The sequence below is a fragment of the Nerophis lumbriciformis genome, linkage group LG15, assembly GCF_033978685.3.
Source record: "Nerophis lumbriciformis linkage group LG15, RoL_Nlum_v2.1, whole genome shotgun sequence".
In the NCBI taxonomy this organism is placed as follows: Eukaryota; Metazoa; Chordata; class Actinopteri; order Syngnathiformes; family Syngnathidae; genus Nerophis; species Nerophis lumbriciformis.
Window position 1 is genome coordinate 35,577,918 of NC_084562.2, and position 72,089 is coordinate 35,650,006.

General features: G+C 42.5%; 2 protein-coding genes across 2 annotated transcripts in view; both read left to right on the forward strand.

The window, feature by feature from the left end:
* The first annotated feature begins 10,328 nt into the window (after window positions 1-10,328).
* nqo1 (NAD(P)H dehydrogenase, quinone 1) lies at window positions 10,329-53,651 on the forward strand. The gene is made up of 6 exons (XM_061975144.2): window positions 10,329-10,474; window positions 19,102-19,269; window positions 29,521-29,651; window positions 37,116-37,229; window positions 38,661-38,762; window positions 53,134-53,651. The coding sequence occupies exons 1-6, from the start codon at window positions 10,471-10,473 to the stop codon at window positions 53,446-53,448; spliced, it is 834 nt and encodes a 277-aa protein (XP_061831128.1). The 5' UTR covers window positions 10,329-10,470; the 3' UTR covers window positions 53,449-53,651.
* An 11,230-nt stretch (window positions 53,652-64,881) lies between these two features.
* LOC133616080 (gamma-aminobutyric acid receptor-associated protein-like 2) overlaps window positions 64,882-72,089 on the forward strand; it is a 19,798-nt gene continuing 12,590 nt past the window's right edge. Inside the window, exon 1 of the mRNA XM_061975145.1 lies at window positions 64,882-65,093. Coding sequence (XP_061831129.1) covers window positions 65,060-65,093 — 34 coding nt within the window. The 5' untranslated portion in view covers window positions 64,882-65,059. The remainder of the gene's footprint in view (window positions 65,094-72,089) is intronic.

Sequence of the window (72,089 nt, forward strand, 5' to 3'; positions counted from 1 at the left end):
GTATCATCTGCCTCCCTTCCTGTGGATTCTTCCTCCCCAACATTTACCGGGATTTCTATGGCTTCCTCTGTGTTAGGAGTTGCATCTAAAGCTTCTTTTCTCTCAGGTGTTGCTTCTACACTCTCCTCCTCCTCTCTCTCAGGTGTTGCTTCCAAGGTCTCTGCCTCTCTCAGGTGTGACACTTTCTGAGGTCTGTGGTCTTTCTTGAATTCTGGTGCTAGTACTTGGTTTCAGCCATGCATTAAGAGGTCTGCTACCCTTAGCTGCTTCCTGGCGCTCCTTCTCCTTCCTTTTCTGTATCCTTTCTTTTTTTTGGCATTGTGCTGCAGGCATAATCAACATGAATCAAGTTTAAATACAGATGGTAATATTCCTAACTGACAACCTACATCTTATATCCCCAGAATGCTGAAATTATTATTATTAATAATAATAATAATAATTATTATTATTATTATTATCATTCTTCTTCTTATTATTATTGTTATTATTATCATTATTATCATTATTATTATTATTATTATTATTATTATTATTATTATTATTTTGTTAACCCACACAGTAATAGCAAAGTCACAATAAACTTTGTATCTAAACCTGTGCTGTGAGAGAATTGTGATCCGCCGTAAACACAGTGCATTTTATTTTGAAAATTAACCCGGTGTTTTATTTTGTATTTTGTACACTACTTCCTGTCCCGCACGATCCGCTCTGCTCTGTGCGGAATGGATGACGTGCCGTGCTCAATTGATGCGCCGTGCTCCGACGTCCGGCAAAAACAGAAGCTGACACATTGAATAATAGAATAATACAGCGTTTTTCTGAAATATTACCCATATTAGATGCTGAATAAGTGGACGGCGACTAGACCATAACTCACAGGTTCAAGTTGCTCCACTGTCACGTCTCCTCAGGGGCGCATTTGGCTCTCTCTCCTCTCACTTACTCACTCACTCGCCCTCTCTCTCTCTCTCTCTCTGGCGGAAGCGGCAGGCTCAAACAACCCGGTATTACAAGAAAATGTGGAGTTTTTGTACCGCTGTTTTTTTGTTTTTGTTTTTTTTTACGTCCCTGACAGGAATTTATTAATGTTGTTTAAAGAAGAAGAAACACACACACACACACACACACACACAGACAGAGGGCACTTTTTAAGACGAGGCAAAAAAGGGCAGGGGCTCAAGCACCCATAGGGCCCTATGTGTGCACGTGCCTGGTTACAAACCTACGTGGAAGTACAAACATCCATCCATCCATCCATCTTCTTCCGCTTATCCGAGGTCGGGTCGCGGGGGCAGCAGCCTAAGCAGGGAAGCCCAGACTTCCCTCTCCCCAGCCACTTCGTCCAGCTCCTCCCGGGGGATCCCGAGGCGTTCCCAGGCCAGCCGGGAGACATAGTCTTCCCAACGTGTCCTGGGTCTTCCTCGTGGCCTCCTACCGGTCGGACATGCCCTAAACACCTCCTTAGGGAGGCGCTCGGGTGGCATCCTGACCAGATGCCCGAACCACCTCATCTGGCTCCTCTCGATGCGGAGGAGCAGCGGCTTTACTTTGAGCTCCCCCCGGATGACAGAGCTTCTCACCCTATCTCTAAGGGAGAGCCCCGCCACCCGGCGGAGGAAACTCATTTCGGCCACTTGTACCCGTGATCTTGTCCTTTCGGTCATAACCCAAAGCTCATGACCATAGGTGAGGATGGGAACGTAGATCGACCGGTAAATTGAGAGCTTTGCCTTCCGGCTCAGCTCCTTCTTCACCACAACGGATCGATACAGCGTCCGCATTACTGAAGACGCCGCACCGATCCGCCTGTCGATCTCACGATCCACTCTTCCCTCACTCGTGAACAAGACTCCGAGGTACTTGAACTCCTCCACTTGGGGCAAGATCTCCTCCCCAACCCGGAGATGGCACTCCACCCTTTTCCGGGCGAGAACCATGGACTCGGACTTGGAGGTGCTGATTCTCATCCCAGTCGCTTCACACTCAGCTGCGAACCGATCCAGTGAGAGCTGAAGATCCTGGCCAGATGAAGCCATCAGGACCAAATCATCTGCAAAAAGCAGAGACCTAATCCTGCAGCCACCAAACCGGATCCCCTCAACGCCTTGACTGCGCCTAGAAATTCTGTCCATAAAAGTTATGAACAGAATCGGTGACAAAGGGCAGCCTTGGCGGAGTCCAACCCTCACCGGAAACGTGTCCGACTTACTGCCGGCAATGCGAACCAAGCTCTGACACTGATCATACAGGGAGCGGACCGCCACAATCAGACAGTCCGAAACCCCATACTCTCTGAGCACTCCCCACAGGACTTCCCAAACAAACAAACAATAGCTGTAAAATTGTGTGGAGTTAAAATTCATATTGTGTGTCTTATCATTTCTATTTAAGTACAGAAACCAGAAAAATGTACTTGACTCCAACAAAGCATTTGTTCATGCTCAAACTCGAGTTGTCCTACGTAGTCTTGGGCTTGAACTGATGAATCTTGCTCGAATGGGAGACCAAAACGTCTTCTAAGGCAACCTAAGAAGTCCACATGCGATCAGTTCAATGAGAACCAAAACAAAGCTTGTCCTCGTAAGGTTGCCATAGATTTCAGAGGGAGTAACCTTCGAAGATCTCATTCTTGATGATTCAGCAGCTCGACAGTAGGTGACAGAAGTGAGCAGGTAACATTCCTGCCACATTCCATCTAATCAAGCTACAGGCAGTCCAACAGTCAGATGTGCGTCAGAATAACTGTGTCTCAGTGACGCAGAATGTCAAACTAGGGAAGCAGCTTTAAAAAAATTGAAAGAGGTCTGTTTAAAACTAGACATATAGACAGGAAGACAGCAAACACAAAGCCACCACATTAGTTGCCTCACTAATTGAAAGCTTATTTAACATTCAACTTAAAAATTATTGTTGACCAAGTTTGTTTTTTTAATCAGTCATCGAGAAAAAAAATACTTTTGATGCATCACAGCTGTTTTTTGGTAGCAATCTGATATCATTTAAATACATTGCCAGCAGTGCCCATACTGATACTATTTTTTTCTAAATTATTGAATGATTTAAATTTTTTTTAATAATAATCATGATTTAACCAGAATAAAACACAGCCCAAATATTTTCTGGGATGACAATCAACACCTCCAAGTCTGAGTCCATGGTTCTCGCCATACTAGCCAACCTTGATACCTCCGAATTCGGGAGATTGGGGTGGGGTGGGGGGGAGTATATTTATAGCTAGAATTCACTGAAATTCAAGTATTTCTTATATATATATGTATATATCAATCAATCAATCAATCAATCTTTATTTATATAGCCCTAAATCACAAGTGTCTCAAAGGGCTGCACAAGCCACAACGACATCCTCGGTACAAAGCCCACATACGGGCAAGGAAAAACTCACCCCAGTGGGACGTCGATGTGAATGACTATGAGAAACCTTGGAGAGGACCGCATATGTGGGTAACCCCCCCCCTCTAGGGGAGACCGAAAGCAATGGATGTCGAGTGGGTCTGACATAATATTGTGAGAGTCCAGTCCATAGTGGATCCAACATAATAGTAAGAGTCCAGTCCATAGTGGGGCCAGCAGGACACCATCCCGAGCGGAGACGGGTCAGCAGCGCAGAGATGTTCCCAGCCGATGCACAGGCGAGCGGTCCACCCCGGGTCCCGACTCTGGACAGCCAGCACTTCATCCATGGCCACCGGACCTGTGCCCCCCCCCCCCCCCTCCCCTCAAGGAAAAGGGGAGCAGAGGAGAAAAGAAAAGAAACGGCAGATCAACTGGTCTAACAGGGGGGCTATTTAAATGCTAGAGTATACAAATGAGTTTTAAGATGGGACTTAAATGCTTCTACTGAGGTAGCATCTCTAATTGTTACCGGGAGGGCATTCCATAGTACTGGAGCCCGAATAGAAAACGTTCTGTAGCCCGCAGACTTTTTTTGGGCTCTGGGAATCACTAATAAGCCGGAGTTCTTTGAACGCAGATTTCTTGCCGGGACATATGGTACAATGCAATCGACAAGATAGGACGGAGCTAGACCGTGTAGTATTTTATACGTAAGTAGTAAAACCTTAAAGTCACTTCTTAAGTGCACAGGAAGCCAGTGCAGGTGAGCCAGTATATAGTATATAGTACAGTACACAGTAACGAAAACACAGTTGTTCTATTAACTGTACTGTACTTGCTGCTTACTTAAAAAAAAATAACACTTACCTTTTACTATTTGAGTAGCCTTTGTTCTGCCATTTGAGTACTGGCGAGCGATCTCTGAATCCGGGAACATATCCTTCATGGATTTGTTGAAAACATCCGTAAATGAGAACGGGATGTTGCTTGCAGCTATCAGCATAGCCATCTTTGTCTCGGCATATGTTACACCCTCGGGTCCCCATTTAGCAAGGTGGCCCATAATACTGCGTTGCCGCCGCTTTGTGCTTCTCTGACCGTTCATTAGTGACTATATCCATTCGGCCACGTGTTCAATGGACAAGTCTGATCAACAAAATTTGCAGGCAGCATACCCCTTCCCCTTCGAGCTGTCCTGGATGAACTGAAATTATAGTTTCCAATCATTTTGGAACTTGCAAGCGTACTTCTTCTTCTTTCTCGTCGTCGCCATGACTGTCTCTTCTTCGTTCTTCTGCTTCGTCTCTGTTATGTTTTTGGAGATTACTACTTGCCGTAGTTTTGAAGCAATGCATGATAGGAATCCGGATATTGTGTGTCAGTGTATTAACGTGCCGGCTGGAATAAACGCACGCTGAGAAATAGCTCCGTGCCTGTCTACTTTATGGGTTAAAAATAAACCTATGGATAACGGAGACATATATAATAGTCTCCTTTTCAGGTGAGAGAGGACACTAAAGGCAGTGCCTTTAAGGCACGCCCCCAATATTGTTGTTTGGCTGGAAATCGGGAGAAATTCGGGAGAATGATTGTCCCGGGAGATTTTCGGGAGAGGCACTGAAATGCGGGAGTCTCCCAGAAAATTCGGGAGGGTTGGCAAGTATGGTTCTCGCCCGGAAAAGGTCGGGGTGTCATCTCCATATTTTGCCCAAAGTAGAAGAGTTCAAGTATCTCAGAGTCTTGTTCACGAGTGAGGGAAGTGGGGATCGTGAGATCGACAGGCGTATCGGTGCAGTCTGCAGTTATGCAGACCCTTTATTGATCTGTGAAGAAGGAGCTGAGCTAGAAGGCAAAGCTTGAAATTTACCAGACACTCTACGTTCATATCCTTACCTATGGTGATGAGCTTTGGGTTGTGACCAAAAGGACAAGATAACAAGTACAAGCGACGGAAATGAGTTTCCTCCGTTGGGTGCCGGGGCTCTCCTTAAGAGATAGGGTGAGAAGCAGCTCTCATTCGGGAGGAGCTCTAAGCCAGATGAGGTTGTTCAGGCATCTGGTCATGATGCCCCCCAAACGCTTCCCTGGAGAAGTGTTTAGGGGACGTCCGACCGGTAGGAGGCCACAAGGAAGACCCAGGACATGTTGGGTAAACTATGTTTCCCAGCTGGCCTGTGAAGGCCTCGGGATCCCCCAGGAGGAGCTGTACCAAGTGGCTGGGTAGAGGGACTATAATTATTCCCTGTTAGTACTTATTCTACAGTACTCAATAATAAACACAATTAAAGACAAAACTGCTATTGACTCTCATTCAAATTCTTTGTGCCCCAAAAACGTATTTCTTACGTTTGTAAACAATATGACAATATCAACAATGTAATAATGAAAACAACAAAACAAAACAGATATTTCTGAAAACAAAAATAAATTGAAAAAAATAATCTCATCACTTTGGCATCCATTTGATGGTGATACTACCCTGATATGGCTATACTGGATGATGTAGACATACTTGAACAAATGCTTACTCCTACAGTAGCCGGACAACCCAGCCATGGATATAACTAGATATGTTGCGCCACTTATAGCTGCGTGCCTACAGCGAGCTTAAGCTACTAGGGACAAAGTGCCAGTGTATTCCATCAGTGTGGACGGCATTGAAATAAAGACAACCAGATGGCTTCTGTCATCTCGAACAAATAATGGCATTGAAGAAAGACGAGAAGGGTTATACAGCTGAATCTAATCTGATAGTTACAACACTGATTTTTATTGTAAATGTTGATTTGAAATCAGAGGAGCACGCCAGTGTCAAGCAAGCACAAGGTGTTGGAGGGGGAGTGGCGCAGCATCATAGTCCAGGCTTTATTAGATTTTTATGGGCGCCTCAATTACTCGCATTTGTTTGGTATTGGCTGGTGGTCTCGGAACGTAATAGCAGAGATCTATAGAAGGTTATGTATCCACTAGGGTTGGTTGTTTATTTATTTAGTTAGTTAGTTAGTAACATAGCTCAAAAAGTTATCAAGGGATTTTGATGAAACTCGCAGAAAATGTCAGAAATTCAACACAACCATCCCGGATATCGTAATAAACTCACCGAGCTCACAGTGCCAGCCTCCACTTGTCAGTGGTTCTCTCCCCATTGCTCCCTCTACACCAGAGACTGCAACTCAGGAGATCCTTCTGTGAAACTCTTGAAGTTCGCAGACGACGCCACCGTTATCGGTCTTATACAGGACGCCGACGAGTCTGCCTACAGACCGGAGGTGGAACAGCAGGCTCTCTGGTGCAGTCAGAACTATCCGGAGCTGAGCCCACTAAAGACCGTGGAGATGAAAGTGGACTTTAGGAGAAGCCCCCCCCTCACTATTCTGAACAGCACAGTCTCTACTGTAGACTATTTTAGGATCCTGGGATCCACAACCTCACAGGACCTGAAACACAATCAGAAAAATGACACAGCAGAGGATGTACATCCTACGTCAGCTCAAGAAGTTTAACCTGCCCCAGGAAATGCTGATCATATTCTACACATCCACATTCAGTCTGTCCTGTGCACCTCCATCACTGTCTGGTTTGGATCTGCAACCAAGGTGGACAGACACAGACTGCAACGGACAATTAGGACTGCAGAAAAGATCATGGGGCTCGACCATCTCCCCATCCAGGACTTACTGTATACTCGTCCAGAGTCAGCAAACGGGCAGGTAACATCACTGCAGACCCCTCAGACCCTGGTCGCAAACTGTTCAAACTCCTCCCCTCCGGCAAGCGTGACAAATCACAGTATGCCAAAACAAGCCGTCATAAGAACAATTTCTTCCCAAAGGATATCACTCTGATGAACGCTGTAAAATAACTCTGGAACTAATTCCTGGACACGTCATGCTCTGTCTCTGATTAGAATATCAAGAGAAATGTATCCCTTTACACCCTGTGGGCCTAGTGGTGCACGTGCTTAGGCCATGAACTTCAAAGCAGAAAGTCCAGTGTTCAAATCCATGTTGGAGGTAAAGTTTTTTAACTTTTGTTTTAATAATGTTAAAACTGTTTAACATTCTTAACTTCAGCATAGTAAATAAAAAAGTGAATTGTTCATTGTTTTGCCCAAGGTAATATTATTTATATGGTTCTGGGTTACCCACGATTTCCGCCTTTCAAAGCTCTTTTTGGACCACCATTTGTCGACCTCGATATTTGTCAAATCCTGGTTATGGCCCTGGCGCCAGCAGGGCTGCCAGATTATGTCAGATGTTGATTCTTATTAGATTTTGAGTGGAATCAGGGTCATTTCTACTATGTGATCTTACATTTACGTGCTGATGAACTTCTCTGTGTGTGTATGCCAGCTACCTCCACCCACAGAGACAAAGAGAATAGATGACTGACAAGAGGGTTCACTCCATTTCTTTCATTCCGCTAAAGCTTCACCTTTGGGAAATCAATCAATCAATCAATCAATCTTTATTTATATAGCCCTAAATCACAAGTGTCTCAAAGGGCTGCACAAGCCACAACGACATCCTCGGTACAAAGCCCACATACGGGCAAGGAAAAACTCACCCCAGTGGGACGTCGATGTGAATGACTATGAGAAACCTTGGAGAGGACCGCATATGTGGGTAACCCCCCCCCCTCTAGGGGAGACCGAAAGCAATGGATGTCGAGTGGGTCTGACGTAATATTGTGAGAGTCCAGTCCATAGTGGATCCAACATAATAGTAAGAGTCCAGTCCATAGTGGGGCCAGCAGGACACCATCCCGAGCGGAGACGGGTCAGCAGCGCACAGATGTTCCCAGCCGATGCACAGGCGAGCGATCCACCCCGGGTCCCGACTCTGGACAGCCAGCACTTCATCCATGGCCACCGGACCTGTGCCCCCCCCCCCCCTCAAGGAAAAGGGGAGCAGAGGAGAAAAGAAAAGAAACGGCAGATCAACTGGTCTAACAGGGGGGCTATTTAAAGGCTAGAGTATACAAATGAGTTTTAAGATGGGACTTAAATGCTTCTACTGAGGTAGCATCTCTAATTGTTACCGGGAGGGCATTCCATAGTACTGGAGCCCGAATAGAAAACGCTCTATAGCCCGCAGACTTTTTTTGGGCTCTGGGAATCACTAATAAGCCGGAGTTCTTTGAACGCAGATTTCTTGCCGGGACATATGGTACAATGCAATCGACAAGATAGGACGGAGCTAGACCGTGTAGTATTTTATACGTAAGTAGTAAAACCTTAAAGTCACATCTTAAGTGCACAGGAAGCCAGTGCAGGTGAGCCAGTATAGGCGTAATATGATCAAACTTTCTTGTTCTTGTCAAAAGTCTAGCAGCCGCATTTTGTACCAACTGTAATTTTTTAATGCTAGACATAGGGAGACCCGAAAATAATACGTTACAGTAGTCGAGACGAGACGTAACGAACGCATGAATAATGATCTCAGCGTCGCTAGTGGATAAAATAGACCGAATTTTAGCGATATTACGGAGATGAAAGAAGGCCGTTTTAGTAACACTCTTAATGTGTGATTCAAACGAGAGAGTTGGGTGGAAGATAATACCCAGATTCTTTACTGATTCGCCTTGTGTAATTGTTTGGTTGTCAAATGTTAAGGTGGTATTATTAAATAAATGTCGGTGTTTAGCAGGACCGATAATCAGCATTTCCGTTTTCTTGGCGTTGAGTTGCAAGAAGTTAGCGGACATCCATTGTTTAATTTCATTAAGACACGCCTCCAGCTGACTACAATCCGGTGTGTTGGTCAGCTTTAGGGGCATGTAGAGTTGGGTGTCATCAGCATAACAGTGAAAGCTAACACCGTATTTGCGTATGATGTCGCCTAGCGGCAGCATGTACATACTAAAGAGTGCAGGGCCAAGAACCGAACCCTGAGGAACTCCGCACGTTACCTTAACATAGTCCGAGGTCACATTATTATGGGAGACGCATTGCATCCTGTCAGTAAGATACGAGTTAAACCACGACAAAGCTAAGTCTGACATACCAATACGTGTTTTGATACGCTCTAATAAAATATTATGATCGACGGTATCGAAAGCAGCGCTAAGATCAAGAAGCAGCAACATAGATGACGCATCAGAATCCATCGTTAGCAGTAGATCATTAGTCATTTTTGCGAGGGCTGTCTCCGTAGAGTGATTTGCCCTGAAACCGGATTGAAAAGGTTCACAGAGATTGTTAGACACTAAGTGTTCATTTAGCTGCTGTGCGACAATTTTTTCGAGGATTTTCGAAATAAAGGGAAGGTGGGACACCGGTCGGTAGTTTACCATGAGGTCAGGATCAAGGTTAGGTCTTTTGAGCAGAGGATGAATAACCGCTTTCTTGAATGCTAGGGGAACAGTGCCAGAGGAAAGTGATACGTTTATAATATTTAGCACTGATGGACCTAATAATACAAAAAGCTCCTTGATAAGTTTCCCAGGAAGTAAAATAGGGCTTGGTGGCGGTCTGTGCTCTCCGTGTGCTTTTCTAGTTATTTTCATATATTTCTTGGTGTTTGTTCAAATATGGTTTGTGCCGATAACAATCTTACGTCACTCTTTTTTACCAACTAAGTCCTATCATGATGGAAAACTAGCGAACAAAACGCAGTCGTTCATTATCGCCTGCATGTTCACACAGAAACTGGTGACAGGTACGATTACAGATCGAGGACGTGATTGAATTACACCAGCTTTAGCAAGTAGACCCCCTCTTCGCTTTTTCTTCGAACAAAGTCAAATTAAGTCGGATTGAAGTGTTTTTGGCCACATGACCCCTGTGGGATAATCCCTTAAAAGTGACCAAACATTCTTTTCCACACCAAGTGAAAGCAATCTCTTTCACCTGCACCAGTGACTCCACAGCCTGACTAAATGGCACAGACACACACACACACGCACACACACACACACACACACACACACACACACACATATGCACATACTTAGCCTCCTCCCTTTCAACACTCAACTAAACCGGTCCTGCACTTTAACAGCACTCCATTTCTTATCCAATAATCATGTTTCTCACGCAAAGACAGCGGCAGAGTATATAAAAGTCACAATGCCCTAACCAAGCATGCAAACCTTTTCTAGCAGGCACACAACATGGGTAAGTAAGTCTACCTTACATTTAGTGGGATTTAAGAGGCGTTGAAGTGACTACAATGAAAACGAGATTGACTTTCACTTTCGTCTATTGGGGCCTTTCTGATGTCACTTTTACTCCACCTAGTTTTTTTTTAAGTTATTTTAGCTCCATCTACTTGCTTCATAGTACTTACTGTATAATATACAAAATGCATGACGAATCATTTCAAATGTTTACACATAACTTGTCCAGTATATGTATGATTCATCTACTGGAATAAATGATGTGTGTTGAATATAACTAGTGGACTTTGTGCAGCATAAACAGAAGAGCCTGTTTGTGTAGCCTAGGTCTGTTTTGTTCTAGGTTTGTTCTACGTTGTCTAGGGAAATTGTGATTATTTTATGTTTAACAACATGACAATTGTTAAACCGGGGTGGTGGTTCCTCTCTTTAAAAAGGGGAACCGGAGGGTGTGTTCTAACTATCGTGGGATCACACTCCTCAGCCTTCCCGGTAAGGTCTATTCAGGTGTACTAGAAAGGAGGCTACGCCGGATAGTCGAACCTCGGATTCAGGAGGAACAGTGTGGTTTTCGTCCTGGTCGTGGAACTGTGGACCAGCTCTATACTCTCGGCAGGGTCCTTGAGGGTGCATGGGAGTTTGCCCAACCAGTCTACATGTGCTTTGTGGACTTGGAGAAGGCATTCGACCGTGTCACTCGGGAAGTCCTGTGGGGAGTGCTCAGAGAGTATGGGGTTTCGGACTGTCTGATTGTGGCGGTCCGCTCCCTGTATGATCAGTGTCAGAGCTTGGTTCGCATTGCTGGCAGTAAGTCGGACACGTTTCCGGTGAGGGTTGGACTCCGCCAAGGCTGCCCTTTGTCACCGATTCTGTTCATAACTTTTATGGACAGAATTTCTAGGCGCAGTCAAGGCGTTGAGGGGATCCGGTTTGGTGGCTGCAGGATTAGGTCTCTGCTTTTTGCAGATGATTTGGTCCTGATGGCTTCATCTGGCCAGGATCTTCAGCTCTCACTGGATCGGTTCGCAGCTGAGTGTGAAGCGACTGGGATGAGAATCAGCACCTCCAAGTCCGAGTCCATGGTTCTCGCCCGGAAAAGGGTGGAGTGCCATCTCCGGGTTGGGGAGGAGATCTTGCCCCAAGTGGAGGAGTTCAAGTACCTTGGAGTCTTGTTCACGAGTGAGGGAAGAGTGGATCGTGAGATCGACAGGCGGATCGGTGCGGCGTCTTCAGTAATGCGGACGCTGTATCGATCCGTTGTGGTGAAGAAGGAGCTGAGCCGGAAGGCAAAGCTCTCAATTTACCGGTCGATCTACGTTCCCATCCTCACCTATGGTCATGAGCTTTGGGTTATGACCGAAAGGACAAGATCACGGGTACAAGCGGCCGAAATGAGTTTCCTCCGCCGGGTGGCGGGGCTCTCCCTTAGAGATAGGGTGAGAAGCTCTGTCATCCGGGGGGAGCTCAAAGTAAAGCCGCTGCTCCTCCACATCGAGAGGAGCCAGATGAGGTGGTTCGGGCATCTGGTCAGGATGCCACCCGAGCGCCTCCCTAAGGAGGTGTTTAGGGCATGTCCGACCGGTAGGAGGCCACGAGGAAGACCCAGGACACGTTGGGAAGACTATGTCTCCCGGCTGGCCTGGGAACGCCTCGGGATCCCCCGGGAGGAGCTGGACGAAGTGGCTGGGGAGAGGGAAGTCTGGGCTTCCCTGCTTAGGCTGCTGCCCCCGCGACCCGTCCTCGGATAAGCGGAAGAAGATGGATGGATGGATGGAACATGACAATTGACGAATGAAATGGATAAATGAACATTAAACATCACTTTTAACTTTGTTGAAGAGTTTTGTTGGAGAATACGGTTGATGATTGAAGAGGCATTGGGGAAAGGGTGAGGCACACAGATGCCTTTCTTGGATTCAATTTTGTTTCTCACTTTCTTTTTGCAAAGTGCTGACACATGCCACTTTCTTTTGCCCAATAGTGGCTTATTTTTCAGTCTAGGTTAATTTTTTTTAAAAGCACACAGACTGAGTTACCATTGTGTGATCCTTTGTTTGGACACTAGATTACGCAGAATGATACACAAGTAAAAAGAATAGTTACGAAGTATACCGAGTATAGAAGGATAAGAAGCTCGGTATAAAAAAAACCTGGGCAAACTTTTGGGAGGAATTTTCATCGCAGATTCAATCCTACAAAAGTACAATATATAGAATCAAAATATGTGAACAAATTAATTTATGCGTCTGACCAGTTACACTGTGCGATCACTTAATAATTCAGCTGCAGATCATGTGTTGCATCCACAAAGGAAGGTCCTTCTTTTTACTTTCTGGTTTAACTGCTTGGGGAGGAAAAAATGCTCACGATTAACCAAAAGTGTTTGTCATACCAATTTAGGAGAAAGATACTATCAGTGGTCATTCTTGTAGAACATTAAAAGACTCCCAAAATAACATTAGACAGAGTGAAACAAGAGTTATTATTGTGATTATAGTATGCAATGGAGTAAAGCCAGGAGTGGGACACTTTTCATGTGAGTTAAAAATAATGAATTGGAATTGTAAATTGTGTTGTTCTTTTTTTGCAATATTTGCACATACTGCATATACAGGTAAAAGCCAGTAAATTAGAATATTTTGAAAAACTTGATTTATTTCAGTAATTGCATTCAAAAGGTGTAACTTGTACATTATATTTATTCATTGCACACAGACTGATGCATTCAAATGTTTATTTCATTTAATTTTGATGATTTGAAGTGGCAACAAATGAAAATCCAAAATTCCGTGTGTCACAAAATTAGAATATTACTTAAGGCTAATACAAAAAAGGGATTTTTAGAAATGTTGGCCAACTGAAAAGTATGAAAATGAAAAATATGAGCATGTACAATACTCAATACTTGGTTGGAGCTCCTTTTGCCTCAATTACTGCGTTAATGCGGCGTGGCATGGAGTCGATGAGTTTCTGGCACTGCTCAGGTGTTATGAGAGCCCAGGTTGCTCTGATAGTGGCCTTCAACTCTTCTGCGTTTTTGGGTCTGGCATTCTGCATCTTCCTTTTCACAATACCCCACAGATTTTCTATGGGGCTAAAGTCAGGGGAGTTGGCGGGCCAATTTAGAACAGAAATACCATGGTCCGTAAACCAGGCACGGGTAGATTTTGCGCTGTGTGCAGGCGCCAAGTCCTGTTGGAACTTGAAATCTCCATCTCCATAGAGCAGGTCAGCAGCAGGAAGCATGAAGTGCTCTAAAACTTGCTGGTAGACGGCTGCGTTGACCCTGGATCTCAGGAAACAGAGTGGACCGACACCAGCAGATGACATGGCACCCCAAACCATCACCCAACCATGCAAATTTTGCATTTCCTTTGGAAATCGAGGTCCCAGAGTCTGGAGGAAGACAGGAGAGGCACAGGATCCACATTGCCTGAAGTCTAGTGTAAAGTTTCCACCATCAGTGATGGTTTGGGGTGCCATGTCATCTGCTGGTGTCGGTCCACTCTGTTTCCTGAGATCCAGGGTCAACGCAGCCGTCTACCAGCAAGTTTTAGAGCACTTCATGCTTCCTGCTGCTGACCTGCTCTATGGAGATGGAGATTTCAAGTTCCAACAGGACTTGGCGACTGCACACAACGCAAAATCTACCCGTGTCTGGTTTACGGACCATGGTATTTCTGTTCTAAATTGGCCCGCCAACTCCCCTGACCTTAGCCCCATAGAAAATCTGTGGGGTATTGTGAAAAGGAAGATGCAGAATGCCAGACCCAAAAACGCAGAAGAGTTGAAGGCCACTATCAGAGCAACCTGGGCTCTCATAACACCTGAGCAGTGCCAGAAACTCATCGACTCCATGCCACGCCGCATTAACGCAGTAATTGAGGCAAAAGGAGCTCCAACCAAGTATTGAGTATTGTACATGCTCATATTTTTCATTTTCATACTTTTCAGTTGGCCAACATTTCTAAAAATCCCTTTTTTGTATTAGCCTTAAGTAATATTCTAATTTTGTGACACACGGAATTTTGGATTTTCATTTGTTGCCACTTCAAATCATCAAAATTAAATGAAATAAACATTTGAATGCATCAGTCTGTGTGCAATGAATAAATATAATGTACAAGTTACACCTTTTGAATGCAATTACTGAAATAAATCAAGTTTTTCAAAATATTCTAATTTACTGGCTTTTACCTGTACAGTGCACGTGCTTGGCATGTTTGCCTCACAGCTGGTACAAATCGCAGTATTGATGTGATAGTAAATAGTGGTTTACTTAGATATATTCCTCAGGTTGACTCCAGGGACCGGTACAGGTCCGTGACGCATTTGCTACCAGGCCACACAGATACATTAAATATTTTGTCCGACTTAATTTTCGCCAGTCCCACTTGACACACTTATAGCTTATTCATTGATGTATAGTGAAACTTCTGATAATAATTTACCATTTGTTATATTTGTCACACGGGACAATGCATATTAATTAACATATACAATGTAAATGGGCCATGTTGTACCAACGGCTAATTTCCATCTGCAGTAGGTTGATGGTATATACAACAAGGTCCATAAAAAGTTAAGTTAGACAGCACCAACATCTAACATAAACACTACAATACAATACATATAGTTAAATATATTTTAAAGTTAAAGTACCCACACACACACTAGGTAATATACAGAGGTGTGGACTCGAGTCACATGACTTGGACTCGAGTCAGACTCGAGTCATGAATTTGATGACTTTAGACTCGACTTGACAAAATGTAAAAAGACTTGCAACTCGACTTAGACTTTAACATCAATGACTTGTGACTTCACTTGGACTTGAGCCTTTTGAATTGACATGACTTGACATGACTTGCTACTTTCCCCAAAACCCAAAGATGAAAAAGTTATTCGGGAGCGCTCCGTATTTTTCATTGTGTACTTGTCTATCAGCGTTGCGTGTGTCAGCTGGACTGGACTCAGTACAACAGCCAATCAAATTAGATCTACTTTGTTTTCATCACACAGCATTCATCCAATCAAATTGCAGGACAACCAACGAAGAAGACATGTCCAAACCACACGCCAGTGAACAAAAAATGATACCTAAAATAATTTTGTTTGGGTATAAAAATTACGAGGTGGTCAACACAAAACGGTTTGCAGTATGCAACACATGCGGTTCCAAAATGACTGATGGAGAGGCAACAACTTCCAACTTCGTCCGGCATTTGAAGTTGCACAAAGAACGGTAAGTTTTGAATGTAAGATAACGTTTATTGGCTAAGTAACGTGACTTTTATTTGCTGTGTAGTTAAAATCAGTGAGGCTGTAAACTCACTGCTAAAGTTATAACGTTATTGCAAACACGGGAATCTGTTGCAGTTCACTACCTTATTCATACTTTTTGTTGTTCAGTGATTTTTTTTAAGCAGGGTTACGTTAGTCAATATATCACACGTAACGTTAGACGGCGGTCAGCAGTACCGCGTATTTTAGCCACCTAAAAAAAGACAAAAATAGTCAAATAAAGGTCAGTTAAAATGTATACCGGTACTATATTATGAATATGTGTACCGTTTTAGCTAGCTTTCTGACATATTGTTGGTTGTTTACCTCAGTGGTCCCCAACCACCGGGCCGCGGCCCGGTACTGGTCCGTGGATCGATTGGTATCGGGCCGCACAAGAATTTTTTTATTTTTTTTCTTTTTTTAATTAAATCAACATAAAAAACACAAGATACACTTACAAGTAGTGCACCAACCCAAAACAACTCTCTCCCCCCTTTTGTTCTGGGCATTGAACATGAAGACTCTTCCTTCACTGTTCCGAGTGGCCATGAGAGTCTTGGCAGTGCCTGCCTCCAGTGCTCCAGTGGAGCGAGTTTTCAGCCATGGTGGCATCATACTACGCCCCCATCGTGCACAAATGACTGACAGACTCTTGGCTAATTTGGTCTTTTGCAAATGCAATGCAGCATAGGGCCCTGACATATAAAAAGTACAACTTTTTTGTTACGTTCACGTATATGTCATGTTTTTTCAATGTTAACACTTTTGTACAAATAAGTACATTTGCACTTTATTTTTCAATGTGTTTGTTCTGTAAAGGAATGAGTTAATGTTTAAAATGACTGGTTAATAGTGCTATTATAAAGTGCAATGTCAGCACAATTTTCTTTCCTGCAATTTAAAATGCACTTGTTTTAATAAATAAATACAGCGTTTGAAAAGCATACACAATCTGTGTTAATATATTAGTCTGTGGTTAAAAGGATTTGAAAGGGCTCGAAACTCAAAATGCAGGACTTAGGACTTGACTTGAGACTTGACTTGGGACGGCGTGGCGCAGTGGGAGAGTGGCCGTGCACAACCCGAGGGTCCCTGGTTCAATCCCCACCTAGTACCAACCTCGTCATGTCCGTTGTGTCCTGAGCAAGACACTTCACCCTTGCTCCTGATGGGTGCTGGTAGCGCCTTGCATGGCAGCTCCCTCCATCAGTGTGTGAATGTGTGTGTGAATGGGTAAATGTGGAAGTAGTGTCAAAGCGCTTTGAGTACCTTGAAGGTAGAAAAGCGCTATACAAGTACAACCCATTTTTTTTTTCCAGTCTTGACTTTGGACTTGACTCGGGGCTTGCCTGTCTTGACTCGGGACTTGACTCGGACTTGAGGGCAAAGACTTGAGACTTACTTGTGACTTGCAAAACAATGACTTGGTCCCACCTCTGGTAATATATATAAAACAGTATGTTGCTGCCTAACCTTAGCTCAGGCCAGATCAAGAAAACGTCACCATAGTACCGGTAGTTGAAATGCGTTAGACAGATGGAAAAGTGATATAGTGCTAATGTGCAAGTGTGCTAAATTGTTGCATATAATAAACGTGTTGAAGGTCAAAAATACACACCTCCCATGGCCTAGGAAGTTAAAGGGCTGGTATTATTGCACACAGCCCTATTGCACAAGTAGTTAACATTAACATATTTGTTTGTTTACACATGAAAAAATGTAACCGAAAAAGCTTACATAACTACAGTATGTGTGAAATAGTGCCCAAAATATGAACACATAACGTTTATAATAAAAATAAAAAGCCATAAATTTAGAGACCCATACTGTAGAAATCAATTGGAAATATTGGCATGTACATCTAGTTTTATTTTATATCTATGCTCTTATCACGTATAACACATCGGATACATTAGCCAAAAATTTTGCCTACAAGCTGGTGAAAAATTAGTAAAAATAAAAGTAATTGGAGAGCTTTTTTGCAAAGGAAAAAAGGCCACGGGTGCCAGCTATCCATCCATCCATCCATCCATCTTCTTCCGCTTATCCGAGGTCGGGTCGCGGGGGCAGCAGCCTAAGCAGGGAAGCCCAGACTTCCCTCTCCCCAGCCACTTCGTCCAGCTCCTCCCGGGGGATCCCGAGGCGTTCCCAGGCCAGCCGGGAGACATAGTCTTCCCAACGTGTCCTGGGTCTTCCTCGTGGCCTCCTACCGGTCGGACATGCCCTAAACACCTCCTTAGGGAGGCGCTCGGGTGGCATCCTGACCAGATGCCCGAACCACCTCATCTGGCTCCTCTCGATGTGGAGGAGCAGCGGCTTTACTTTGAGCTCCCCCCGGATGACAGAGCTTCTCACCCTATCTCTAAGGGAGAGCCCCGCCACCCGGCGGAGGAAACTCATTTCGGCCGCTTGTACCCGTGATCTTGTCCTTTCGATCATAACCCAAAGCTCATGACCATAGGTGAGGATGGGAACGTAGATCGACCGGTAAATTGAGAGCTTTGCCTTCCGGCTCAGCTCCTTCTTCACCACAACGGATCGATACAGCGTCCGCATTACTGAAGACGCCGCACCGATCCGCCTGTCGATCTCACGATCCACTCTTCCCTCACTCGTGAACAAGACTCCGAGGTACTTGAACTCCTCCACTTGGGGCAAGATCTCCTCCCCAACCCGGAGATGGCACTCCACCCTTTTCCGGGCGAGAACCATGGACTCGGACTTGGAGGTGCTGATTCTCATCCCAGTCGCTTCACACTCAGCTGCGAACCGATCCAGTGAGAGCTGAAGATCCTGGCCAGATGAAGCCATCAGGACCAAATCATCTGCAAAAAGCAGAGACCTAATCCTGCAGCCACCAAACCGGATCCCCTCAACGCCTTGACTGCGCCTAGAAATTCTGTCCATAAAAGTTATGAACAGGTTGCCAGCTAAATTAGCATTATGGTGAGTTGTATTTTTAACGCGCTTAATTTTGCTGCCACATGTGGAAGGCCGGTCTGTGAAAATAATGCCTATTGCCTACATTAAACCGGTCCCTGGTGCAAAAAAAGTCAGGGACCTCTCGTGCAATGGGTATTTGTTTTATCACGAATGTTATTAAATGTTGTCGTATTATATTCAGTGCTGACTTACATTCAGATCAATATAGTATTTAGAAGTGATTTCTACAAATTCACAATAATAGAAAGTAAACCACTTTCAAAATTCCTGCAATGTTGAAACCAGCATGCGCTTGGTGAGTATAAGAAGAAAAGGAGCTTGTTTTAAGTGAGAATCCCATTTTTATGAAGTTGCATCCATTTTGTAATCCATTTTGTGATCCTTTGTGTGTCACAGCTCAGAAGACAGTGTTGATTGTGTACGCCCACCAGAGCTTGGGTTCATTCAACGCCGCTGTCCGGGACGTGGTCGTTCAGGAGCTATCAGATCAGGGTTACCGGGTCATCGTGTCAGACCTTTATGCCATGAACTTCAACGCCAACTCCACGCAGGAAGACATAATTGGTGAGTTGCTTTGTCATGCTTTGTCAATTGAATTACTACTGACGCTAACATCTCTAAATACTGTAGTTATAGATCACCTACATGTCATCTTATACAGTGGGGCGTAACAGTACATATACAGGTAAAAGCCAGTAAATTAGAATATTTTGAAAAACTTGATTTATTTCAGTAATTGCATTCAAAAGGTGTAACTTGTACATTATATTTATTCATTGCACACAGACTGATGCATTCAAATGTTTATTTCATTTAATTTTGATGATTTGAAGTGGCAACAAATGAAAATCCAAAATTCCGTGTGTCACAAAATTAGAATATTACTTAAGGCTAATACAAAAAAGGGATTTTTAGAAATGTTGGCCAACTGAAAAGTATGAAAATGAAAAATATGAGCATGTACAATACTCAATACTTGGTTGGAGCTCCTTTTGCCTCAATTACTGCGTTAATGCGGCGTGGCATGGAGTCGATGAGTTTCTGGCACTGCTCAGGTGTTATGAGAGCCCAGGTTGCTCTGATAGTGGCCTTCAACTCTTCTGCGTTTTTGGGTCTGGCATTCTGCATCTTCCTTTTCACAATACCCCACAGATTTTCTATGGGGCTAAGGTCAGGGGAGTTGGCGGGCCAATTTAGAACAGAAATACCATGGTCCGTAAACCAGGCACGGGTAGATTTTGCGCTGTGTGCAGGCGCCAAGTCCTGTTGGAACTTGAAATCTCCATCTCCATAGAGCAGGTCAGCAGCAGGAAGCATGAAGTGCTCTAAAACTTGCTGGTAGACGGCTGCGTTGACCCTGGATCTCAGGAAACAGAGTGGACCGACACCAGCAGATGACATGGCACCCCAAACCATCACCCAACCATGCAAATTTTGCATTTCCTTTGGAAATCGAGGTCCCAGAGTCTGGAGGAAGACAGGAGAGGCACAGGATCCACGTTGCCTGAAGTCTAGTGTAAAGTTTCCACCATCAGTGATGGTTTGGGGTGCCATGTCATCTGCTGGTGTCGGTCCACTCTGTTTCCTGAGATCCAGGGTCAACGCAGCCGTCTACCAGCAAGTTTTAGAGCACTTCATGCTTCCTGCTGCTGACCTGCTCTATGGAGATGGAGATTTCAAGTTCCAACAGGACTTGGCGCCTGCACACAGCGCAAAATCTACCCGTGCCTGGTTTACGGACCATGGTATTTCTGTTCTAAATTGGCCCGCCAACTCCCCTGACCTTAGCCCCATGGAAAATCTGTGGGGTATTGTGAAAAGGAAGATGCAGAATGCCAGACCCAAAAACGCAGAAGAGTTGAAGGCCACTATCAGAGCAACCTGGGCTCTCATAACACCTGAGCAGTGCCAGAAACTCATCGACTCCATGCCACGCCGCATTAACGCAGTAATTGAGGCAAAAGGAGCTCCAACCAAGTATTGAGTATTGTACATGCTCATAGTTTTCATTTTCATACTTTTCAGTTGGCCAACATTTCTAAAAATCCCTTTTTTGTATTAGCCTTACACAATATTCTAATTTTGTGACACACGGAATTTTGGATTTTCATTTGTTGCCACTTCAAATCATCAAAATTAAATGAAATAAACATTTGAATGCATCAGTCTGTGTGCAATGAATAAATATAATGTACAAGTTACACCTTTTGAATGCAATTACTGAAATAAATCAAGGTTTTCAAAATATTCTAATTTACTGGCTTTTACCTGTATATGTATTCAGATTTTTCAGTACGTAGCCTTTGGTTTGGTACAGCTGCGTATCAATTTCAAGTGGAGGACAAGAGGCACTAGTATCACTAAAAGACGATGTATTCCAATTAGGGTTGTCAAAGTTTACATGATAACGTGATAACTATAAATTCCTTTAACTAAAACAACATAATTACAACGCTTACCGAATAAGAAGATCTTTACTCAGGTGCACGTTTATCTACACTTATAGACAATCATAGGGCAACACAAAAGATTGGTGGACAGGAATATATGGAACTGAAAACCTTCAGCAGCATTGATCCGGAATTTGAATTAAATAATGATATAGATCCAGATACACATTATTTTCTTTCATACCAGAAATAATTGTTTTTATTTTACAGACAAACAATATAGAGGAAACAATAAAATCAACAATAAACTGTCAATTATCTATTTCAACAGCAGAAGTTTGCATGCAATCTACAATAATGTGAAGCATTTTTTGGAACAGTTCAACAAACCCTTCAAAGTGATTGTTATCTCAGAAACATGGATAGTTGCTAAAAAAGAAGGAATGGATTTTGACCTGGAAGGATATGAACTAAATTATATCAATAGAACCAACAAGAACGGAGGGGGAGTAGCTGTGTACGTGATGAAGAACATTAGCTACAAAGTGGTAAAAATATGTAATTAGCTATTGATAACATCTTAGAACAGTGGTTCTTAACCTTTTTGGAGGTACCGAACCCCACCAGTTTCATATGCGCATTCACTGAACCCTTCTTTAGTGAAAAATAAAATTTAGTTTTTTTTCAAATTCAAGACAAAGTTATATGTTTTTGGTAACACTTCAGAATGGGGAACATATTCTAAGTAACAAAGACTTAATTTAGAGTTTTTTGGACACTAGGGGAACATATTCTAAGTAACAATAACTTAATTTAGAGTTATTTGGTTAGGGTCAGAGGGTTAGGGTCAGGTTTAGAGGGTGAGGGTTATAATAAGGCCATCCCGAATAAGGCATTAATAAGTACTTAATAATGACTAGTTAAGAGCCAATAAGTTACTAATTTGCATGTTAATAAGCAACTAATTAATGGTGAATATGTTCCCCATACTAAAGTGTTACCATGTTTTTTTACTGGTGCACAAAATGAACCGTGCATGAACATCACCTTGTTCAAAGAACAAAACCAACACAGTGCATAAAATTACAACAAATTACACACCTGCAAATCAGTGTGACTTCTGCTGATGCCGTATCCGTAATACGCCGATAGGGAGAAGTTTTTATTACCACGATGAGTCGGGTGTGTCTTGACCTCCGCCGAACCCCTGAGCCCGACTCACCGAACCCCTAGGGTTCCATCGAACCTAGGTTAAGAACTACTGTCTTAGAATGTATAAGCATTGAAATATGTCATGAAAAATACTACAAGAACATAATAATCAGCTGTATATATAGATCACCTAAGTTAAACATTGAGAACTGGATTAAGGCAACTTTTACTGAAATCAGTCGAAAAAAACCTTTCTTATGTGGAGACTTCAACATTGACCTCTTGAACCCTAGCAAGCAAAAGTCCATAGATGACTTCATAGACACAATGTACAGCCTGAGTTTATATCCTAAAATCACAAGGCCAAGCATAATCTCAGGACACAGCACCACACTTATTGATAATACTTTTACTAATGATTTTGATAAATAACACCACAAATGGTCTGCTAACATCCCGCATCAGTGATCATCTGCCAGTTTTCACAATCTATGACGGAAACTACAAGAAGAGGAACATTTATGACATAAATACATTTTGAAGAATATGAACAGACTGCTTGTGCATATGACTGCTTTCAAGAATGATCTGAGAGATCAAAGTTGGAACAATGTATACAGTCAATCAATCAATCAATCTTTATTTATATAGCCCTAAATCACAAGTGTCTCAAAGGGCTGCACAAGCCACAACGACATCCTCGGTACAAAGCCCACATACGGGCAAGGAAAAACTCACCCCAGTGGGACGTCGATGTGAATGACTATGAGAAACCTTGGAGAGGACCGCATATGTGGGTAACCCCCCCCCCTCTAGGGGAGACCGAAAGCAATGGATGTCGAGTGGGTCTGACATAATATTGTGAGAGTCCAGTCCATAGTGGATCCAACATAATAGTAAGAGTCCAGTCCATAGTGGGGCCAGCAGGACACCATCCCAAGCGGAGACGGGTCATCAGCGCAGAGATGTTCCCAGCCGATGCACAGGCGAGTGGTCCACCCCGGGTCACGACTCTGGACAGCCAGCACTTCATCCATGGCCACCGGACCTGTGCCCCCCCCCCTCAAGGAAAAGGGGAGCAGAGGAGAAAAGAAAAGAAACGGCAGATCAACTGGTCTAACAGGGGGGCTATTTAAAGGCTAGAGTATACAAATGAGTTTTAAGATGGGACTTAAATGCTTCTACTGAGGTAGCATCTCTAATTGTTACCGGGAGGGCATTCCATAGTACTGGAGCCCGAATAGAAAACGCTCTATAGCCCGCAGACTTTTTTTGGGCTCTGGGAATCACTAATAAGCCGGAGTTCTTTGAACGCAGATTTCTTGCCGGGACATATGGTACAATGCAATCGACAAGATAGGACGGAGCTAGACCGTGTAGTATTTTATACGTAAGTAGTAAAACCTTAAAGTCACATCTTAAGTGCACAGGAAGCCAGTGCAGGTGAGCCAGTATAGGCGTAATATGATCAAACTTTCTTGTTCTTGTCAAAAGTCTAGCAGCCGCATTTTGTACCAACTGTAATCTTTTAATGCTAGACATAGGGAGACCCGAAAATAATACGTTACAGTAGTCGAGACGAGACGTAACGAACGCATGAATAATGATCTCAGCGTCGCTAGTGGATAAAATAGAACGGATTTTAGCGATATTACGGAGATGAAAGAAGGCCGTTTTAGTAACACTCAAACGAGAAAGTTGGGTCGAAGATAATACCCAGATTCTTTACTGATTCGCCTTGTGTAATTGTTTGGTTGTCAAATGTTAAGGTGGTATTATTAAATAAATGTCGGTGTTTAGCAGGACCGATAATCAGCATTTCCGTTTTCTTGGCGTTGAGTTGCAAGAAGTTAGCGGACATCCATTGTTTAATTTCATTAAGACACGCCTCCAGCTGACTACAATCCGGCGTGTTGGTCAGCTTTAGGGGCATGTAGAGTTGGGTGTCATCAGCATAACAATGAAAGCTAACACCGTATTTGCGTAAGATGTCGCCTAGCGGCAGCATGTAAATACTAAAGAGTGCAGGGCCAAGAACCGAACCCTGAGGAACTCCGCACGTTACCTTAACATAGTCCGAGGTCACATTATTATGGGAGACGCATTGCATCCTGTCAGTAAGATAAGAGTTAAACCACGACAAAGCTAAGTCTGACATACCAATACGTGTTTTGATACGCTCTAATAAAATATTATGATCGACGGTATCGAAAGCAGCGCTAAGATCAAGAAGCAGCAACATAGATGACGCATCAGAATCCATCGTTAGCAGTAGATCATTAGTCATTTTTGCGAGGGCTGTCTCCGTAGAGTGATTTGCCCTGAAACCGGATTGAAAAGGTTCACAGAGATTGTTAGACACTAAGTGTTCATTTAGCTGCTGTGCGACAATTTTTTCGAGGATTTTCGAAATAAAGGGAAGGTGGGACACCGGTCGGTAGTTTACCATGAGGTCAGAATCAAGGTTAGGTCTTTTGAGTAGAGGATGAATAACCGCTTTCTTGAATGCTAGGGGAACAGTGCCAGAGGAAAGTGATAAGTTTATAATATTTAGCACTGATGGACCTAATAATACAAAAAGCTCCTTGATAAGTTTATATATATCAATATATATCAATACAGTCTGCAAGGGATACAGTCCGTAAGCACACACGATTGTGCGTGCTGCTGGTCCACAAATAGTACTAACCTTTAACAGTTAATTTTACTCATTTTCATTCATTACTAGTTTCTATGTAACTGTTTTTATATTGTTTTACTTTCTTTTTTATTCAAGAAAATGTTTTTAATTTATTTATCTTATTTTATAAACATTTTTTAAAAGGACCTTATCTTCACCATACCTGGTTGTCCAAATTAGGCATAATAATGTGTTAATTCCACGACTGCATATATCGGTATCGGTTGATATTGGTATCGGTAATTAAGAGTTGGACAATATCGGAATATCGGATATCGGCAAAAAAGCCATTATCGGACATCCCTATTCATAATATCTAAATAAACAAATTAGAACGGAATGGAATCAGCGGGTTGGTCTTCAACTGGGTAAAAAGTCCACTAAGCCACCTACTCAGTGGCCTAGTTGTTAGAGTGTCCGCCCTGAGATCGGTAGGTTGTGAGTTCCCCGGCCGAGTCATACCAAAGACTATAAAAATGGGACCCATTACCTCCCTGCTTGGCACTCAGCATCAAGGGTTGGAATTGGGGGTTAAATCACCAAAAAGTATTCCCGGGCGTGGCCACCGCTGCTGCCCACTGCTCCCCTCACCTCCCAGGGGTTGAAAAAGGGGATGGGTCAAATGCAGAGGACAAATTTCACCACACCTAGTGTGTGTGTGATAATCATTGGTACTTTAACTTAACTTTAACTTTAGCTTAAGTCACTTAACCAACCGGAAGCAATACGTGATGATAGGCGAACACACGTCTACAGAGCTGAAAATATCTTGTGGCGTACCTCAAATATCAATACTGGGACCAAAATTGTTCATTCTTTATACAAACAACATTTGTGTAAAGTTACAAATGACTTAAAGTTAGTATTATTTGCAGATGCCACGACTGTGTTTTGTTCAGGAGAAAACAAAAGCTAATACAAATAATAACAGAAGAAGTGAAGAAATTAAAAAGATGGTTTGACAAAAACAGACTATCTTTGAATCTAAGTAAAACTAAAATAATGCTATTTGGTAACTGAACTGAACTGAACTTTAACAGCACAAATGTTTTTTTGATGGGCAATAATGTGCAGAGGTGGGACCAAGTCATTGTTTTGCAAGTCACAAGTAGGTCTCAAGTCTTTGCCCTCAAGTCCGAGTCAAGTCCCAAGTCAAGACAGGCAAGCCCCGAGTCAAGTCCAAAGTCAAGACTGGAAAGTCTCAAGTCAAGTCCTAAGTCCTGCATTTTGAGTTTCGAGTCCTTTCAAGTCCTTTTAACCACAGACTAATATATTAACACAGATTGTGTATGCTTTTCAAACGCTGTATTTATTTATTAAAACAAGTGCATTTTAAATTGCAGGAAAGAAAATTGTGCTGACATTGCACTTTATAATAGCACTATTAACCAGTCATTTTAAACATTAACTCATTCCTTTACAGAACAAACACATTGAAAAATAAAGTGCAAATGTACTTATTTGTACAAAAGTGTTAACATTGAAAAAACATGACATACACGTGAACATAACAAAAAAGTTGTACTTTTTATATGTCAGGGCCCTATGCTGCATTGCATTTGCAAAAGACCAAATTAGCCAAGAGTCTGTCAGTCATTTGTGCACGATGGGGGCGTAGTATGATGCCACCATGGCTGAAAACTCGCTCCACTGGAGCACTGGAGGCAGGCACTGCCAAGACTCTCATGGCCACTCGGAACAGTGAAGGAAGAGTCTTCATGTTCAATTCCCAGAACAAAAGGGGGGAGAGAGTTTTTTTGGGTTGGTGCACTACTTGTAAGTGTATCTTGTGTTTTTTATGTTGATTTAATTAAAAAAAGAAAAAATATATATATATATATTTCTTGTGCGGCCCGATACCAATCGATCCACGGACCAGTACCGGACCGCGGTCCGGTGGTTGGGGACCACTGAGGTAAACAACCAACAGTATGTCAGAAAGCTAGCTAAAACGGTACACATATTCATAATATAGTATACATTTTAACTGACCTTTATTTTACTATTTTTGTCTTTTTTTAGGTGGCTAAAATACGCGGTGCTGCTGACCGCCGTCTAACGTTACGTGTGATATATTGACTAACGTAACCCTGCTTAAAAAAAATCACTGAACAAAAAGTATGAATAAGGTAGTGAACTGCAACAGATTCTCGTGTTTGCAATAACGTTATAACGTTAGCAGTGAGTTTACAGCCTCACTGATTTAACTACACAGCAAATAAAAGTCACGTTACTTAGCCAATAAACGTTATCTTACATTCAAAACTTACCGTTCTTTGTGCAACTTCAAATGCCGGACGAAGTTGGAAGTTGTTGCCTCTCCATCAGTAATTTTGGAACCGCATGTGTTGCATACTGCAAACCGTTTTGTGTTGACCACCTCGTAATTTTTATACCCAAACAAAATTATTTTAGGTATCATTTTTTGTTCACTGGCGTGTGGTTTGGACATGTCTTCTTCGTTGGTTGTCCTGCAATTTGATTGGATGAATGCTGTGTGATGAAAACAAAGTAGATCTAATTTGATTGGCTGTTGTACTGAGAGCACACCAGCTGACACACGCAACGCTGATAGACAAGTACACAATGAAAAATACGGAGCGCTCCCGAATAACTTTTTCATCTTTGGGTTTTGGGGAAAGTAGCAAGTCATGTCAAGTCATGTCAATTCAAAAGGCTCAAGTCCAAGTGAAGTCACAAGTCATTGATGTTAAAGTCTAAGTCGAGTTGCAAGTCTTTTTACATTTTGTCAAGTCGAGTCTAAAGTCATCAAATTCATGACTCGAGTCTGACTCGAGTCCAAGTCATGTGACTCGAGTCCACACCTCTGCAAGGTACTCAAAGCGCTTTGACACTATTTCTACATTCACTCATTCACACACATTCACACACTGATTAGGGAGCTGCCATGCAAGGCGCTAACCTGACCCATCAGGAGCAAAGGTGAAGTGTCTTGCTCAAGGACACAACAGACGTGACGAGGATGGCGGAAGCTGGAATCGAACCAGGAACCCTGAAGTCTATGTTCAATCATTTGCCATTCATTTGGAGTTGAAGGGGAACTGCACTTTTTTGGAATTTTGCCTATCGTTCGCAATCATTATGAAAGACATGACGACGGATGTATTTAATTATTTTTTGCATTCTAAACATTAAATAAATGCGATCAAATGTCTGCTTGCAATGGAGCCTATGGTAGTCACTCTATTCTGCCTATAAAGCCCTTAACAACATCCAAACACCTCCATTAAGGTTGTATATACCTGATGTACAGTAAGTATATACAGGTAAAAGCCAGTAAATTAGAATATTTTGAAAAACTTGATTTATTTCAGTAATTGCATTCAAAAGGTGTAACTTGTACATTATATTTATTCATTGCACACAGACTGATGCATTCAAATGTTTATTTCATTTAATTTTGATGATTTGAAGTGGCAACAAATGAAAATCCAAAATTCCGTGTGTCACAAAATTAGAATATTACTTAAGGCTAATACAAAAAAGGGATTTTTAGAAATGTTGGCCAACTGAAAAGTATGAAAATGAAAAATATGAGCATGTTCAATACTCAATACTTGGTTGGAGCTCCTTTTGCCTCAATTACTGCGTTAATGCGGCGTGGCATGGAGTCGATGAGTTTCTGGCACTGCTCAGGTGTTATGAGAGCCCAGGTTGCTCTGATAGTGGCCTTCAACTCTTCTGCGTTTTTGGGTCTGGCATTCTGCATCTTCCTTTTCACAATACCCCACAGATTTTCTATGGGGCTAAGGTCAGGGGAGTTGGCGGGCCAATTTAGAACAGAAATACCATGGTCCGTAAACCAGGCACGGGTAGATTTTGCGCTGTGTGCAGGCGCCAAGTCCTGTTGGAACTTGAAATCTCCATCTCCATAGAGCAGGTCAGCAGCAGGAAGCATGAAGTGCTCTAAAACTTGCTGGTAGACGGCTGCGTTGACCCTGGATCTCAGGAAACAGAGTGGACCGACACCAGCAGATGACATGGCACCCCAAACCATCACTGATGGTGGAAACTTTACACTAGACTTCAGGCAACGTGGATCCTGTGCCTCTCCTGTCTTCCTCCAGACTCTGGGACCTCGATTTCCAAAGGAAATGCAACATTTGCATGGTTGGGTGATGGTTTGGGGTGCCATGTCATCTGCTGGTGTCGGTCCACTCTGTTTCCTGAGATCCAGGGTCAACGCGGAACGAGGAAGCACCGTACCACCCGATGATGTAAACATTACCGGCACCACTATAAATGGAGTGCCTTAGTCAGCCTCTGGACCTGTGGAAATAGCTGAAACTGATATTTGCCAGGTGACAGCTCCAAAAGTGCAAATAACTTGTAGAAAATCTATAAGAAGGAGTGGACCAAAATCCTTCATGAGAACCCAAACGTCTGCCTTGCTCTGTTGAACTTAACCTACCATATCAATTATGAACTCCATATCTTTATAACAAGGTCAACTTACAGAACCAGCAGGGTATTGGTTACTAATTTTTCCCGTACTGTACACGTCAAGACATAATTAAAGACATAATTGCTGTCATTCAAAAGGTCACTTCTGACAATATTGGCATTGTCCAGGTGATCTGAAGAATCCAGAGCTGTTTCAGTATGGAGAAGAGACAATGCATGCCTGGATGGAGGGTCGCCTGAGTGAGGACATCATGGCTGAACAACGCAAAGTAGAAGAGGCAGAACTCATCATCTTCCAGGTCCTTGTTGGATTGTAATAGCATGTGTGTAAACAAAAAGTGTGTACGTGTGGGTGGGTGGGGCTGGGGGTATTGTTGACCAAAACGACTTATCAGAGCATTGAATTAATGAAATGTCCAGTGATAGGCAAGCTACTTGGAAAATGTAGTAAGCTAAGCTACAAGCAAATACGGTGTTAGCTTTCACTGTTATGCTGATGACACCCAACTCTACATGCCCCTAAAGCTGACCAACACGCCGGATTGTAGTCAGCTGGAGGCGTGTCTTAATGAAATTAAACAATGGATGTCCGCTAACTTCTTGCAACTCAACGCCAAGAAAACGGAAATGCTGATTATCGGTCCTGCTAAACACCGACATTTATTTAATAATACCACCTTAACATTTGACAACCAAACAATTACACAAGGCGAATCAGTAAAGAATCTGGGTATTATCTTCGACCCAACTCTCTCCTTTGAATCACACATTAAGAGTGTTACTAAAACGGCCTTCTTTCATCTCCGTAATATCGCTAAAATTCGTTCTATTTTATCCACTAGCGACGCTGAGATCATTATTCATGCGTTCGTTACGTCTCGTCTCGACTACTGTAACGTATTATTTTCGGGTCTCCCTATGTCTAGCATTAAAAAATTACAGTTGGTACAAAATGCGGCTGCTAGACTTTTGACAAGAACAAGAAAGTTTGATCATATTACGCCTATACTGGCTCACCTGCACTGGCTTCCTGTGCACTTAAGAAGTGACTTTAAGGTTTTACTACTTACGTATAAAATACTACACGGTCTAGCTCCGTCCTATCTTGTCGATTGCATTGTACCATATGTCCCGGCAAGAAATCTGCGTTCAAAGAACTCCGGCTTATTAGTGATTCCCAGAGCCCAAAAAAAGTCTGCGGGCTATAGAGCGTTTTCTATTCGGGCTCCAGTACTATGGAATGCCCTCCCGGTAACAATTAGAGATGCTACCTCAGTAGAAGCATTTAAGTCCCATCTTAAAACTCATTTGTATACTCTAGCCTTTAAATAGCCCCCCTGTTGGACCAGTTGATCTGCCGTTTCTTTTCTTTTCTCCTCTGCTCCCCTTTTCCTTGAGGGGGGGGGGCACAGGTCCGGTGGCCATGGATGAAGTGCTGGCTGTCCAGAGTCGGGACCCGGGGTGGACCGCTCGCCTGTGCATCGGCTGGGAACATCTCTGCGCTGCTGACCCGTCTCCGCTCGGGATGGTGTCCTGCTGGCCCCACTATGGACTGGACTCTTACTATTATGTTGGATCCACTATGGACTGGACTCTCACAATATTATGTCAGACCCACTCGACATCCATTGCTTTCGGTCTCCCCTAGAGGGGGGGGGGGGTTACCCACATATGCGGTCCTCTCCAAGGTTTCTCATAGTCATTCACATCGACGTCCCACTGGGGTGAGTTTTTCCTTGCCCGTATGTGGGCTTTGTACCGAGGATGTCGTTGTGGCTTGTGCAGCCCTTTGAGACACTTGTGATTTAGGGCTATATAAATAAAGATTGATTGATTGATTGATTGATTGATTGAGATTGAAGTTACTTACAATTAAATGTAGCTAAGCTACAGGGGAAGCTATCCCCGGAGAATTGTAGCAAGCTACACTACAAGCTACACAACAAAAGTAGCTTGCTATATCAAAGATACATTTAACAGCATTTATATCTATGGGCCCACATGTATAATATCAATGATACTGAGGGTGTAGTAATGGACCCTTGGTCCATTACTATTAACTATCTGTCATTTAGCTGGGGACACCTTACAACTACATCTAGGGGTCCCCACACCTCACTGTGTGTATTTATTTAGTTTGCCTTTTCTTTGGCCCACCCCTATAATGGTATTCATATTCTCTGCCAACAGTAAAAAAAAAAACAGCATCTATTTATATGTTGACAACAACATATTTGATGAAGAGCAGTTTAGTTTTATGTTTTGGGTTCGTTTGAACAAATAAAGCTAAGGTTTTGGCCGACAGAAAGAAAGAAAAGCAGGTTCCCGAGGTCACATGACCTCACTCGTACTACACGCAGTAAAAAGTGACAGACGTCAGCACAACTCTTCAATGTTTACTCACAAAATAGGAAAAAGAACAGCAATATCATGCACTGAAATGTTCACATTGCCAATGTGCATCTTTTCTAAACGCGAACATGCCCTGTGCATAGGGCCCCGTGATCCATCGGAGGCTCCATTACTAATAACAATTTCTGGTTTCCCCTAGCAATTTCAGTGTGCAGCGCACCAGTGCTGCTCTTTAAAAGCAGAAGGTATTGCGTTCAAATGCCGGTCGACGCTGTTTCGCATATCATTTCACATAAATAAAGTGTGATTTATTTTTTGTAATTTTTGTAAATTACTGTTTTGTTAGTTTTATCAGCCAGATTAGTTGTGTATCTGTCCTTGCAGATCAATCATATAAACAACATTTGTAAAGTTACAAAGGACTTTTAAAGTTAGTATTATTTGCAGATGACACTGTCAGGTTCAAACACTGATGACATCTATTAATCAGACAAGAAGCAAGGAATCATGCAGAGACAGAGTTCAATTTAGCTCATGAGGAGAACACATGGAGCTGCACACTTAGTCACAGTCTCGTCTTACGCTCTAAGATTCAGCTCCTGCGTCCCTCTTTTTATTCAGAGTTCCATAGTCAACATCACTGAGGCCGCCTCTAAAAGGAGTGGTCACATATATTATGCAAAGCAGGTCCAGGACGCATAGTATGTGACGGAATGTGCTGGGGGCCTTGTGATTTCCCCTTGTCCCCGCTTCGTCTGCGTGTTGTCATCTTATCTTCGTTGAGGTCCTTGAAGTCTCTGCTTCGTCTGCGCGCTGTCATCTTATCTTCGTTGAGGTCATTGAAGTCCTTGGTTGTTAGCGGGCTAGAACAAAGATAACATCTGTGGCTGAGGCCACCCCTCAGAGAAGAAGTTTTGTCCTTGCATAGATTAGAAAAGTCTAACTTGAGCACAATAGCTAATAACTAAAGCAATGGACTTTAAGCATACTAAAGTTAGTGTGATAATATATACATAATTATTCTAACAGACACGACTTTGTTGTGTTCAGGAGAACACAAAAGCCATACAAAAATAACAGAAGAAATTAACAATTTAAAATGATGGTTTGATGAAAACAGACTAGCTCTGAATATCAGTAAAACTAAAATAATGCTATTTGGTAACAGTATAAGGGAAAGTCAAACACAAATGCACATAGACGGCCTTGTGGTTAGAGTGTCCGCCCTGAGACTGGAAGGTTGTGAGTTCAATCCCCGGCCGAGTCATACCAAAGACTATAAAAAAAATGGGACCCATTGCTTCCCTGCTTGGCACTCAGTATCAAGGGTTGGAATTGGGGGTTGAATCGCAAAATTATTCCCGAGCATGGCCAGCGCTGCTGCTCACTGCTCCCCTCACCTCCCAGGTGTTGAACATGGGGATGGGTCAAATACAGAGGACACATTTCACCATACCGAGTGTGTGTGTGACAATCGTTGGGACTTTAACTTTGACATTGAACACAAAAAAAACAATATCATATAAATATTAAAGCTGCAAGCAGCGTTGGACGGGCCCGCGTATTTGGCAGGTGCTAGTCCTAAGTGTCCCAATACTTTTGTCTACTTGTAGTCTGAAGTGTCCCAAGACTTTTGTCTAGTGTACCTACCTTGTCTGCGTTGTGTGGGCACGTTGGTGCTTCCTGCTTTTAAGCAGCCATCTTGAAAAAACAGCAGTGCAGCAGCATCAGCGCAGCGGTTCTTTGAAGGCTCATAAAATCAAAACCGGAGCAGTTAATTAAAAAGCGCTTCTGTTGTTGTAATCACAAGGGTTCAATGTCTCTCCTGTGTTAGTTTGAAGGCGAAACGACAAACGCGCTCAGAGGAGTTCGTTTTTGAAGGAAGGTGACCGTTTTCTACAAAAATGTTGTGTTGAAGGGGGAATAGCAAACTTCCTGTCGCTTTTTGCTGGGGGTTGTCAATTTATGAAATGTAGGTCTAAGTGAGACCTACGGAGAGGTTTTTGTTCCCAGTGGGAGTTACAGGCAGTTTTGTAATTGTTTTCTTCCGAGGAGCAGTTTTTTTTCCGTTTTATTCAAAAATTGCTGTAGAGCGCAATTTTTAAATTTGGGGTTAGGTCTCTTTATTAGATCGCAATTTTTGCCAGTCCTGATGTGTGCGTTCAGTTCGGTGAGTTTTGAATCATGTTAAGGGAGTCAAATTACAGCGTAAAGAGGAAAAAGTGACTGTTTTTAGTACCTTTTTGTCTTGAAGGGGGAATTGCCAACTTCCTTATTCAAAAATTGCTGTAGAGCGCAATTTTTAAATTTGGGGTTAGGTTTCTTTATTAGATCGCAATTTTTGCCAGTCCTGATGTGTGCGTTCAGTTCGGTGAGTTTTGAAGCATGTTAAGGGGGTCAAATTACAGCGTAAAGAGGCAAAAGTGACTGTTTTTAGTACTTTTTTGTCTTGAAGGGGGAATTGCCAACTTCCTGTTGATTTTTGCCCGAGGATATACAATTATGAAAACTAGGTCTAAGTGAAACCTACATACAGGTTTTTGTTTCATGTCTCTCCGATCTTCCTAGTGGGAGATATAGGCAGTCTAGTTTTTTTTTTTCCTAGGGGGCGCTATAGCGCAATTTTGAGTTGTGGGGTTCGGTTTTTTTAAAAAAAAGGTAATTTTCGCAGGTCCTGATGTGTGGGTCAAATATGGTGAGTTTTGAAGCATGTTAAGTGGGTCAAATTACAGTTTGTTGCGGCGGCGGAAGAATAAAGAATAATAATAAAACGAACGAATAACAATAGGTCCTTAAACACCTCAGTGACCATCAAAAAGGCACAGCAGAGACTTTACTTTCTGAGACTCCTCAAAAAGAACAACCTGTCACACAAACTGCTTGTGTCCTTCTATCGCTGCTCAATAGAGAGTGTGTGGACATACTGCATGTGTGTATGGTATGTCAGCTGCACGGCGACAGAAAGAAACGCACTTCAGAGGGTCATAAAAACTGCCATGAAGATCAATGGCTGCTCTCTCCCCTCCCTAGATGAACTGTACAGTGCCAGGTGCCTCAAAAAGGCCCAAAACATCATAAAGGACCCATCTCACCATGGACATGAACTTTTTGAACTGCTGCCCTCGGGCAGGAGATACAGGACAATACAGACTTTTGACAAGAACAAGAAAGTTTGATCATATTACGCCTATACTGGCTCACCTGCACTGGCTTCCTGTGCACTTAAGAAGTGACTTTAAGGTTTTACTACTTACGTATAAAATACTACACGGTCTAGCTCCAGCCTATCTTGCCGATTGCATTGTACCATATGTCCCGGCAAGAAATCTGCGTTCAAAGAACTCCGGCTTATTAGTGATTCCCAGAGCCCAAAAAAAGTCTGCGGGCTATAGAGCGTTTTCTATTCGGGCTCCAGTACTATGGAATGCCCTCCCGGTAACAATTAGAGATGCTACCTCAGTAGAAGCATTTAAGTCCCATCTTAAAACTCATTTGTATACTCTAGCCTTTAAATAGCCCCCCTGTTAGACCAGTTGATCTGCCGTTTCTTTTCTTTTCTCCTCTGCTCCCCTTTTCCTTGAGGGGGGGGGGCACAGGTCCGGTGGCCATGGATGAAGTGCTGGCTGTCCAGAGTCGGGACCCGGGGTGGACCGCTCGCCTGTGCATCGGCTGGGAACATCTCTACGCTGCTGACCCGTCTCCGCTCGGGATGGTGTCCTGCTGGCCCCACTATGGACTGGACTCTTACTATTATGTTGGATCCACTATGGACTGGACTCTCACAATATTATGTCAGACCCACTCGACATCCATTGCTTTCGGTCTCCCCTAGAGGGGGGGGGTTACCCACATATGCGGTCCTCTCCAAGGTTTCTCATAGTCATTCACATCGACGTCCCACTGGGGTGAGTTTTTCCTTGCCCTTATGTGGGCTTTGTACCGAGGATGTTGTTGTGGCTTGTGCAGCCCTTTGAGACACTTGTGATTTAGGGCTATATAAATAAAGATTGATTGATTGATTGAATAAAATGCCGGACAAACAGACTTAAGAACACTTTTTACCCGAGAGCAATAGTGTCGCTGAACACAAGACGACAATAATGACTGTGCATGTGAGCTGTGTGCTTGGTATTTTTATGTATTTTTATCTATTCATCTATGTTCTTATGTTTTTATGTGTTATGAATTTGCACTGAATTAGTTTTTGCTTGCAATTTCGTCGTACAATGTACAATGACAATAAAGATATATTCTATTGTATTCTATTCTATTCTATTAGTTTGTCATTCATTCTTGAAGGGGCGCTGCAAGGATGAGGGAGGATAAGATTCATATTCTCAGGGCTCATTTGCTGATCAGGTCAGATAGGCGCCCTTTGCAGGCTGATTATCAGCTAACTTCCTGAGCCTAAATGAAGATAAAACAGAAGTTATGTTGTTCGGTCCAAGTCGCTCTCCCTCCCCCAACGTTGACCTCGGCACTCTGACCCCGTATCTCAGCGACTCTGTCACAAACCTGGGGGTAAAGTTCGACTCAGATTTTAAATTCGAAAAACAAATCAGCAGCGTCGTTCAAAAAAGCTTTTATCAATTACGCCAAATAGCGAAAGTGAAACCGCTTCTATCAAGACATGATCTTGAGAAATTAATCCACGCTTTTATCTCGACTCGTCTTGATTATTGTAATGCCCTGTATGTTGGCATTAGCCAGGCCTCCCTCGCCCGCCTGCAGCTCGTGCAGAACTCTGCTGCTCGTCTGCTAACACAGACCCGCAGACGTGAGCACATCACCCCTATTTTAGCGTCCCTTCACTGGCTCCCTGTGCGTTACCGAATACATTTTAAACTCCTTTTATTTGTTTTTAAATGTCTAAACAACCTCGCGCCAACCTATCTCTCCGACCTCCTTCAGCCTTACTGCCCCACCCGATCCTTAAGATCAGCCGATCAGCTGCTGTTGACGGTCCCTGACACAAGGCTGAAGCTTAGAGGTGACAGAGCTTTCGCCGTTGCTGCTCCCAAGCACTGGAACGACCTACCCCTGAGTGTTAGACAAGCCTCCTCTCTTCCTGTTTTTAAATCTCTCTTAAAAACATACTTTTATTCCATGGCTTTTAACACTGAGTGATATCCATCCTGCAATGGCGCCCCATAATACACCTGCTGTGATCCTGTTTTTATGTTTTTATTAATTCTATTTTAATTATTTATTTTTTATCGTGTTCTGTTTGTGTTGTGTTGTGTTTGCTCGGTACTCGTTTTATCTTTTAACCTGCTCATTGTACAGCACTTTGGCTACCCCTGTGGTAAATTTTAAATGTGCTCTATAAATAAAGTTGATTTGATTTGATTTGATTCTTTTGTTTACAAAACTTTCATGTGTGAAATAAATATTTTCATGTGAATCCGCAGTTCCCTTTGTACTGGTTCAGTGTTCCTGCCATCATGAAGGGCTGGATGGACCGAGTGCTGACTCAGGGATTTGCTTTCTCCATGGAAAAGATGTACAATCACGGTATTTTTAAGGTCTGTCTACTGTTGTGGTCTTTTGAACATATCGTCTTAGTTATGCAGCTTTTTTAAGGAAATTGTTGGAAATACAAATCTTTGATTATATTTTTGGGTTGAAAATATTTTGGGGAAGTTTTTCACTTCCATTGTCCCGTGGCTCACTTTGGCATTGCCAACAAAAAGTGGCTGTATCCATTTGAAAACTAACTACCGTATTTTCCGCACTATAAGCCGCACCTAAAAACCACAAATTTTCACAAAAGCTGACAGTGCGGCTTATAACCCGGTGCGCCTTATATATGGATTAATATAAATATTTATTTTCATAAAGTTTCGGTCTCGCAACTACGGTAAACAGCCGCCATCTTTTTTCCCCGTAGAAGAGGAAGCGCTTCTTCTTCTATGGTAAGCAACTGCCAAGGTAAGCACCCGCCCCCGTAGAAGAGGAAGCGCTTCTTCTTCTACGGTAAGCAACCACCCGCCCCCGTAGAAGAAGAAGCGCGCGGGTATTACGTTTCATTTCCTTTGTGTGTTCCATGTTGATATACGACTCCATGCGCGCCCACATCACAGATGGTGTCAAAAAACAAGTGAAGCACACAAATACAACACTCGCCGTCATTCCGGGTGGATTAACCAAAGAACTCCAACCGCTCGATATTGGTGTCAACAGGGCATTTAAAGCACGACTGCGAACGGCGTGGGAACAATGGATGACCGAAGGCGAACACACCTTCACTAAGACAGGGAGACAGCGCCGGACGACATACGCCAACATCTGCCAGTGGATCGTAAATGCCTGGGCGGATATTTCGGTCACAACTGTGGTCCGAGCTTTCCGGAAGGCAATGACTGGATCCCGTATTCGCCCAACTTTTTAATTCGGACACCGAAGGAGAAGAATTCGAGGGATTTATGAATGAAGAATAACTTCAGAAAGTGAGCGTTATGTTTATTTTGTGTGTTGTGACATTAACGTTCGAGCAACATTAAGTTATTGATGTTATTGCTCTGCACTATTTTGAATTTTACTATGTTTGTGATTGCACATTACCGTACATTTTGGGAGTGAACAGAGTTGTTAGAACGCTGGTTTTTAATATATTATTAAAGTTTGACTGACCTATCTGACTGTTTTTTTGACATTCCCTTTAGCGCAGTTAGATGCGGCTTATAACACGGGGCGGCTTATAGGTGGACAAAGTTTTGAAATATGCCGTTCATTGAAGGCGCGGCTTATAACCCAGGGCGGCTTATGGTGCGGAAAATACGGTATTTAATACATAATAGCAATAGCGTTTTAGGTAATAGCTTTCTGTTGGCAAGCATCATTAGCAATTTGGATGGACAATGTGTGTCAACAATTCAGTATAATGCACGTGTTTAAAATAATAACAATAGCCAATTGTTATCATTATTAATTTGATTTTGTATGTTTCCTTTAAGGACAAAAAAGCAATGTTATCTTTTACAACTGGAGCAACAGAATCAATGTTTCGCCCTGATGGCATCAATGGAGACATTAACGTCACACTGTGGCCTCTACAGGTAAGGATGGACAACCTCCAGAACTATTCACAAGTGTACATCATATGAAATTAAGTTTTTTATCATGCTGTAGTTCAAAAACTTGCTCAAATACAGACCACCTTTATAATTGAGCCTTGCCTCAATTGGGCGCCCACTTGAACAATTTCCACTTAACAGTTCAGTTTTTATGTGGATCTGTACTTATACCTAGGTCAATCAATCAATCAATCAATCTTTATTTATATAGCCCTAAATCACAAGTGTCTCAAAGGGCTGCACAAGCCACAACGACATCCTCGGTACAAAGCCCACATACGGGCAAGGAAAAACTCACCCCAGTGGGACGTCGATGTGAATGACTATGAGAAACCTTGGAGAGGACCGCATATGTGGGTAACCCCCCCCCTCTAGGGGAGACCGAAAGCAATGGATGTCGAGTGGGTCTGACATAATATTGTGAGAGTCCAGTCCATAGTGGATCCAACATAATAGTAAGAGTCCAGTCCATAGTGGGGCCAGCAGAACACCATCCTGAGCGGAGACGGGTCAGCAGCGTAGAGATGTTCCCAGCCGATGCACAGGCGAGCGGTCCACCCCGGGTCCCGACTCTGGACAGCCAGCACTTCATCCATGGCCACCGGACCTGTGCCCCCCCCCCCTCAAGGAAAAGGGGAGCAGAGGAGAAAAGAAAAGAAACGGCAGATCAACTGGTCTAACAGGGGGGCTATTTAAAGGCTAGAGTATACAAATGAGTTTTAAGATGGGACTTAAATGCTTCTACTGAGGTAGCATCTCTAATTGTTACCGGGAGGGCATTCCATAGTACTGGAGCCCGAATAGAAAACGCTCTATAGCCCGCAGACTTTTTTTGGGCTCTGGGAATCACTAATAAGCCGGAGTTCTTTGAACGCAGATTTCTTGCCGGGACATATGGTACAATGCAATCGACAAGATAGGACGGAGCTAGACCGTGTAGTATTTTATACGTAAGTAGTAAAACCTTAAAGTCACATCTTAAGTGCACAGGAAGCCAGTGCAGGTGAGCCAGTATAGGCGTAATATGATCAAACTTTCTTGTTCTTGTCAAAAGTCTAGCAGCCGCATTTTGTACCAACTGTAATTTTTTAATGCTAGACATAGGGAGACCCGAAAATAATACGTTACAGTAGTCGAGACGAGACGTAACGAACGCATGAATAATGATCTCAGCGTCGCTAGTGGATAAAATAGAACGAATTTTAGCGATAGTACGGAGATGAAAGAAGGCTGTTTTAGTAACACTCTTAATGTGTGATTCAAACGAGAGAGTTGGGTGGAAGATAATACCCAGATTCTTTACTGATTCGCCTTGTGTAATTGTTTAGTTGTCAAATGTTAAGGTGGTATTATTAAATAAATGTCGGTGTTTAGCAGGACCGATAATCAGCATTTCCGTTTTCTTGGCGTTGAGTTGCAAGAAGTTAGCGGACATCCATTGTTTAATTTCATTAAGACACGCCTCCAGCTGACTACAATCCGGCGTGTTGGTCAGCTTTAGGGGCATGTAGAGTTGGGTGTCATCAGCATAGCAATGAAAGCTATCACCGTATTTGCGTATGATGTCGCCTAGCGGCAGCATGTAAATACTAAAGAGTGCAGGGCCAAGAACCGAACCCTGAGGAACTCCGCACGTTACCTTAACATAGTCCGAGGTCACATTATTATGGGAGACGCATTGCATCCTGTCAGTAAGATAAGAGTTAAACCACGACAAAGCTAAGTCTGACATACCAATACGTGTTTTGATACGCTCTAATAAAATATTATGATCGACGGTATCGAAAGCAGCGCTAAGATCAAGAAGCAGCAACATAGATGACGCATCAGAATCCATCGTTAGCAGTAGATCATTAGTCATTTTTGCGAGGGCTGTCTCCGTAGAGTGATTTGCCCTGAAACCGGATTGAAAAGGTTCACAGTATGTGTATCATTCACATTTGAATTGATCGATACCAAATCCCTGTACCTGGGAATCGATATCGGTACTCTGTGGTATCAACTTTCTTTATATGTGGTAAAAAGTGTGAATTTGATTGATGATAAAATCAACACTCATCTAAAAAAAAAGGAAACTCTGAGCTGATAATGATCATTGTTGTGAGTCTGATTTTCAAGTATGCATTCATTAAGTTTCCATGTGCATGTGTGTTGCTGTAGTCAGAAAGCAGTTTTTGCCATTACATTGACTATACCAGTTTTTTCTTTTGTTGAGCCCTACAAAGTGTTTATACTGTAGGTATTGTATTTATTACACACCAGCTGTTTGATTGTAACGTGGATCTTAGTTGAATTTTTGATGACCAAATTTGGAGGTGTTGTAATCGCCATGTACTGTAAAATAGCTAATGCTAATCTGTAGCATGTACAGTGTATGAGATATCCAACGCAAGTGCATTTTGAAAAGTGGAGCCGTACTTTTGAGTGATTTCCATCAGGCAAGCTTTCTTTGTTGCCATAGAATATTGCAACATTACCTAAAGGCAGTTCGCTACGAATATGCCTGCTTGCCCGCTAAGTGCTTGAGCCGGTGTCGAGTTTGCAATTAGATGTAACGACGCGTTTAACAAAGATATAGAACTATGGTACCGCTTGATTTTATGTGAATCGGTACGCGGCGGTACGGACGGGATTCAGTTGGTACTTATTAAAGTACTGAATTCGTTACCCATCCCAACTTCTACCTAAATTACGACTAAGTTAACACCTAAGTCACTGACACTGCAAAACACATGAAGATCATATAAAATGCAGTACTATTTAATAATGGCAATATGAAAATGTTTAGGTTTTTTTTAAAGAATTTGCAAGCTTATTATAACTAAAAAAACTTAAAATCACATGTACATAAGCATTCACAGCCTTTGATCAAAACTTTGTTGATGCACCTTTGGCAGCAATTATAGCCTCAAGTCTTTTTGAATACGATGCCACAAGCTTGGCACACCTATCTTTGGGCGGTTTCACCCATTCCTCTTTGCCAATTCCTCTTTGCAGCACCCCTCAAGCTTCATCGGGTTGCATAGGAAATGTTGGTTTTCATCCTGGAGGTTTCTGTAATTGCTGCATTCATCTTTCCCTCTATCCTGACTAGTCTCCCAGTTTCTGCCGATGAAAAACATCCCCACAGCATGATCAATCAATCAATCAATCTTTATTTATATAGCCCTAAATCACAAGTGTCTCAAAGGGCTGCACAAGCCACAACGACATCCTCGGTACAAAGCCCACATACGGGCAAGGAAAAACTCACCCCAGTGGGACGTCGATGTGAATGACTATGAGAAACCTTGGAGAGGACCGCATATGTGGGTAACCCCCCCCCCCTCTAGGGGAGACCGAAAGCAATGGATGTCGAGTGGGTCTGACATAATATTGTGAGAGTCCAGTCCATAGTGGATCCAACATAATAGTAAGAGTCCAGTCCATAGTGGGGCCAGCAGAACACCATCCCGAGCGGAGACGGGTCAGCAGCGCAGAGATGTTCCCAGCCGATGCACAGGCGAGCGGTCCACCCCGGGTCCCGACTCTGGACAGCCAGCACTTCATCCATGGCCACCGGACCTGTGCCCCCCCCCCCCCCCCCCCTCAAGGAAAAGGGGAGCAGAGGAGAAAAGAAAAGAAACGGCAGATCAACTGGTCTAACAGGGGGGCTATTTAAAGGCTAGAGTATACAAATGAGTTTTAAGATGGGACTTAAATGCTTCTACTGAGGTAGCATCTCTAATTGTTACCGGGAGGGCATTCCATAGTACTGGAGCCCGAATAGAAAACGCTCTATAGCCCGCAGACTTTTTTTGGGCTCTGGGAATCACTAATAAGCCGGAGTTCTTTGAACGCAGATTTCTTGCCGGGACATATGGTACAATGCAATCGACAAGATAGGACGGAGCTAGACCGTGTAGTATTTTATACGTAAGTAGTAAAACCTTAAAGTCACATCTTAAGTGCACAGGAAGCCAGTGCAGGTGAGCCAGTATAGGCGTAATATGATCAAACTTTCTGATTGCCACCACTATGCTTCACTGTAGGGTTGGTATTGGCCTGGTGATGAACGGTGCCTGGGTTCCTTCAAACATGACGCCTGGCGTGCATGTAATACAATCTGCGTGTGCATGTGTGCCTCATTTAACCAACCACGAAAGACACCACGCAATTTAAACCAACCAGAAACAACGTACAGCAACATACAGTGCGTGAAACAGAGATGCCAAGACCCGCCTTACGTTGTTTCTGATTGGTTTAAATTGCATAGTGTCTTCTATGGTTGGTCAAATGTATGCACAGTGAATTGATGGCTTGGTCTGGGATTGGTTATTTTGATCTGTATGTACAGCGAACATGTAAAAAAAGTTGTGTATCTATAACTCCCCCTTGCCTTTCCTTATACTCACCACTATTCGGGGCCTTGCAGCCACTGATCATGTTATTCTGCATTGACGTCAACAACGATGGACCACGCTCGTACACTTGCTCAGAGTTCAGAATCAGAATCAGAATAGTTTTTATTGCCTTTGTTTGAGAACGGGTTCACAAACTAGGAATTTTTCTTGGTGCAATCGTGCAACATAAAAGACATACAGGTAAAAGCCAGTAAATTGGAATATTTTGAAAAACTTGATTTATTTCAGTAATTGCATTCAAAAGGTGTAACTTGTACATTATATTTATTCATTGCACACAGACTGATGCATTCAAATGTTTATTTCATTTAATTTTGATGATTTGAAGTGGCAACAAATGAAAATCCAAAATTCCGTGTGTCACAAAATTAGAATATTACTTAAGGCTAATACAAAAAAGGGATTTTTAGAAATGTTGGCCAACTGAAAAGTATGAAAATGAAAAATATGAGCATGTACAATACTCAATACTTGGTTGGAGCTCCTTTTGCCTCAATTACTGCGTTAATGCGGCGTGGCATGGAGTCGATGAGTTTCTGGCACTGCTCAGGTGTTATGAGAGCCCAGGTTGCTCTGATAGTGGCCTTCAACTCTTCTGCGTTTTTGGGTCTGGCATTCTGCATCTGCCTTTTCACAATACCCCACAGATTTTCTATGGGGCTAAGGTCAGGGGAGTTGGCGGGCCAATTTAGAACAGAAATACCATGGTCCGTAAACCAGGCACGGGTAGATTTTGCGCTGTGTGCAGGCGCCAAGTCCTGTTGGAACTTGAAATCTCCATCTCCATAGAGCAGGTCAGCAGCAGGAAGCATGAAGTGCTCTAAAACTTGCTGGTAGACGGCTGCGTTGACCTTGGATCTCAGGAAACAGAGTGGACCGACACCAGCAGATGACATGGCACCCCAAACCATCACTGATGGTGGAAACTTTACACTAGACTTCAGGCAACGTGGATCCTGTGCCTCTCCTGTCTTCCTCCAGACTCTGGGACCTCGATTTCCAAAGGAAATGCAACATTTGCATGGTTGGGTGATGGTTTGGGGTGCCATGTCATCTGCTGGTGTCGGTCCACTCTGTTTCCTGAGATCCAGGGTCAACGCAGTCGTCTACCAGCAAGTTTTAGAGCACTTCATGCTTCCTGCTGCTGACCTGCTCTATGGAGATGGAGATTTCAAGTTCCAACAGGACTTGGCGCCTGCACACAGCGCAAAATCTACCCGTGCCTGGTTTACGGACCATAGTATTTCTGTTCTAAATTGGCCCGCCAACTCCCCTGACCTTAGCCCCATAGAAAATCTGTGGGGTATTGTGAAAAGGAAGATGCAGAATGCCAGACCCAAAAACGCAGAAGAGTTGAAGGCCACTATCAGAGCAACCTGGGCTCTCATAACACCTGAGCAGTGCCAGAAACTCATCGACTCCATGCCACGCCGCATTAACGCAGTAATTGAGGCAAAAGGAGCTCCAACCAAGTATTGAGTATTGTACAAGCTCATATTTTTCTTTTTCATACTTTTCAGTTGGCCAACATTTCTAAAAATCCCTTTTTTGTATTAGCCTTAAGTAATATTCTAATTTTGTGACACACGGAATTTTGGATTTTCGTTTGTTGCCACTTCAAATCATCAAAATTAAATGAAATAAACATTTGAATGCATCAGTCTGTGTGCAATGAATAAATATAATGTACAAGTTACACCTTTTGAATGCAATTACTGAAATAAATCAAGTTTTTCAAAATATTCTAATTTACTGGCTTTTACCTGTATAACAAAGAATAGGTAATAAAATGAGCTGTAACTGAGCTATCAGATCTTGTTATTGTTCATGTGCCTGATGGCCGAGGGGGAAAAAACTGTTCAGGTGGCGGCAGGTGTGGGTCTGGATGGACCGTAGTTTCCTGCCTGAGGGGAGAGGGGAGAATAGTTTGTGACCAGGGTGAGAAGAGTCAGCTGTGATCCGACCCACACGCCTCCTGGTCCTGGAGGAGAACAGGTCCTGGACGGATGGGAGCTTGCAGCCAATCACCTTCTCAGCAGCACGTACTATGCGCTGCAGTCGATGCTTATCCTGGACTGTGGCGCCGGAGAACCACACGGTGATGGAGGAGGTGAGGATGGACTTGATGATGGCTGAGTAAAACTGCACCAGCATCTCGGTCGGCATCTTAAGTTTCCTCAGCTACTGCAGGAAGTACATCCTCTGCTGGGCCTTCTTGATGAGGGAGTTGATGGTCAGCTCCCACTGAGTTGCCAAGCTTCATGCTTTTAACGTGACAGTCAAGCAATTTACCGTATTTTCCGCACTATAAGCCGCCCCGGGTTATTAGCCGCACCTTCAATGAATGGCATATTTCAAAACTTTGTCCACCTATAAGCCGCCCCGGACTATAAGCCGGGCCTACGCTGCGCTAAAGGGAATGTCAAAAAAACAGTCAGATAGGTCAGTCAAACTTTAATAATGTATTAAAAACCAGCGTTCTAACAACTCTGTCCCAAAATGTACGCAAATGTGCAATCACAAACATAGTAAAATTCAAAATAGTGCAGAGCAATAGCAACATAATGTTGCTCGAACGTTAATGTCACAACACACAAAATAAACATAACGCTCACTTTCTGAAGTTATTCTTCCTTCGTAAATCCTTCGAATTCTTCGTCTTCGGTGTCCGAATTGAAAAGTGTGTGTATAAGGTAAGACATATTATCTGGCACTTTGTTTCGCAATATTATGCAAACACAACTTTTCTTACCTTCTGGTACCTGCTGATCTGTATTTGGGATCTCTATAAATCCTGAAAAATTGTGCGAGTCCGCCTTTGTAGTCCGTGACGACACCGTAGTCTATAAGCGTCTTTTCATGAACCGGAAACACCAAGAAGCACCACCTTTAAAATCATCCAGGTGAAGTTCGCTTGCTAGCGTTGTTGCCTTCATTCGAATAGTGATGGTGCTGACACTTCTGCTTGCTGCTCTCTGCTCAACAACCCACTGTTCGAGTTTGTCCTCCAACAGTTGCCATCTTGCTTTGTTCCCTCGGAAACTCTGTTTTGTCTTCTTTACCTGGCGCAGGTCATCTTCTTGCTTCCTCCACCTACGCACCATTGATTCATTTGTTATATTCTCTTGCTGCTGCTCTATTTCCGTGTTCTTCGGCATGACTTATTGCCTTAAGTTTAAATTCTGCGTTATACGCGTGTCGCTTAGTAGGAGCCATTTTGTGGTCTGGTCTTTACAGATGTAAACACACAAAGGAAATGAAACGAAATATCCGCGCGCTTCTTCTTCTTCCGGGGGCGGGTGGTTGCTTACAGTAGAAGAAGAAGCGCTTCCTGTTCTATGGGGGCGGGTGCTTACCTTGGCGGTTGCTTGCGTAGAAGAAGAAGCGCTTCCTGTTCTACCGGGAAAAAAGATGGCGGCTGTTTACCGAAGTTGCGAGACCTAAACTTTATGAAAATGAATCTTAATATTTATCCATATATAAAGCGCACCGGGTTAAAAGCCGCACTGTCAGCTTTTGAGTAAATTTGTGGTTTTTAGGTGCGGCTAATGGTACGGAAAATACGGTAACCCTTTCTAACGCTACACGCCACCCTTGACATTCCTCACGCTTATATTCCCCATTCACTACTCTATACTTTTTTCATAATAATAAACTTTGGTGTTCGCAGTTTGCCATAGTTCGAATATCTCTGATTGATTTATTGCAATAACCAATTCCCAGACCAGGCCATTAATCCACTGTGCATACATTTAACCAACCACAGAAGACACCACGCAATTTAAACCAATCAGAAACAACATAAGGCGGTTTTTGGCGTCTCTTTTTCACACACCGCCACTGTACGTTATTTCTGATTGGTTTAAATTGTGTGGTGTCTTCAGTGGTTGGTTAGGATAGGCACGCACAGATTGTATTACACGCACGCTAGAGATGCGCGGTTTGCGGACACAACCGCGGAGTCCGCGGATTATCCGCGGATCGGGCGGATGAAATTAAAAACAATAAGATTTTATCCGCTCGCGGGTCGGGTCGGGCGGATTAATTAGATATTTTTTTTATTTTTTTATTTTTTTTGCGGGTGGCAGTTAAACCAATTCGGAAATATATATACATAGTTAAATGTTGTTACCCACATACGAAAAACGAGCAGGCACCTGCTGCATATGCCACAACAGAAGAAAAAAAAAGAAAAGAGATGGACACTTTTACGGAGCGGAGAAGGGACGCCTCGCCGGGGTCCGGGACCGAGGCCCCTTCCCCCGAGAGGGCCCCACCGGGAGCCGTAGCTGAGGCGATCCGCGAGAAGGGCCCGACGCACGTCCAGGGTCACTACCGCGCCCACCGCACCGACACCCCGCCTCGTCCGCTTTCGCAGTGCGCTCACGAAAGGGGTGGGGCTCACCCTGGTTGATATAGAGAGCAGGACGGTGGCCATGGAATTTCATTTAAGGTTTGTGATAAACCATCAAACTCATTCGTTAAAAGGACTCTATAGTAATATAAAGCAAATTTTTCTGGACATTATCATGCAAGAAAAGTTTTTTTTTGGGATCGCGATCACCGCGTAATGATTTTTAAAGGTTGCATTACATTATTAACTGTCCCATGTGATCAGCCAGTGCGATTGGAAGTCCATGCTCAATTATTGCCTCCGTAAATAAAACTTCGGCATTTATCACATCCAAAGAATCTGTTTGGGCGACGAAAAACGTTGAAAGTTTTCCACTTGTATCGCTAGCAACGGCATTAGACTTGTGTTTTTTTGTCCCAACGTGGTCTTTTACATCGCTAATTCCTCCGTGTCCGATCGAAAAATCTTGTCTGCACAAGGTGCAATTCGCGTAGTTTTCACCCTTTTTTTTTTTTTTTAAATTAATATTAGATATATAACAACGGGCGGATGGCGGGCGGGTGCAGTTCTGATCAAACGTTACATCGGGTGGATGGCGGATGGTTGACGACTTTCTGACGCGGTTGCGGATGAAATAAATTGCCTATCCGCGCATCTCTAACGCACGCACTTCTGAATGCGCTTGCACACATTGTATTACACCATTACGAATCTGGATACACGCGCTCAAATCTTACACGGCAGAAGTGTCGCAAAAGTCACGTATAAGTAGACAGCCTATGGAGGGTTCTTTCTAAATAGGGACAGACAGACAACTCTGAATATAAACACTCAGATTGATATACAGATACACAAATTAGTAGACACGCACGCAAATTGGATTACACACGCACAGACTGAGATACACGTTTCCAAATAGTTTTGCCACAATAATACTTCCATTGAAGCAGGGCCGGCCCGTGGCATAGGCCGTATAGACAAATGCTAATGGCGCCGTCCATCAGGGGGCGCCACGCCAGTGCCACAAATGTTGGAGAAAAAAAAAAAAAAGAAGAAGTTGGTACTATTATTTCTAAATACAAAAAATAATCCCACGTTAATTAAAATGCAAAGTAAAGCCTATTTAATAGAAATATTATTTGTTATAACATTACGCCCCCCCCCCTCCTCCCCCCGCACGGTGCGCCTCCTCCCTTCCCGTAACGTGACTCTTTTTGGACGTCACCACATCAAAAAATCAACACAAGATGCCAAAACTGTCAGGTGCCCAGGGAAGAAAAAAGAGAAAAGAAGAGGTAGCAGGTAGGTAACGTTAGCCTACATGAAATTATTTGTCTGTTACAGAATGTGATAGTAACCTGGCTTTTTAGCATTAAGCTAATGTTACATGATTCGGCAATTGCTAATCAATAAATAGCTAGTTCTGTTTTAACGTCGGGTTAATATTGTGGAGGGGGCTAAATTGTTATGGAAAATAATAATGTAACGTTAGGTAATTACAGTACTCCCACCTTACATTCCTCAGGGACATTTCTTTCTTTCTTTAGTTTATTTGGAACATGAACACACTTACATCATAATACATCACACAATTTCATATCATTTCATTTTACATCATGCCCGAAAAGGAGTAGGAAGAAGCAAAGCTTATTTAATCCTACCCCGTTCCCACTTCAAAGCATTTACAAATATATAGAATCATTTACTGACCTTTTTATATAATAAAATAACATCTATGAATTAGTATACAACAGTTTTGTAATATGTAATTAATTAATTAATTCAGTCATTATTAACATACTGAGATGAAGAATATCTTATTTTCAATAAGGTTGAAAGTATTTCTCATAATTCTTCTTCTTTGTACTCTGTAAGCACTATTATTTTGAACAACCTCTTAAACTGGATCATATCAGTACAATTTTTAACTTCTTTACTTAATCCATTCCATAATTTAATTCCACATACTGATATGCTAAAAGTTCTAAGTGTTGTACGTGCATATAAATGTTTGTATTAGATCTTTTAAGCAGGTGTTTTTTGTTTACATTGTTATTGCCTTCTGGTTAGCTAATGTTTGCCCTGCAGGTAATCGTCACTTTTCCACCCCTTTATATATTAGGTATAGTTGTAAGTAAAAAAAAAAAGGTCAAAGACAAAGCTATTCGGGTTCTTGTGAGTATATACACTTCACTGCCGATGTGGGGGGGGCGCCACCTAAAATCTTGCCTAGGGCGCCAGATTGGTTAGGGCCGGGCCTGCATTGAAGGTTTTCCTCTCTCCACTTACAATGACCATAGGGTTCTTGGTTACCTCCCTGACAAGACTAAGATTCATTCAGCAATGTACAGAGACATCCTGGTGGAAAACCTACACTTCTCATCCAATCTGATGGAGCTCGAGAGGTGCTGCAAAGAGGAATGGGAAAAGTGGAATGGGTGAAACTTGTGGCATCATTTCCAAAAATACTTTAGGCTGTAATTGGGATTTTTTTTTGTTTAGTTTTAGTAAATTTGCAAACATTTAAAAAAAAAAAAAATTCACATTAGCGCTGCTTTCGATACCGTCGATCATAATATTTTATTAGAGCGTATCAAAACACGTATTGGTATGTCAGTCTTAGCTTTGTCGTGGTTTAACTCTTATCTTACTGACAGGATGCAATGCGTCTCCCATAATAATGTGACCTCGGACTATGTTAAGGTAACGTGCGGAGTTCCTCAGGGTTCGGTTCTTGGCCCTGCACTCTTTAGTATTTACATGCTGCCGCTAGGTGACATCATACGCAAATACGGTGTTAGCTTTCATTGTTATGCTGATGACACCCAACTCTACATGCCCCTAAAGCTGACCAACACGCCGGATTGTAGTCAGCTGGAGGCGTGTCTTAATGAAATTAAACAATGGATGTCCGCTAACTTCTTGCAACTCAACGCCAAGAAAACGGAAATGCTGATTATCGGTCCTGCTAAACACCGACATTTATTTAATAATACCACCTTAACATTTGACAACCAAACAATTACACAAGGCGAATCAGTAAAGAATCTGGGTATTATCTTCGACCCAACTCTCTCCTTTGAATCACACATTAAGAGTGTTACTAAAACGGCCTTCTTTCATCTCCGTAATATCGCTAAAATTCGTTCTATTTTATCCACTAGCGACGCTGAGATCATTATTCATGCGTTCGTTACGTCTCGTCTCGACTACTGTAACGTATTATTTTTGGGTCTCCCTATGTCTAGCATTACAAAATTACAGTTGGTACAAAATGCGGCTGCTAGACTTTTGACAAGAACAAGAAAGTTTGATCATATTACGCCTATACTGGCTCACCTGCACTGGCTTCCTGTGCACTTAAGAAGTGACTTTAAGGTTTTACTACTTACGTATAAAATACTACACGGTCTAGCTCCGTCCTATCTTGTCGATTGCATTGTACCATATGTCCCGGCAAGAAATCTGCGTTCAAAGAACTCCGGCTTATTAGTGATTCCCAGAGCCCAAAAAAAGTCTGCGGGCTATAGAGCGTTTTCTATTCGGGCTCCAGTACTATGGAATGCCCTCCCGGTAACAATTAGAGATGCTACCTCAGTAGAAGCATTTAAGTCCCATCTTAAAACTCATTTGTATACTCTAGCCTTTAAATAGCCCCCCTGTTAGACCAGTTGATCTGCCATTTCTTTTCTTTTCTCCTCTGCTCCCCTTCTCCTTGAGGGGGGGGGGCACAGGTCCGGTGGCCATGGATGAAGTGCTGGCTGTCCAGAGTCGGGACCCGGGGTGGACCGCTCGCCTGTGCATCGGCTGGGAACATCTCTACGCTGCTGACCCGTCTCCGCTCGGGATGGTGTCCTGCTGGCCCCACTATGGACTGGACTCTTACTATTATGTTGGATCCACTATGGACTGGACTCTCACAATATTATGTCAGACCCACTCGACATCCATTGCTTTCGGTCTCCCCTAGAGGGGGGGGGGGTTACCCACATATGCGGTCCTCTCCAAGGTTTCTCATAGTCATTCACATCGACGTCCCACTGGGGTGAGTTTTTCCTTGCCCGTATGTGGGCTTTGTACCGAGGATGTCGTTGTGGCTTGTGCAGCCCTTTGAGACACTTGTGATTTAGGGCTATATAAATAAAGATTGATTGATTGATTGATTGACATTGCCATTATGTGATATTGTATGTAGAATTTTGAGGACATAAAATAAATGTTTCATTTTGGAATAAGGCTGTAACATAACAAAGTGTGGAAAAACTGAAGCCTTGTGAATACTTTCTGGATGCACTGTATCCCTTTGGTGGTCTTGCACACTGAAGGTAGGGAGAGAAATGCTTGTTGGTAGGAGGACGTCTCAGTAATGAAACCACTATGCTGTATAGTTATCACAGTCAGTTTTACAGGAGCAGAACTTTTCACATGTTCAACAATACCATCTTCATCCTTGATGATGGTTGCGGCATTTGTCATGTTGGTTCACATTTCTCCTCTTGCTGAGCATTGTACAATGTCTAAGGCCATGCAAAAACGCATATTTTTCTATGCATTTTGGCCTCTAGTCCACATTGTTACACATTTTTCCTTAAAGACGGAGATTGCAAAAAGCTATTTATCCTCAGCAAGTATGTAAAACTGGACAGATAAAACAGGTAAAACACAGAGTTTTAATTTGTGGTACAAGAAATGCACTTTTGAGTTAAGACCAGATCAATCAATCAATCAATCAATGTTTATTTATATAGCCCTAAATCACAAGTGTCTCAAAGGGCTGCACAAGCCACAACGACATCCTCGGTATAGCCCACATAAGGTCAAGGAAAAACTCACCCCAGTGGGACGTCGATGTGAATGACTATGAGAAACCTTGGAGAGGACCGCATATGTGGGTAACCCCCCCCCTCTAGGGAGACCGAATGCAATGGATGTCGAGTGGGTCTAACATAATATTGTGGGAGTCCAGTCCATAGTGGATCCAGCATAACAGTAAGAGTCCAGTCCACAGTGGGGTCAGCAGGAAACCATCCCGAGCGGAGACGGGTCAGCAGCGCAGAGATGTTCCCAACCGATATACAGGCGAGCGGTCCACCCCGGGTCCCGACCCCGGACAGCCAGCACCCCATCCATGGCCACCGGATCTGTGTGTCTCCCCTTCCACAAGGGATAGGGGGGAGCAGAGGAGAAAAGAAAAGAAACGGCAGATCAACTGGTCTAAAAAAGGGGGGGCTATTCAAAGGCTAGAGTATACAAATGAGTTTTGAGATGGGACTTAAATGTTTCTACTGAGGTAGCATCTCTAACTGTTACCGGGAGGGCATTCCATAGTGCTGGAGCCCGAATAGAAAACGCTCTACAGCCCGCAGACTTTTTTTGGGCTCTGGGAATCACTAATAAGCCGGAGTTCTTTAAAATGGACGATGGATTAAGATGGACGAGAAGTTGTGCATGCATGTTATAATGGCCCAGCATGGAAATGAAAAATACTATTGTGATGTATTTATTTGGTTTTGCTTTCTAAGCATTATTTTCAAAGTATTAATATGTTTAAAAGAATTGTGCTCCACTCAATGTTTGTGTCATTTTTTCTCTTCAGAATGGCACTCTGCACTTCTGTGGCTTCCAGGTTCTTGCCCCACAGATTTTCTGGAGTCCAGCTTACCGCCTCCCTGATGTTAGAAGTGCAATGCTAGAAGGCTGGCGAGGTCGACTCAAGGGCCTGCTTGCGGAAAAGCCCCTGACTTTTGCACCGTGTGAGTTTTTTAACCTCAGCCCCAAAAAGGGGTTTTTGCTCCTGCCCAAAGTAAAGGAGGCGCAGAAATCAAACCCCTACGGAATCACCGTAGGACACCATCTTGGCAAACCACTTCCACCCGACAACCAGACCACAGCACAGTTGTCAGACGAATAAACAAACTAAACATGTCAGAGGAGCAAGAACAGAACCTTTCCCTTGACTGAAGTACGGGCCTTTACACATAAGTTACATAATCACTGTGACACCATACAAAATGTGTGTGAAAGAGACGAGCAAAATCATTGTCACGAAAATTTACATTTTGCCTGATTTTTTTCTTCTTCATGTATTTCATATTAATAAACACAGTGCATTCAGTTATTACTTTATTGTGTATTTAATTATCAAGCAAATAATATTCAATCGAGTGCATGTCTTTGTTTTACGTCCGAGGTGTTCAGATCAAATCAAATCAAATCAACTTTATTTATAGAGCACATTTAAAATTTACCACAGGGGTAGCCAAAGTGCTGTACAATGAGCAGGTTAAAAGATAAAACGAGTACCGAGCAAACACAACACAACACAAACAGAACACGATAAAAAATAAATAATTAAAATAGAATCAATAAAAACATAAAAACAGGATCACAGCAGGTGTATTATGGGGTGCCATTGCAGGATGGATATCACTCAGTGTTAAAAGCCATAGAATAAAAGTATGTTTTTAAGAGAGATTTAAAAACAGGAAGAGAGGAGGCTTGTCTAACACTCAGGGGTAGGTCGTTCCAGAGCTTGGGAGCAGCAACGGCGAAAGCTCTGTCACCTCTAAGCTTCAGCCTTGTGTCAGGGACCGTCAACAGCAGCTGATCGGCTGATCTTAAGGATCGGGTGGGGCAGTAAGGCTGAAGGAGGTCGGAGAGATAGGTTGGCGCGAGGTTGTTTAGACATTTAAAAACAAATAAAAGGAGTTTAAAATGTATTCGGTAACGCACAGGGAGCCAGTGAAGGGACGCTAAAATAGGGGTGATGTGCTCACGTCTGCGGGTCTGTGTTAGCAGACGAGCAGCAGAGTTCTGCACGAGCTGCAGGCGGGCGAGGGAGGCCTGGCTAATGCCTACATACAGGGCATTACAGTAATCAAGACGAGTCGAGATAAAAGCGTGGATTAATTTCTCAAGATCATGTCTTGATAGAAGCGGTTTCACTTTCGCTATTTGGCGTAATTGATAAAAGCTTTTTTGAACGACGCTGCTGATTTGTTTTTCGAATTTAAAATCTGAGTCAAACTTTACCCCCAGGTTTGTGACAGAGTCGCTGAGATACGGGGTCAGAGTGCCGAGGTCAACGTTGGGGGAGGGAGAGCGACTTGGACCGAACAACATAACTTCTGTTTTATCTTCATTTAGGCTCAGGAAGTTAGCTGAAAGCCAGACTTTGATGTCGTGCAGGCAGTCAGTAAGACGTTGAACCGTGTTATTTTGTGCCATGGGAAAATAAATCTGGCAATCATCGGCATAAAAATGAAATGCAATACTGTACTTCCTAAAAATAGAACCAAGGGGGAGAAGGTAAAGCGCAAATAAAATTGGGGCAAGGATTGAGCCCTGGGGGACCCCATGTGGTAAAGGAGCTGTGGACGACATAAAACTGTCTACTTTTACACAAAAACTCCTGTCGGTTAGGTACGACCGGAACCAGTTGAGGGCGGCGCCCTTAATGCCCACACAGTTCTCAAGACGAGTGATTAAGGTGGCGTGGTCGACGGTGTCGAACGCAGCAGACAGAGGTGACCTGCAGCACATTCTTAGAATTACTAAGATTCAGGAGTTTTCTTCTCTTATAGTTTCCTCTCCGTAGTGGGATCACAATATAGAATAATGAGACGGAGAGCGTAGAGTACATTCCAACCGGTAGTTTACTTCCTGAAACATGCGCCTCATTCAAACAGGTTAGCTTAGTTCTGCTTGCATAACAATAGCGTGCTTTCTAGTTCCCACTTTCAAGTTGTCGTTCCGGGCAGCCGTGTCACCCACGTATGCTCTTATAACTTGTTGACTTGTTTTTGTTTTTTGGCTAACTAACACAATTACAGCACACCAGTGTCTGTGCTTTTGTTTCTATTTGGCACGACTGCACAATAAATCACTATGGGGCCTACAAAGAGATACAGAAGATGAGAAACACCAGGGGATTTGAGAAATATTACCTCCCTGCTTGGCACTCAGCATCAAGGGTTGGAATTGTGGGTTAAATCAACAAAAATTATTCCCGTGCGCGGCTACCGCTGCTGCTCACTGCTCCCCTCACCTCCCAGGGGGTGAACAAGGGGATGGGTCAAATGCAGAGGACACATTTCACCACACCTAGTGTGTGTGTGACAATCATTGGTACTTAAACTTAACTTAAATAATATTTCGTAAAATATGAAATTGGCGTCCGTGTGGCTGCCCCTCCTCCTTTCTCCCCACTCATCGCTGTGTTTGCCAACAAGTGTCTTCAATAAAGTTAAAAGTGATGTTAAATGTTAATTTGTCCATTTGTTATTCATATGTATTTAACATTGTTTTCTGCATGTAAAACTAATTATCTCTGAAATGAGTTAATTAGTTAATTGGATTGACAAGGGACAAGCGGTAGAAAATGGATGGATGGATGGATTGACATTATTATGATTATTATTATTTCATAAGAGAAATATTGCTTATGTACGTGTATATATACAAACATACATATATACATATATATATATATATATATATATATATATTATATATATATATATGTATAAATATATATATATATATACACATATATATATATATATATATATATATATATATATATATATATATATATATATATGTATGTGTGGGGAAAAAAAAATCACAAGACTATTTCATCTCTACAGGCCTGTTTCATGAGGGGGGGTACCCTCAATCGTCAGGAGATTTTAATGGGAGCATTCGCATACCATGGTTTATATAGGGCACAGAGTGGGTGGGTACAGGCTGGCCTAGGTGCGTGGTGATTGGCTCATGTGTTACCTAGGAGGTGTTTCCGTCTATGGCGGCATGTTGTTACAATTTCGCTGCGCTTGTTGAGGGATGACAGGTCTGGACGGTAAATAATAAACAGTTTCTCTTTCAAGCATAGGTTGCATCTTTTATTACCACTATTGTAAGGTGTGCTGGATGCAAGAATTTGCCATGTTATTGAATATTCAACATTATTGTCTTTGAGGTCCCAAATGTGTTTGCTGAGTTCTGTGGTATTTCGCAGGTTTTTGTTCCTGAAAGAAGCCTTGTGGTTGTTCCATCTGGTTTTGAATTCACCCTCGGTTAATCCTACATATGTGTCGGATGTGTTAATGTCCTTGCGTATTACCTTAGATTGGTAGACAACTGATGTTTGTAAGCACCCCCCGTTGAGGGGGCAATCAGGTTTCTTTCGACAGTTACATGCTTTGTTGGTTTTGGAGTCGTTCTGACTGGGGGTCGACGGCTCATTTGCAATTTTTTTGTTGTGGTTTGAGATGATTTGTCGTATATTGTTCATGCAGCTGTAGCTCAATTTGATGTTGTTCTTGTTGAATACTTTTCTTAGGTTGTTGTCTTTGGGATAGTGTTTGTCAATCAGATTGAGGAATTTGTGTCCAATGTTCGTTGAGACGTTTTTGCTGTATGGGGGGTTGTACCAGATGATGCCGTTTCGTTTTCTGTTCTTTTTTGGCTGGTTTCCTGGCGTGGGTTCATAGGTGAGGGTGAAATTGTATCCGCTTTCATCAAGGGCTTTTTGGTACGGGGGGGTTGCTTGGTCAAATTCAGCTTTGCTAGATGACAGCATCGATAGCCTTTTATTGATTCCGGTAGGTATTCTTCTTATATATATATATATATATATATATATATATATATATATATATATATATATAATTGATAGCTCCCTCATGAAAATTTTACTTTTTATTAAGTATTTCCCAAGTGCTGTTAAAGATTTTTAACACAGCTTTTCCCAGGCATCCTACTTTAACTATGGATGCTTCCAATATTTGTATTTTCACACGGGAACAAAGGTTTTTCAGGAAAACCAAAAATCACCAGAGTCAAAATTATTAGCCCCCCTGACGCTGATAGTCAATAGTGGGTTATTTTTTACTAGATAACAGCGTGCAATCTTATTACAGTTTTTCACAAGTTTCACACACACCTCCTGAGAAATCTCAGTCCATTCTTTGTTGGCAAACCTTTCAAACTTCACAATATTTGACGGTCTTCTGCCATGGACGTTGGTCTTCAATTCTCCCCAAAGATTCTAGATGGCATTCAAGTCAGGTTCGTTCACTTTGGCCTTCTGGAGCTGGTTCTTCACCAGGAGTAACTTATGTTTTGGGTAGTTATCATTTTAGAAGACAAAGTGGGGACTCATACCCAATTTTGCTGTTGAGTGCTTGAGGTTTTCCTCCAAGATCTTCAAATATTCTTCTTTCTTTTGGTTTCCTTCCACCTTGAAAAGATTCCCAGTTTCAAATGCACTGAAGCATCCGCACAGCATAATACTCCCACCACCATGTTTCACTGTGGTGACCGTGTTCTTTGGCTGGTATGCCTATCCCGTCTTTCTGCAAACATAAGCAGCGTCTCGAGGGCCAAAGAGCTCTTGTTTTGTTTCATCTGACAAAAAGAAACACTTTAAGTGTGCATAAGGTTCTCAAGGTTGTCCTTTGCATATTTCAGTTTGGCTCAAAGGTGTCTTTATGGCAAAATCTGAGTTTTTCTTGATCTGCAGCCTCGCAGTTCATTCCTGTGCAGGGCTCTAGTGATTGTCTTCTTTGAGACTACAATTCCAGACATGGTCAAGTCATTCACTAGTGTCATGGCAGTTGTTCTGGGGTCTTGAGACACATCTCTCACAAGCTTTCTTTCTAGAGTCTTTGAAATATTTTGTTTCCTACTTCTGCCAGGCTAGTTTGTACCATGTGGCTGTCTTTGAATTTCTTGATGATGTTCCTCACTCCAGTTCTTGACACTTGGAAACGCTGTGGTAACTTTGTTCTTGTGTGCAAATAAAAATAATGGAAGCATCTAAAATGAAAGTACGGGGCTGGGCTAATAATTCTGTCCTCAATTGTGTATGTACTGTATATGTATTATATATATGTATATAAGGTTAAGGTGAAGAGCAGAGAGAAAATGGAAAAAAGACAGGCTGCAAGTGTCCTTTGCCATTTTTAAAGAAAGCCTGTTTTCCTTTCAGATGACTGTAAAAGCAGAAATGAATATACATCTATCTCAGATTATATCTTCTAACTGTAACAACCCCAGAGTTCTGTTTAAAACTATTAACACTGTCATTGATGCTCCCAAATCTGCTGGTTTTGATGCTTCTTTTGAATTCTGTGAAAATTGTCTCCATTTTTTCACTGACAAAATTGTGTCAACTAGAGCCAGTCTATCTCAGCCTTCATATGACCCTTCTGTTCCCCTGCATTTCTCTTCTGTTTTCCATCAGTTTGAGCCGGTGTCCTTTTCTTTTTTAAGTGACACAGTTAGTCATATGAAGCCCTCTGGTTCTCCTGCAGATGCCCTCCCACCTCGCCTGTTTAAGGAGGTACTTGCTACTATTGGATCAAGTGTCCTTAACATTATCAATAGTAGCCTCTCTTCTGGAATAGTTCCAGTAGAGTTTAAACATGCAGTGGTACGACCTCTACTTAAAAAACCCAGCCTCGACCCCTCTCTCCTCTCTAACTTCAGACCTATCTCTAATCTTCCATACATTTCCAAAATATTAGAGAAGGTTGTCTACAGTCAGTTGTTGCCCTTCTTAGAGGATAATGGTATCACTGAGCTGTTCCAGTCCGGGTTTAAAGCCCTCCACAGCACAGAGTCAGCGCTTCTAAAAGTTTTTAACGATATCCTCCTGTCCACTGATTCTGGTAAATATGTTGTCCTGGTGCTTTTAGATCTGTCTGCTGCGTTCGACACCGTCGACCACGCCACCTTAATCACTCGTCTTGAGAACTTTGTGGGCATTAAGGGCGTCGCCCTCAACTGGTTCCGGTCGTACCTAACCGACAGGAGTTTTTGTGTAAAAGTAGACAGTTTTATGTCGTCCACAGCTCCTTTACCACATGGGGTCCCCCAGGGCTCAATCCTTGCCCCAATTTTATTTGCGCTTTACCTTCTCCCCCTTGGTTCTATTTTTAGGAAGTACAGTATTGCATTTCATTTTTATGCCGATGATTGCCAGATTTATTTTCCCATGGCACAAAATAACACGGTTCAACGTCTTATTGACTGCCTGCACGACATCAAAGTCTGGCTTTCAGCTAACTTCCTGAGCCTAAATGAAGATAAAACAGAAGTTATGTTGTTCGGTCCAAGTCGCTCTCCCTCCCCCAACGTTGACCTCGGCACTCTGACCCCGTATCTCAGCGACTGTGTCACAAACCTGGGGGTAAAGTTTGACTCAGATTTTAAATTCGAAAAACAAATCAGCAGCGTCGTTCAAAAAAGCTTTTATCAATTACGCCAAATAGCGAAAGTGAAACCGCTTCTATCAAGACATGATCTTGAGAAATTAATCCACGCTTTTATCTCGACTCGTCTTGATTATTGTAATGCCCTGTATGTTGGCATTAGCCAGGCCTCCCTCGCCCGCCTGCAGCTCGTGCAGAACTCTGCTGCTCGTCTGCTAACACAGACCCGCAGACGTGAGCACATCACCCCTATTTTAGCGTCCCTTCACTGGCTCCCTGTGCGTTACCGAATACATTTTAAACTCCTTTTATTTGTTTTTAAATGTCTAAACAACCTCGCGCCAACCTATCTCTCCGACCTCCTTCAGCCTTACTGCCCCACCCGATCCTTAAGATCAGCCGATCAGCTGCTGTTGACGGTCCCTGACACAAGGCTGAAGCTTAGAGGTGACAGAGCTTTCGCCGTTGCTGCTCCCAAGCTCTGGAACGACCTACCCCTGAGTGTTAGACAAGCCTCCTCTCTTCCTGTTTTTAAATCTCTCTTAAAAACATACTTTTATTCCATGGCTTTTAACACTGAGTGATATCCATCCTGCAATGGCGCCCCATAATACACCTGCTGTGATCCTGTTTTTATGTTTTTATTAATTCTATTTTAATTATTTATTTTTTATCGTGTTCTGTTTGTGTTGTGTTGTGTTTGCTCGGTACTCGTTTTATCTTTTAACCTGCTCATTGTACAGCACTTTGGCTACCCCTGTGGTAAATTTTAAATGTGCTCTATAAATAAAGTTGATTTGATTTGATTTGAAGGTTGAAAAGGATTTGCAAATCATTGTGTACATATATGTATATATACAGTACAGGCCAAAAGTTTGCACACACCTTCTCATTCAATGCATTTTCTTTATTTTCATGACTAGTATTTACATTGCAGATTATCACTGAAGGCATCAAAACTATGAATGAGTTATGTACTTAACAAAAAAGGTGAAATAAATTCTAGTTTCTTCAAAATAGCCACCCTTTGCTCTGATTACTGCTTTGCAAACTCTTGGCATTTTCTCAATGAGCTTCAAGAGGTAGTCACCTGAAATGTTTTTTTTCATTTCACAGGTGTGCCTTATCAGGGTTGATTAGTGGAATTTCTTGCTTTATCAATGAAGTTGGAACCATCAGTTGTGTTGTAAATGAGAAGGTATGTCCAAACTTTTGTTCTGTACTGTATATGTATATACAAACCCTGTTTCCATATGAGTTGGGAAATTGTGTTAGATGTAAATATATACGGAATACAATGATTTGCAAATCCTTTTCAACCCATATTCAATTGAATGCACTACAAAGACAAGATATTTGATGTTCAAACTCGTAAACTTTTTTTCTTTTTTGCAAATAATAGTTAACTTAGAATTTCATGGCTGTAACACGTGCCAAAGGGCATGTTCACCACTGTGTTACATGGCCTTTCCTTTTAACAACACTCAGTAAATGTTTGGGAACTGAGGAGACACATTTTTTAAGCTTCTCAGGTGGAATTCTTTCCCATTCTTGCTTGATGTACAGCTTAAGTTGTTCAACAGTCCGGGGGTCTCCGTTGTGGTATTTTAGGCTTCATAATGCGCCACACATTTTCAATGGGAGACAGGTCTTGACTACAGGTAAGCCAGTCTAGTACCCGCACTCTTACTATGAAGCCACGTTGATGTAACACGTGGCTTGGCATTGTCTTGCTGAAATAAGCAGGGGCGTCCATGGTAACGTTGCTTGGATGGCAACATATGTTGCTCCTAAATCTGTAGGTACCTTTCAGCATTAATGGCGCCTTCACAGATGTGTAAGTTACCCATGTCTTGGGCACTAATACACCCCCATACCATCACAGATGCTGGCTTTTCAACGTTGCGCCTACAACAATCCGGGTGGTTCTTTTCCTCTTTGGTCCGGAGGACACGACGTCCACAGTTTCTAAAAACAATTTGAAATGTGGACTCGTCAGACCACAGAACACTTTCCACTTTGTATCAGTCCATCTTGGATGAGCTCAGGCCCAGCGAAGCAGACGGCGTTTCTGGGTGTTGTTGATAAACGGTTTTCGCCTTTCATAGGAGAGTTTTAACTTGCACTTACAGATGTAGCGACCAACTGTAGTTACTGACCGTGGGTTTCTGAAGTGTTCCTGAGTTCATGTGGTGATATCCCTTACACACTGATGTCGCTTGTTGATGCAGTACAGCCTGAGGGATCGAAGGTCACAGGCTTAGCTGCTTACGTGCAGTGATTTCTCCAGATTCTCTGAATCCTTTGATGATATTACGGACCGTAGATGGTGAAATCCCTAAATTCCTTGCAATAGCTGGTTGAGAAAGGTTTTTCTTAAACTGTTCAACAATTTGCTCACGCATTTGTTGACAAAGTGGTGACCCTCGCCTCATCCTTGTTTGTGAATGACTGAGCATTTCATGGAATCTACTTTTATACCCAATCATGGCACCCACCTGTTCCTAATTAGCCTGCACACCTGTGGGATGTTCCAAATAAGTGTTTGATGAGCATTCCTCAACTTTATCGGTATTTATTGCCACCTTTCCCAACTTCTTTGTCACGTGTTACTGGCATCAAATTCTAAAGTTAATGATTATTTGCAAAAAAAACTTTTTTTTTATCAGTTTGAACATGAAATATGTTGTCTTTGTAGCATCAACTGAATATGGGTTGAAAATGATTTGCAAATCATTGTATTCCGTTTATATTTACATCTAACACAATTTCCCAACTCATATGGAAACAGGGTTTGTACGTATATATATGTATATATGTATGTATACACGTATATATATATGCATATATATGTACAGTGGGGCAAAAAAGTATTTAGTCAGCCACCAATTGTGCAAGTTCTCCAACTTAAAATGATGACAGAGGTCTGTAATTGTCATCATAGGTACACTTCAACTGTGAGAGACAGAATGTGAAAAAGAAATCCAGGAATTCACATTGTAGGATTTTTAAATAATTTATATGTAAATTATGGTGGAAAATAAGTATTTGGTCAATAACAAAAATTCAACTCAATACTTTGTAATATAACCTTTGTTGGCAATAACAGAGGTCAAACGATTACTATAGGTCTTTACCAGGTTTGCACACACAGTAGCTGGTATTTTGGCCCATTCCTCCATGCAGATCTTCTCGAGAGCAGTGATGTTTTGGGGCTGTCGCCGAGCAACACGGACTTTCAACTCCCTCCACAGATTTTCTATTGGGTTGAGGTCTGGAGACTGGCTAGGCCACTCCAGGACTTTCAAATGCTTCTTACGGAGCCACTCCTTCGTTGCCCGGGCGGTGTGTTTGAGATCATTGTCATGCTGGAAGACCCAGCCACGTTTCATCTTCAAAGCTCTCACTGATGGAAGGAGGTTTTGGCTCAAAATCTCACGATACATGGCCCCATTCATTCTTTCCTTAACACGGATCAGTCGGCCTGTCCCCTTAGCAGAAAAACAGCCTCAAAGCATGATGTTTCCACCCCCATGCTTCACAGTAGGTATGGTGTTCTTGGGATGCAACTCAGTATTCTTCTTCCTCCAAACACGACGAGTTGAGTTTATACCAAAAAGTTCTATTTTGGTTTCATCTGACCACATGACATTCTCCCAATCCTCTGCTGTATCATCCATGTGCTCTCTGGCAAACTTCAGACGGGCCTGAACATGCACTAGCTTAAGCAGGGGCACACGTCTGGCACTGCAGGATTTGATTCCCTGTCGGCGTAGTGTGTTACTGATGGTAACCTTTGTTACTTTGGTCCCAGCTCTCTGCAGGTCATTCACCAGGTCCCCCCGTGTGGTTCTGGGATTTTTGCTCACCGTTCTCATGATCATTTTTACCCCACGGGATGAGATCTTGCGTGGAGCCCCAGATCGAGGGAGATTATCAGTGGTCTTGTATGTCTTCCATTTTCTGATAATTGCTCCTACAGTTGATTTTTTCACACCAAGCTGCTTGCCTATTGTAGATTCACTCTTCACAGTCTGGTGCAGGTCTACAATTATTTTCCTGGTGTCCTTCGACAGCTCTTTGGTCTTGGCCATAGTGGAGTTTGGAGTCTGACTGTTTGAGGCTGTGGACAGGTGTCTTTTATACAGATAACGAGTTCAAACAGGTGCCATTAATACAGGTAACGAGTGGAGGACAGAAGAGCTTCTTAAAGAAGAAGTTACAGGTCTGTGAGAGCCAGAGATCTTCCTTGTTTGAAGTGACCAAATACTCATTTTCCACCAAAATTTACAAATAAATTCTTTAAATTTCCTACAATGTGAATTCCTGGATTTTTTTTTTCACATTCTGTCTCTCACAGTTGAAGTGTACCTATGATGAAAATTACAGACCTCTGTCATCATTTTAAGTGGGAGAACTTGCACAATCGGGGGCTGACTAAATACTTTTTTGCCCCACTGTATATGTATGTGTATATATACATGTATATGTATGTATATATATGTATATATATGTATGTATGTATGTATATATATATATATATATATATATATATATATATATATATATATATATATATATATATATATATATATATATGTATGTATGTATATATATATATGCATATATATATATATAGATATATATGCATGTATATTTGTGTATGTATTTATATGCATATTTGTATATATATATATATATATATATATATATATATATATATATATATATATATATATATATATATATATATACATATATATATATATATGATAATATAACAATTTAATGTAAGAATTATTTTTAGTAAGAAGCGAATCTGTCAGGGAGTTTACCAAGACGGAATGATGACGTCAGTACACGGTTTAAAACACTTTATAAGTAGGGCGTTTCTTGCCTAGTGTATTTTGTGTTAAAACATGATTTATCACAATAAATATATTTAATGTGTTCATTTAATAATATTTATATGTAATTATTGAAAATACTGATCGTTTATTCAATGATCAGGTAGCCAAAGAGACAGTAGTTGCCATTTCCTTACAGCTTGCCCCCCTCAAATAAGGCACAATGAAAGAGGCCGTTGGCAAAGCGGCTCCCTATTGGCTGACATGAAGGGGCGGAGCTTGTTTGTTGTTTTGCTGAAGTGTTGACTATAAAGAGCCGATTAGCTGTGGTGCGTCTGTTTTACTGCTGAAATTGAAATAATACTCGCCCAAGAGCAAGATTTAACTCCTTAAATTGAAGTTGAGTGACGCTTACAATCAACCACACCCAGCTAAAAAGATCCCGGAAACGGCAAAGATGAAATGGATGTTCAAAGAGGACCATTCCTTGGGTAAGTGAGAAGGGGATGTTATTATTGTTATTATCACGACAAATATGTTGTCGAAACTGTCATGCAGGTAAATTGTTGAAATTAAACCCTTCCAGTGTGTACAAATGGGACGCCATGAAAATAGGCCGGGGCCTGTCGTGCTAGCGTCTGTATCTTAAAAGCCCTATAATGGCTGTAGCTAGTCCTAATGCACTAAATAATGCATACAAAGCTGTTATGGCGATGATGACGCTATGGCCTACAATATTGGTATAGGATGATGCGTCGTGTCTTACAATATTTATTTGAACGACGTCACACGTCTAAAAGCATTCTGTGCTATGCGCTGGGGAAATGGTGTTCAACTGTTTAGTTAATCGATCAGGCAAATCAAATCAAATCAACTTTATTTATAGAGCACATTTAAAATTTACCACAGGGGTAGCCAAAGTGCTGTACAATGAGCAGGTTAAAAGATAAAACGAGTACCGAGCAAACACAACACAACACAAACAGAACACGATAAAAAATAAATAATTAAAATAGAATTAATAAAAACATAAAAACAGGATCACAGCAGGTGTATTATGGGGCGCCATTGCAGGATGGATATCACTCAGTGTTAAAAGCCATGGAATAAAAGTATGTTTTTAAGAGAGATTTAAAAACAGGAAGAGAGGAGGCTTGTCTAACACTCAGGGGTAGGTCGTTCCAGAGCTTGGGAGCAGCAACGGCGAAAGCTCTGTCACCTCTAAGCTTCAGCCTTGTGTCAGGGACCGTCAACAGCAGCTGATCGGCTGATCTTAAGGATCGGGTGGGGCAGTAAGGCTGAAGGAGGTCGGAGAGATAGGTTGGCGCGAGGTTGTTTAGACATTTAAAAACAAATAAAAGGAGTTTAAAATGTATTCGGTAACGAACAGGGAGCCAGTGAAGGGACGCTAAAATAGGGGTGATGTGCTCACGTCTGCGGGTCTGTGTTAGCAGACGAGCAGCAGAGTTCTGCACGAGCTGCAGGCGGGCGAGGGAGGCCTGGCTAATGCCAACATACAGGGCATTACAATAATCAAGACGAGTCGAGATAAAAGCGTGGATTAATTTCCCAAGATCATGTCTTGATAGAAGCGGTTTCACTTTCGCTATTTGGCGTAATTGATAAAAGCTTTTTTGAACGACGCTGCTGATTTGTTTTTCGAATTTAAAATCTGAGTCAAACTTTACCCCCAGGTTTGTGACAGAGTCGCTGAGATACGGGGTCAGAGTGCCGAGGTCAACGTTGGGGGAGGGAGAGCGACTTGGACCGAACAACATAACTTCTGTTTTATCTTCATTTAGGCTCAGGAAGTTAGCTGAAAGCCAGACTTTGATGTCGTGCAGGCAGTCAATAAGACGTTGAACCGTGTTATTTTGTGCCATGGGAAAATAAATCTGGCAATCATCGGCATAAAAATGAAATGCAATACTGTACTTCCTAAAAATAGAACCAAGGGGGAGAAGGTAAAGCGCAAATAAAATTGGGGCAAGGATTGAGCCCTGGGGGACCCCATGTGGTAAAGGAGCTGTGGACGACATAAAACTGTCTACTTTTACACAAAAACTCCTGTCGGTTAGGTACGACCGGAACCAGTTGAGGGCGGCGCCCTTAATGCCCACACAGTTCTCAAGACGAGTGATTAAGGTGGCGTGGTCGACGGTGTCGAACGCAGCAGACAGATCTAAAAGCACCAGGACAACATATTTACCAGAATCAGTGGACAGGAGGATATCGTTAAAAACTTTTAGAAGCGCTGACTCTGTGCTGCTTTGTCTATTCGGCCTGTAGCGAAGCCTGTGTACTGCTACCAGGGAGTGAAATGTGTTTTGGCAGAGAAAGAGGCCTTCTGTGGTGGCCTTTACCATTTCTGTTGTATGTCTTTTTTTTCCATGGCTAGTTTGCTCTAACAATTGACAAAAACATCAAAGATGTTGTTCATCAAAGACGAGATGTAATCAATCAATCAATCAATCAATGTTTATTTATATAGCCCTAAATCACAAGTGTCTCAAAGGGCTGCACAAGCCACAACGACATCCTCGGTATAGCCCACATAAGGGCAAGGAAAAACTCACCCCAGTGGGACGTCGATGTGAATGACTATGAGAAACCTTGGAGAGGACCGCATATGTGGGTAACCCCCCCCCCCCCCCTCTAGGGAGACCGAATGCAATGAATGTCGAGTGGGTCTAACATAATATTGTGAGAGTCCAGTCCATAGTGGATCCAGCATAACAGTAAGAGTCCAGTCCACAGTGGGGTCAGCAGGAAACCATCCCGAGCGGAGACGGGTCAGCAGCGCAGAGATGTTCCCAACCGATATACAGGCGAGCGGTCCACCCCGGGTCCCGACCCCGGACAGCCAGCACCCCATCCATGGCCACCGGATTTGTGTGTCTTCCCCTCCACAAGGGATAGGGGGGAGCAGAGGAGAAAAGAAAAGAAACGGCAGATCAACTGGTCTAAAAAAAGGGGGGCTATTCAAAGGCTAGAGTATACAAATGAGTTTTGAGATGGGACTTAAATGTTTCTACTGAGGTAGCATCTCTAACTGTTACCGGGAGGGCATTCCATAGTGCTGGAGCCCGAATAGAAAACGCTCTATAGCCCGCAGACTTTTTTTGGGCTCTGGGAATCACTAATAAGCCGGAGTTCTTTGAACGCAGATTTCTTGCCGGGACATATGGTACAATACAATCGGCAAGATAGGCTGGAGCTAGACCGTGTAGTATTTTATACGTAAGTAGTAAAACCTTAAAGTCGCATCTTAAGTGCACAGGAAGCCAGTGCAGGTGAGCCAGTATAGGCGTAATATGATCAAACTTTCTTGTTCTTGTCAAAAGTTTAGCAGCCGCATTTTGTACCAACTGTAATCTTTTAATGCTAGACATAGGGAGACCCGAAAATAATACGTTACAGTAATCGAGACGAGACGTAACGAACGCATGAATAATGATCTCAGCGTCGCTAGTGGACAAAATGGAACGAATTTTAGCGATATTACGGAGATGAAAGAAGGCCGTTTTAGTAACACTCTTAATGTGTGACTCAAAGGAGAGAGTTGGGTCGAAGATAATACCCAGATGTAATGTAGGTCAGCATATGCTAAGGTCGCTGAACCTCCACAGTTGAGCTTTGTTCTTTCAATGACAAAGCATATTAGTACAATATATACGAGTATTCTCATTAAGCCCATTTTATGGCTAAAATGTTGAAGAAAATAAATGTAAAGCTGTTACTTAAACATTAAGACGAGAGTAGGGCTGGGCGATATGGACGAAAAAGTATATCTCGATATATTTTTACTTAAATTCGATATTCGATATATATCTGGATATACAGGTAAAAGCCAGTAAATTAGAATATTTTGAAAAACTTGATTTATTTCAGTAATTGCATTCAAAAGGTGTAACTTGTACATTATATTTATTCATTGCACACAGACTGATGCATTCCAATGTTTATTTCATTTAATTTTGATGATTTGAAGTGGCAACAAATGAAAATCCAAAATTCCGTGTGTCACAAAATTAGAATATTACTTAAGGCTAATACAAAAAAGGGATTTTTAGAAATGTTGGCCAACTGAAAAGTATGAAAATGAAAAATATGAGCATGTACAATACTCAATACTTGGTTGGAGCTCCTTTTGCCTCAATTACTGCGTTAATGCGGCGTGGCATGGAGTCGATGAGTTTCTGGCACTGCTCAGGTGTTATGAGAGCCCAGGTTGCTCTGATAGTGGCCTTCAACTCTTCTGCGTTTTTGGGTCTGGCATTCTGCATCTTCCTTTTCACAATACCCCACAGATTTTCTATGGGGCTAAGGTCAGGGGAGTTGGCGGGCCAATTTAGAACAGAAATACCATGGTCCGTAAACCAGGCACGGGTAGATTTTGCGCTGTGTGCAGGCGCCAAGTCCTGTTGGAACTTGAAATCTCCATCTCCATAGAGCAGGTCAGCAGCAGGAAGCATGAAGTGCTCTAAAACTTGCTGGTAGACGGCTGCGTTGACCCTGGATCTCAGGAAACAGAGTGGACCGACACCAGCAGATGACATGGCACCCCAAACCATCACCCAACCATGCAAATTTTGCATTTCCTTTGGAAATCGAGGTCCCAGAGTCTGGAGGAAGACAGGAGAGGCACAGGATCCACGTTGCCTGAAGTCTAGTGTAAAGTTTCCACCATCAGTGATGGTTTGGGGTGCCATGTCATCTGCTGGTGTCGGTCCACTCTGTTTCCTGAGATCCAGGGTCAACGCAGCCGTCTACCAGCAAGTTTTAGAGCACTTCATGCTTCCTGCTGCTGACCTGCTCTATGGAGATGGAGATTTCAAGTTCCAACAGGACTTGGCGCCTGCACACAGCGCAAAATCTACCCGTGCCTGGTTTACGGACCATGGTATTTCTGTTCTAAATTGGCCCGCCAACTCCCCTGACCTTAGCCCCATAGAAAATCTGTGGGGTATTGTGAAAAGGAAGATGCAGAATGCCAGACCCAAAAACGCAGAAGAGTTGAAGGCCACTATCAGAGCAACCTGGGCTCTCATAACACCTGAGCAGTGCCAGAAACTCACCGACTCCATGCCACGCCGCATTAACGCAGTAATTGAGGCAAAAGGAGCTCCAACCAAGTATTGAGTATTGCACATGCTCATATTTTTCATTTTCATACTTTTCAGTTGGCCAACATTTCTAAAAATCCTTTTTTTGTATTAGCCTTAAGTAATATTCTAATTTTGTGACACACGGAATTTTGGATTTTCATTTGTTGCCACTTCAAATCATCAAAATTAAATGAAATAAACATTTGAATGCATTAGTCTGTGTGCAATGAATAAATATAATGTACAAGTTACACCTTTTGAATGCAATTACTGAAATAAATCAAGTTTTTCAAAATATTCTAATTTACTGGCTTTTACCTGTATATTTCGGTGAAAGTATACATATAAAGATATACATTTTTGAGTGATATTCCGTGAAATTGAAGTGAATGACAACTGTACTGTAAACAGTCAGTGGCACTTTTATTAACTCACTTAGTCAAGATGGGTATTAACAGCACAGAAAAGAAACTGTTTAAGTAGTACAGAATTACATAACATAAATGAAACACAAAAATATTATTTCTACATAAAATAAATAACACAGCTGTGCAAATAATACAAAATGTATCAAACTCAGATTTAAAAAAAAATACATTTGCAGGCAGGCACTTTATTTCCCTTCCTGGTTCGATGACCCGCCCTATCTTGCCTCTGATTGGCCTGCTTCTAACCAATTGTGACTCATCATAGTAAACAACCAACCAATCATGGATGTTATTATAGTGCAAACACCTCTTGGAAGGAGGAAGGGGAGGGGTTTAGTAGCCCATGGAAGGGGAGCGGGGGAGAACAAGGAATAGGCGAGGGCGGACCTACCTCACTTCCGCCTGCCAATCCCCTAGCAACCGGTCGCCATATTGAATTCGTTGAAAACAAACCAGCTCACAGCGAACACAGCATTGACAGAAAAGGCATTTAACGAGGTTTCACGGCATTTTAAACTGTTCTAAATGGCGTATGATTATGTAAATAGTCTTTCCAGTGAGGCTAGGTTAAGATACGAGTTAAAATGTTCTGTAGTTGGATTAAACGACTGCCCTTACCGCCTTCCAGCAGATGCGTGGACTGATAATCCTACACAATGGCCGGACATGGAATTTGGAAATCTTTATGTCTACCTCACAAGCGCACCAGGTCGGTTGTTAGCTTCGGTTGTTATATAACGAATAAATCACATAAAAATTGTTAAATCACCCAAGGTATGTTGATAAATGATAATAAGGATGACACGGTGGCTACCAGTATCTGTATATTTATTATATCTGTAGAGAGCTCATTCAAATTCAGTTCAGTATTATGATTTATTATTTGCTGAATTACTGTTCCTTACTGTTCAGGCTCAGTCTGGGTTGACTCTTCTCTCAGCAGCTCAGTCAACATGTTAACATTGATTGCAGCAGGCTCAATGTTTTCACACTCATTTGTCCTTTCCGTTAGATCACTGAAAGGTAGTCGTTTCCCACAGTGTTTCTTTGTACTTTTTGAGTTCTCTGCTGCCGATTCACGCTTTGAAGTTGTCAGTTTATGTCGCTCGTAACTGTCCATCCTATGGGATGCCTTCTTTCCACTCTGTGGCAGGTGAGGTAAGATGGATGGTGCATAATCAGGGTGCATGGGATTCTTTACAGGTCGTCCTGAGAGGGAAAAAATGAAAAAATATTGAGAGATTTGAGGGCTACAACTACAAGTAATGTTTGATTACAACAAAGGAGACTTGCAGACAGCATTTTACGACTGTCTTGAAAAGTTGATTAAATGGCAACATGAAAATTATAGGGTTTATTGGTTTTTAAAAACCCAACCGTTAAGTGCAAATTTAAATGAAACCGGTTTTCGAAAATAGCCTTTATACCGTATGTTATTGTTGTGCAACAACAACAACTTCAGCTGTCGAACGTTATTCAGTAAAAATTCAACGGGTTCAACATTAGCATGGACGGTATAGCCAAGTTGTGGTTAAGAAGGTGGATTTTTGTTCCTTATATTTACCAGAAACGAAGTGATCCGAACACACGACCCGGGATTTTGGGGGACTCCAGTGAGAACCGTCCTCGTTTTCCCGGTGTAAAGCTGCGAGCCATTTGTCTCGTCTCTGTGGGCTTTCAGCACGCTTTGGCAGAACAAAATACGACCTTTGTTTTCCCTGTTTCCAGTTGTGGTTTGCACAACCAAAAACAACACAGTTTTTTGGCATTTTGGAGGCAGAATGACGGGTTTAATCAGCGCAGGTCGACAGGTTAAAGAGTAATGGCGACGGTTTGTTTTCAACGCCAGTCAGGTTGCTATGGCTCGAAGAACCCGTATGTAGCTCAGTTGCCCGGATGTCGGCCCTGCCCTATACAACAAATAAGCGGCGTTTGGTCATTTTAACGTGAA

What these genes read in the sequence shown, in the direction of transcription:
- nqo1 (XM_061975144.2), top strand. An exon ending in CAGAACTCATCATCTTCCAG is followed by an intron (nt 29,652 to 37,115) that starts GTCCTTGTTGGA and finishes GTGAATCCGCAG; the next exon opens with TTCCCTTTGTACTGGTTCAG. An exon ending in ACAATCACGGTATTTTTAAG is followed by an intron (nt 37,230 to 38,660) that starts GTCTGTCTACTG and finishes GTTTCCTTTAAG; the next exon opens with GACAAAAAAGCAATGTTATC.